Source organism: Epinephelus lanceolatus, chromosome 7, assembly GCF_041903045.1.
Source record: "Epinephelus lanceolatus isolate andai-2023 chromosome 7, ASM4190304v1, whole genome shotgun sequence".
Classification (NCBI taxonomy): Eukaryota; Metazoa; Chordata; class Actinopteri; order Perciformes; family Serranidae; genus Epinephelus; species Epinephelus lanceolatus.
The window spans coordinates 18956560-19028648 of NC_135740.1; the positions used below are offsets into that span (position 1 = coordinate 18956560).

The 72089-nt window shown below is 42.0% G+C and overlaps 2 protein-coding genes and 1 pseudogene across 5 annotated transcripts; all 3 read right to left on the reverse strand.

The window, feature by feature from the left end:
• Positions 1 to 244: 244 nt before the first annotated feature.
• Positions 245 to 3484, reverse strand: LOC117260675 (transforming growth factor beta activator LRRC33-like). Of its 2 annotated transcripts, none has more exons than XM_033632706.2 (2): positions 3351 to 3484; positions 245 to 3235 (listed from the first exon to the last, which is right to left on the reverse strand). In XM_033632706.2, the coding sequence occupies exons 1-2, from the start codon at positions 3438 to 3440 to the stop codon at positions 1364 to 1366; spliced, it is 1962 nt and encodes a 653-aa protein (XP_033488597.2). In that variant the 5' UTR covers positions 3441 to 3484; the 3' UTR covers positions 245 to 1363. The 2 variants fall into 2 exon arrangements, with proteins under 2 accessions (XP_033488597.2, XP_033488596.2); XM_033632705.2 differs by having other exon boundaries at positions 247 to 3241.
• Positions 3485 to 3700: 216 nt separating this feature from the next.
• Positions 3701 to 7472, reverse strand: LOC117261454 (tumor necrosis factor ligand superfamily member 13B-like; annotated as a pseudogene). The gene is made up of 6 exons (XR_013491792.1): positions 7226 to 7472; positions 7013 to 7100; positions 6831 to 6887; positions 6635 to 6747; positions 6400 to 6544; positions 3701 to 4461 (listed from the first exon to the last, which is right to left on the reverse strand). The product of XR_013491792.1 is annotated as a tumor necrosis factor ligand superfamily member 13B-like (transcript).
• Positions 7473 to 7781: 309 nt separating this feature from the next.
• LOC117260679 (uncharacterized) lies at positions 7782 to 19624 on the reverse strand. Of its 2 annotated transcripts, none has more exons than XM_078169265.1 (8): positions 19164 to 19624; positions 12736 to 12835; positions 10783 to 10821; positions 10308 to 10478; positions 9915 to 9949; positions 9720 to 9771; positions 9139 to 9263; positions 7782 to 8833 (listed from the first exon to the last, which is right to left on the reverse strand). In XM_078169265.1, the coding sequence occupies exons 1-8, from the start codon at positions 19485 to 19487 to the stop codon at positions 8573 to 8575; spliced, it is 1107 nt and encodes a 368-aa protein (XP_078025391.1). In that variant the 5' UTR covers positions 19488 to 19624; the 3' UTR covers positions 7782 to 8572. The 2 variants fall into 2 exon arrangements, with proteins under 2 accessions (XP_078025391.1, XP_033488604.1); XM_033632713.2 differs by having other exon boundaries at positions 9133 to 9263.
• Positions 19625 to 72089: the final 52465 nt, after the last annotated feature.

The window sequence follows — 72089 nt, forward strand, 5'->3', positions numbered from 1 at the left end:
GAACTTGTCAAGCTGCTACTTGATCTAGAACCTAAATCTTGTGGGTGGGGCAACAAAGACATTTCCTACAGTTATATTGCTCAAGAGCCAGATTGATAGGCATCCTGGCTCTAAATGCTGGCATTGCAGGCCTGGCTCTACCCACTGGACAAAGTGGTAATGGGCATGAGAACTGCTAAATGGCACTTTGCACCAGTTTAAAGGAGAAGGATGTGTCAATAAGGAGACAATAAGAGGGTTGCTTAACAGGATATCCTTCTGCAACTCCGTTGCAGGAGGTAGTCCAATCTTTAGATTCCTTTTTATTCATTTTAAACTGCAACATGTGATGAGGCTTTTGCACATTTCCCCCAGACAATCAGCTCAACTCACTGTGGATCAGCAGTGTGGGATAAAATTAGAAGTTTATTAATGTGTTGTTAGTTTAACCAAAGACATCTCACAGTGAATGATAGCAGCCCTGCAAGTCAGTGTTTTATGACTTGGTGGAATTGAAGTTGCTCAACTAAAAACATAAATTCACAGAAACAGATACTTTTCCTCTCCAAACCTCAGTGATTTATTTTTGCAGGTATAGAAATAGAGGATTCATATTCCAGAATGAAGACTGCCAACATATTCTGGCTATTAGACACAGCATGTTTATTATGTACAGCATAACTGGTGCCATATTCACCAATGTATTTGATAACCAGTGTCAGAGCCACATAAATTCTACACAACAAAACACAAACAGATGCAGAAAGTTATATGTATTCAAATGAATCTTGCACACAGTCAAATATATATATATATATATTTTATGGTAATTCAGAAACTCGTAGGTCTCCTATTGGCGTTTTTATTGGATTGTTCAGGAGTCCAGATTCTGGGAATGTTGTGCAACGCCTCGCAGACGTCATAAAAATTTGAGCCAAGTTTAATTTTTAGTTGCAAACAAATATTTCACAATGAAGTATGGGCAAGAATTCTCTGCCTGATTAGCGATTTGGCACGCACTGTAACCAAACAGCTTGGGAGTCGATAAAGCCAATTTCAATCACAACACTTTGGCTGCACAGGTCACACAGCAGGATGTGTGTTCTACTAGGCTAAAAATGTTGCAGGGTTAGTCATACAAGAAAGGCTTGAATGGAGATGAGGATAAATCATGACAGATGATGAAGGTTTGACTGTGTTTTATTATCTGAAAATCTAGTTTTTATAGTCCAAGCAGCCATTAAACCCCACTTCTGTTCATCGTAAAAAGGATCATGCACAATGAAAGACACAGGAAGTATGCTTCGGTTACAGTTTGCTATCCAGTTTCTGAGCTGGGTTTGGTTTGCTTACTTTATGTAAGCCATGTGCGTTTACAGAACAATCATGTCACACTAAATGATGTCTGTGTGAAACACACCTTCCTGGTGATTATGATGAACACTGTTAAAATAACAATTACAAATAAAACAATGATGATCATTGTTCCAAAGTGGACTTCCTGTGCTTTTGTGTGAAACAAACAATTCACCGAAGGATTTCTCAGATACTCTGTCATTACAATGTTTCCATCACTTGTAAAGCACACAGCATCGCTCACATCAGGCAGTTTTATCTTAAGCTCGTGAAGTATTTTCAGCCATTTACTGTCACAACAGTTAAAATAATTTCCACTAATATACATAACATTGAGGCTTACAGATAAAGCAAGAATCAAAGACTGGTTTAAAGTGGCGAAACGATTATTCCTTATGTCGATTTTTCTCAGAGGAGAGCAGCTCAAGCTGCTGGGTATCCCATCTAGATGGTTGTTAGATACGTTCAGCTCCGTTAACACTGGCATGCAGGGTAAAGACAGCTCAGAGGTGGTCATGTTTATTTCACTGATGATCAAGGACTGAAGAGTCTCTTGCACACCTTCCAATGAGCCTTCTTGCATTCCCATATGTGCATTGCTTGCGAGGTTTAGAGAAACCAAAGAGGTTTTCTGAAATGTGTTTGGGTGAAGCATTTCGATGTTGTTGTCTTTAAGGTTGAGGTGTTTAAGAGTCCTTAACTGCCCAAAGACAACACAGGATGCGTTGAGATTCATGTGGTGCGGTGGCTGAGAGCTCGGAAAATGCTCCATGGGGGCACATGGTTGCACTGAATTGTCTTGGAGATTTAATGTTTCTATTTGCGTGAGCGCATTAAGAAATAGTGGGGAAATGGATGCAAGTCCATTACTTTGCAGGTCGAGGTACTTTAAGGAGGGGAAGAAAAGCTGCCGATGGTGCCCTGATTGATCATTTCGTACATTCCAGGTGATGTTTTGCAAACAGTTATAACTGAAATTTAGAGTTTCTAAATTTAAGAGACGGCTCAAAGTCTCCAGTGGGAAAGACGTGAAGTGGTTATAGCTCAGGTCAATATAAGTCAGTGGCATCAGCCTCCAGTTTGAGTGCAGGTTATTTTTTCTAGGTGTTTTTTCACGCATAATCTCCCTGTAAAGAGCATTGGCCTGTGATACCATTGTAGCCTCTGACTGTAAGGCACCAACCATATTATTCTGTAGATAAAGATACTTTAAACGATTCATTTTTGGAACAATTGGGAAATAAATGAGTTTGTTGTGACTCAGGTCGAGGATTTCAAGCCTGTACATCTGGTCATTCTCATGCGTGACAAAGAACTCCACTGAATTTTGACTGAGGTTTAGATATTTAACTTGAGGCAATTTGAAATCACAGATATGTGCGAGGTTATTTCTGGCCAAGTCAAGCATCTCTAAATGACCCAATGGTTCAAACGTTCCCTGCTCTATCACCGATATCTGGTTGTCATCAATAGTAATGGCCCTCAAACCTGTACTCTCTTTGAACAAGCTGTGTGAAAGTCTCGTTAAAGCATTACCAGTCATCTTAAGCTGATCAAGAGAAGATTTGTTTCGGAGGTACACTTCCACTGCATCATCTCTCAAGCCGTTCATTGATATGTCCAAACTCTTCAGTCTACTGATGGTTTGGAGGGCCTTGCCGTTCCTGCCAAAGTTGTTGTTCAGTGTATTTCTGGACAAATTCAACTTCTCAAGTCGAGCCAGGTTTTCAAAAGCCCCTTCGGAGATGAGATCCAGCTGGTTGGAGCTCAGGTCCAGCTGTTCCAAGTATGGCAAAGCAAGTGTGTGCAACTGTCTGATGAAGTTATTGGACAGGTCTAGTCTTCTAAGCCTTACATCCAAATCCAGAGGGACAGAATCGAGACTCTGGTTGTTCCAGGACTGCTCCTTGAAATGATAGGAACATTAATCATAATCAAAGACTGAACCACAGAGAGGAAACTAAAAGATGTTTGCAGATTAGAACAAAATTAGAATTATAAATCTCGGGGCCTACCTGCGGCTCATGATATGGCAGTCCAGTTATGTAAAGGTCATGGCTGAGTGACCAGAGTAGTAGGAGATTAGAGAACATGTGTCTGACCATCCTCCCTCTGCGGCTTCTTCTGCTGCTGTTAAACTGTAGCACGACTGCTGTCAGAGCTCATATATACACACACACACACCCCCTCTTATAGGCATGCTTCATTAAAAAAAAGGGAGAGAGAAAACAGCTGTGGACACCAGATAGGCACTGCGGATACTATATTTAGACAATAAAGGCTTGACCACAGATACATCACTTTCTATTAAGAAAACATCCCAGAACTTTTTCATTTGGATAAAACAGGCTTTTAGACAAAGATGGTCGTATTTCTGTGTTTAATGTGACAAATTACACAAATGTATACATTCAAAAAACTTATTATGAACTTTAATTGAGAATTTATCTCCACTAAAGCCTATAATTCCAACTACAGCTTAAATTTTGTTACAATATATTAAAGTATTTACAGCGCTGACTTTGTGTCAACCAGGAAAACACCTCCCGAGCGATATAAATTTATACCTTTGTTTGTTCCTGTCAAAGTCTGAGGAAAACGGAAACCATTCTAAAATAGATGAGAGGAACAAACAAACAGACGGCGTGGAGGTGGAGCTGGAGGGAGGCCCCCAGCAAGGTATAAAGAGACATGCGGAAATAGACCGATGAAAGGAGGTGGTAGCTCACGTAAACAATGCTGGGGGACAGGCCCAGGTGGACTACCTGAAAGATATCGGTTTAAAGACAAAGGATTTTAAAAGTCTTCCAAAAAAGAAAACTGACACATGAGATGGGCAGTTCATTTTAAAAGTTCATTATGTATGTTCCAGAGATTAATGACAGGTCCCGACAGTTTTCCTGCTGCTGTCACTTTGCCCTTTATCAGCGTCCCCTCACACGGCTCAGTGTCAGTTTCCTACATCCTGCAGCAACGAGCTGCACAGTTATCATTGTCATACTGTCTTGTTTCAGTTCAGCTGTATGACACCAAAAAAGGTCCATTCTGCATCCATAGAGATGAGGGCTTGGGGCCTGCATGGTATCACCAATTCTAGCTCGTCGTCCCGACGCAGCTGCACCACACCTGTAACAGAGGATACATAAAAGAGGGCATCAGAGGAGATACAAGATGGGTGAGAAATTAAAGGAAAAACTGACATATGTCTCTGAGTGAGGCCAGCTTCAATGCTGCTTGGCTTAGACTTTACAAATCTCTAGAGCTGTACTGGAGGGATGGATGCCAGTCTCAAAAGATATTCCCTCATTTGGGGTGCCATTTAAAAAACTGTAGAATCCATGCCAGAAAAACGTATGGACAAAAGCATGCAAAAAAAAAATGGATCAGAGTTTCTCCCATCAAGTCTGTTTTTATAGATCACAGTTTTAACGTGAGAAGTGGCGTATGCCTCTTTTAGGCCTCATTTCATTCGCACACAATGTTTAGAAATGAGACCCCTGGTGTTTACAGAGCATGGTGGGGGGGCTGCTTAAGTTAAAGGATTGCTCAGCGTTCGATGAGAAGATTGATGCCACTCTCATGCCTGTACGCTTAAAATGAAGCTAAAACTAGCAGCTGGTTAGCTTAGCTTAGCACAAAGAGTGGAAACACAGGGAAACAGCTAGCCTGGCTCTGTCCTGATGTAGCAAGATCCTTCTACCACCAAGTAAAGCTCACAAAATTAACACAGAATATCTCATTCATTTAGTCTGTACAAAGACAGAAGTGTAATTGGCCAGAAGCAGTGTGGAAACCTCAGGGTGATGATGAGACCCATGATGGGCGTCTGAAACATCTGAGTGCTTATGATTCCCTAATGTGTCGTTCTGTAGTGCAGTAACAGCACTGAATGAACAAGCGAGGGCAGATTAAATTGGACTGGAGTCAAGACCTCCACTAGCCAAGGCCAGTGGTGCACTAATGTTCTCCTCAGATGGTCGTTCTTTCAACTTCGGTGTGTTCATGAGCTTTGAGTTGTAACATGGAAACAACATGAATGCTAAAAAGATGTGATGTATTTTGCCACTCAGAACATTTGATATAATATAATATAATTAACACGTTGATAACAAAGAGAGCTAACCGAGATGTCTGCTATTTACCCCTTAAAGAATGACAGATCGTTAGTTAGTGGCATTTCTGTAACATCATATTGAGCTCACATAGCCTGTCTACATACTAGTGGAATGCCGAATTAATGCATTAAAATTGAATATTTTATCTTTATTAATGTAAACCACACCCACAGGAATGCTGCTCTGCCTTGCAGCCAATTTTCCTAGTGGCGGCTCGCGGTATTGCAGCAAAAAAATCCTCTGCGGTTCACGTCTGCTCTCTTGCTAATATGATTTTTTTTCCATACAGTATGCACCAGATGAGCGACTCCATTGGAATGAATAGGTGCCATCTTGGCATCCATTATCTATGTATTATTATAAATCTATCATGTAAACTTATACATGATGTTAGGTAATACATACAAGAGAAGCTTTGTGGGGCAGGCAGCGCTAGCTGTCAAACATGCATGTACGGTAACAGAGTGTCATGGAGAAACTGACACCATATTTTGCAAAGACCTTGAAGGATCAATAGCCGTAAATATTTCGAGTCTTTTTCAAAGAAACCAATACTGTGAAAAGAAATGGTCCGCCTATCACTAGATGACATTCCAGGAAGTTCAAGTCACCACTCCAGGCCAAGAAATAGCACGTAATAGCACATAATCCTCTGCACAACTACCATGTGTCGCATTTACACGTGCACAAATAAAAAAGAAAAATAAAAACTCAAGGTACATAAGAGCGAGGAGGCAAATTTTATTTATGCTTTGGACAGAGTCGGACTAGCTAGTCTGTGTGCTAATCTAAGCTAAGCTAACTGTCTGCCTTGTATTTCCCAAAAGGACATGAGAGTGATAGCTTCTCATGTAACTCTAAGCAAGAAAGTGCATAAACATAATTTTCAAAATGTTGAACTATTTCCTGTAGCGGCCACAATGCAGGCTCACAGCACCAGCTCACTGACCTGCGGTGTAGCACGTATTGGCAGGAGTTTCATCGGGCATCTCCTGCAGGCAACGCAAGAGCTCTGTTGATGTTGTCCCCGTTCTAGTTGAACACCAACTTCGAATGACATGACCCATAGCTCGACTCGGGCTATTGAACAAAACCTGTGAATAAAGCAGAACATTAGCGGAACAGTTGGAACAAATCAGATGTAATATCAATTTAGTTATGCTTGAGTTACAGTGACACAATACTTGTCCAAACACCAAGTAATATCCATCCTCTTGGACAACAATTCTGTTTTCCTTTTGTGAAATTGTATTTCCTTGCTGCGCAGAAACAGTCCAAGGGATCACTGTTATATTTCCTGCGGGAGATGGCAAGATACACTTACTCAAAATAATGGCATATGGCGCGATGCTAAAGCCAAAGACTTGAATTTAGTTTTACCTCTTACGTCTGGCTGTTTGTTGGTGTTAGCTGTTAACTGCAGGAATGATGTTGGAGCTGGCAAGAGGAGGGAATAAACATAATACTTTAATTTTATTAACTTAGCATATACTGTTTATGCTCTCATTACCAGATTAGACTGTGACTAATGGACACATTTTCAGTTCTCAGCTCCAACCCACCTCTGTGGCTGCCCTGTTCCCGTTTTACTCTGCTAGAAGATATCTTCAGAGAACTCTGAGCTTTCTGCAAAGTACTTGGCTTTATGTCCTATGAGAAAACAAAGCATTAGGAGAAAATTTATTATTGCAGCGTTATCTGAACACTCACTAATGGCATAAATCTCAGTAGTACAATGTCCAAGATGACTCCATCCTGCATAATCAGTGACATACCTCCCTTGTTTTAGACATCTTGGCTGTTTTCCCATTGACTCCCTCAGAACGTGGCTGATTTAATTGTAGAATTATGTCCCCTTGGAGTTTGCGAAAATCATTTTCTAAAACACTGGCTTTGTGCACCAGGAAAAGACTAAGACAAAACATAAATGCTGTGAGTGATAATAAAGCATTGTAAAGCATTGTGAGACTAGCGAGACAGACTGCATGTCCTCAAGTTACTCAAACGGGTGAGGTCACACATCAGTTAACCCCGGAAACCTAAACGTTCAGTTCTTAAAATTAGTTCCTAAATGAGGAACTATCTCCTCTCTGCCTCTCAAGATGGAACTCATTTAGATTGTATGAAGATTACAGCCAAATTTGCAGCGCATTGTGAAACTCGCAGTCAAAGTAAAAAGCCACATTTTAATAAAGCCAAAGGCCTCACTCCGAGAACATCATTTGTTCTTGTCAATACTCGTGCCAGCGGAGTTCAATATGAAAGAGAAGTTTTAACCTTTTAAATCAATACCACCCGCCGCACACACACAAAAGACAGACGAATGCATTTAGACAGAAAATGAAACATTTTAATCCATCAATCAACTCCATTTACAAAAGTATATCCCTTTTTATATACAATATGTACAGAGACGTATAAACAACTATCATTTTTCCACATGGATTCATTCATACGGTAACTAAAACAATAGCACTGTAACAAAACATATCACTGATATTCTGCAGGGATGCTGTAGTGCAAATGTGTGCAAAATATATAGTGCTGTTGCTCCGTGAATACCTTATAACTCCAGTTTTTATGGATGTGTCTCAGCTTTGCATAGATACCTTTATAAGTGCTTTGAACATGTATATGATCTTTAATCATTCTTATAACCCTGGGGCATATGGAGCTTTAACCACTTATAATTGTTTATATAATTAAATTAATTAAAATGGCCCTGTATACAAACTGCGAATAAAACATTTTGAGTAGCTGGTGTTTTTGGAGATACAAGATTATCATTCAACAGCACTTAAAAATAGGTAAATATTAAGTACATGTCAGCGCAGTGTCCTTCCTTGTTATAAAGAGATGCCGTCCGTGTTGACACAAAATGGGGGCTATAAATAGGACCTTTTGTTTGACGAGGCTTATCGAGGCTCATCTCTTTGCACAGAATCAACGTGAAGGGGAAGTGTGACAGTCTATGTCGTCCCTTTTAATACAGAGCTGTGAGAGTGAACACAAGTCACCTGGGGGCTCCTCGACCTTTAATAACCCGAGGGATTTAAGTTGCCTCTGAACGGCGGGGGCAAGACGGGCGCATTTCATGTAGAGTGCTGGTGGCTGTGCAGTTATCAGTTCTGTCCAGCAGATGGAGCCTCTCCAAGTCTGACACTTCCCAGGAAGGTGGTGTGATTGGTCATGCTGATGAGTGTGTCCTCATACACTATGCGTATGGAGATCCTCTGGCCGGCGCGGAGCAGGCTCACCCCAGCCGTGTAGCAGGTGTTGAACTTGCGCTGGCCCGTCTCGATGCTGCAGGTGCAGCGGAGGAACGGGTTGGAGTCCACCATCACCTCATAGCTGGCAATGTCGGTGAAGTTGAGGTAGTACACCTGGTGGAGACATAAAATGCACACGAGACTGAGAGGGTAGTCAAAACAAGTCCACATGATATTAAAGAGCTTATTTAAAGTTGGAACAGCTGGAATATCAGAGTAGCAAACAAGGGTTTGAGTTATAGACGCTAAGCCACAGGGAGAGGGGGGGAAAAAACTATGTCTCATAATAATATCACTCAAACATTTACGGGTCAGCAAAGCGAGCAGGTTTTTAAGCTTAGCTACAGAGGAACTGCCAGTTCTTTTGACTCTGAACTGTAAATTATAAGAGTTACGTCAAGGACCGTACTCACTTCTACCTGACTATATATGAAGTAGACACCATCCAGCAGCACCTCCAGCTCTCCAGAGCGAGAGTGCATTTTAAACACGCGGTGATGGATGGACACCATCTTCCAGTTCCTAAGGATGCCTTCAGACAGATCTAAACATGTCACAACAAACAAACAAAGAGGCAAACAGTCAACATAAACAGCTTTTAGCAGTGTTTAACCACAACCAGAGCTTGGCGCTGGCAGAAAATATAAACCTGCTAATGATGCTTACACTCCTCTCAGGCTGACAAGGTTATGCAGGGAAACCTAAATCTGCTAGCATGCGAGGACTCTGCTCCGGAGTCAACACGAGTCTGACTTATAACATAAGCCTATAACTGAATACTAATCCTGTAATAGCTATAGGATTACTTTAGGGTTACTATAATCTTACCTAATCTCAAAGTAAACATTGGTGGCAACATTTAGTCCCCTAAACCGTAAACTCTTACATTTATTCTGGTGTAAGTCTGCAGAACAGTTGCAGACCCAGGTCTCTGACATGTTTACTGATGTGTGTCAAAGACAGGGGTGCAGCTCCAGCAGAGAAGAGACAGAAGACTCACCTTCTCTCACTTGGATTGTTGTCTCCTGTCCTTGCAAGTGAACCACTGCAGGCTGAAAAGGAACAAAGATCTCTGGTGACTAATCTGAATACACAATAAAACAAGAGAGCAGCTGCTTCATCTGGGATTCTGTGTGTGTGTGTGTGTGTGTGTGTGTGGGGTGAAATTTAATTTTCAATAGCTGACATAGTCTACCTGGAATTCTTTTGTTTTCGTCTTGTCGGGAACCCCTGAAACAATAAGAGAGCGGGAGAGAGAGATGATAAATTTCTGGCCTTCAACACGGCTGGGGAACAAAGGAGAGATGATAATTAAAAGAAAACAAACAGTGAAATAGTTTAAAGAACGATCACCGCTCTCCCACACTATGTTTGACATCCTGCATCAGAAACTCTCACTGTGAAGGCAATGAGTTCATTGATTTTGACAACTTGAGCCCCCTTCTAGTGTGGGAACGGGTCCGCATGCGGGAAAATACTGTAATCTTAGAACGAATCTCGAAACTTGTGGGTGTTTTCCACTCCTCTGGCTCAAGTCCTTGGCTATCTCAGTGTGTTATCGTGTCATTTCTATTGTAGGTATTAATACCTGCTGGACCTTGAGTGCCCGGAGGTCCCTGCGGCCCGGGGGGTCCAGGGGGTCCTGCGGGCCCTACAGCGTTGCTTCCTGGAATACCGGGGATTCCAGGGATGCCCGGTGGCCCCTGTGGGCCCGGGGGACCAGGGGGACCAGGGGGGCCCGGCACAGACCTTTTTTTCCCTGCGAAGAGAGAAAGCAGAATCAGCAGTTCGCAAAGCTTAATCTTTGTTTTTTAATATATCCTGTAATCACAAATTTGCCTCCAGTGTACAGCCTGTGCAGCATCTTTACACACTGTAAAGTCTGATATTTAAAAAAAGACGAGGCAGGATTAATGTGCCTGACGGACAGAGTTAAACACTGAAAGCCAACACAGTTACTGGATTTTGGATGACGTCTCACACATACTTCCAGAAAGTAGGCAGCAGGTAGCAGTCTAATCAATGACCGAGATAACCGGAATTTAGGCTAAATTATGTATTACCTTTTTTCTTCTCTTTCCTTCTCTCTCTCCCAGTCGGTTCTGTAAGAAACAAAAACAGCGTGATTAAGCCTGAAATGGTCTCCCGAACAATTATCATCTCGGATAACATCTCGAGTATCCCGTTCATTCCGTGTAGGTATCCTAAATGGGCTAAAATAACAGATTCAGATGTTCGGCACTGAACACTGGAGTGGAGGTATGTCAGTCTGTGGTATCTTCTAGTGTAGTAATTTGTAAGTGTGGTTTCACCTCCTCTGTATGAACAAGTGCCTTAAGCATTCACAGGCAGTGGAACTGGAGAAGATCATTAGAGAGATACTTTATCCTGCCAAAATCCTTTTCTTTGAATTAAGCCCAGATGGAGAATGCAGATGAAAGTGTGTGTACATGTGTGTGCGCGCGTCTTCGCTTTACAGCCATGTGTATGTGTGTGCGTGCACGGATGTTGGTGGGGCATCTATGTCAGCGCTTGAAAGACAAAATGCACTTAGTGTGTGTGTGTGTGTGTGTGTGTGTGTGTGTGTGTGTGTTTGTGTGTGTGTGTGTGTGTGAGTGCAGCTGAAGAATCCTTTTCAAAAAGCCGTCTCGCTGCTCTTGTGTTTACCATGTCATTACAACTACAAAGGCCATTTAACCTTAAAACCTCACAGTTTGAGTCCCCCTCAAACATATGGCCAGTGTTTCTCCTCTGGCTAAATGACTGGATGCATCCGCATAGATTTCTCTTAACGAGCAGCCCTATCTGGAATCTGGTGCCCGTTAGGAGTGCCCAGAACGCACACATACGCACACACGTGCAAACACAGGACACACACACGCAGGCACACACAGAAACACACATCTAAGGCTGAGATTACAAAAGCCTTTGTCTGTGCGCTGAGAGCAGAGGAGAGACCTGGGAATGATTAGTGTTTAGAGGCTCGGGACTTTACTGATTTATGTAGAAAGTCTCAAAGGTGAGTTTTTTCTTCTAATTTAAACACAATCACTAAACTTCCCCCCAAGTATTCAGTGTCACGCCACAGACATTGGAATGCCTTGTGATCATGCTGCACTTGCTGCACTCAGACATGGAACTTCAAAGGCTCGGCTTTTTTTATTTGCATAGTTGGCATTCTAAACAAAAACTACAAAAGCTAATTCAGACATATTGGCCATGTGGTTTTCTGCGGAGCTATTGATTACGATAAATCAATTTGGAGTAATTAATGAAAGCCATCACAGCCTCGGATGATACCCTCTTTCAGAAAACGGCCACCTGGCTTAAAAACGACTGCATGTACTACAAAGTAAATTTTTTTTTTTGTCTTGTTCTCCGACGGCTCAGACCTGACCGATAACACAGTTGGATTCCAACAATGTGCTTGTTTGACAGATAAAAAGATATTTCAGGGACTTGATATTATTTTGAGACGGGGGAAATCAACACGGGCTTCGCCTGTCTGTTTCAAATTGGTGAAACCCTCCCAAACTCCTTGTTGTCCTTGTTTGCAATCCAAGTAATAATCAATCCCATTCCATTTAATCTCGTGCTCTATAAACTCGGCAACATTATGCGGTGGGGCTGCTTTGTTAAGTAAGCACAAAGCAGTAAAAAATCAATTCCACAAAAAGTGACAAACCATTAACAAACGGTTTTGAAAATTTAAGAGCTTTAAACCCACCAAAAGCCTGTTATTTACACTGTACTGAATCCCCTCCAAACAAACAAGCTAGAGAAACCGTTGCTCAACAGAAGACAAAGCCTTTGCCAAGTGCACATCCAGAAAGTAGAGTGACGCAGGTGCACCAGAGAGCAATGGTTCGTGCTTGTTTTTTGTCAATAAGGGTACTGAATCTGGAGTTTGAGCCTGACTCATACAAAAGGGTTAAGAGGGGGACACTAAAAGTTGAGTATAACTTCTGAATAGAGGTGTAAGAACAAGCTTTGGTAAATGATAAATCCAAACGTACCTGTTTCTGGCTGCTTGCCGGGACTTCTTTTCGCTCGCTGAGTTATGCCCCTGTTATCCTCTGTGGCGTGGAATTCGCTATTTCTGTGCAGTAACTTCTCCTGGTGAAAAACAAAAAAGAAAATATTAATGAGTATGGAAAATTCACATGGCAGAACAAATCAAGAGGGCCACTTGCTTTACACTCCTCGGAATATGAACACCAGCCAAGACCACCTCGTATTAATTCCGTGAAGCGAACAAAAGGCATGAGTGATACAAGTTTTTTGAGAGCGAAACCCACGTTACAAGTGGCCTTTTCTATTCTTGGGGTATAATGTTTGCACAGAGACAACTTGGGGCATTTGAAAAGATGTGAGACACTGTCAGCCAGCGCATTCATTTGTGGCCAAGTCATTGTCTGTCCCATTGGGGCTGTAAACCATCCTGTAACCCAAGTCACTTTTGTCTGTGTTTCTGCCGTTTGAGACAGTCACCTGGACACGACTGCTCTAAAATTCACCTTTTTATACAAAAGGAGGACATGAATTGTGGTTAATCTGAGAGCAATACCCATTCATATGGCACCTGGTCTCGGCCCTATTCAGAGGTAGCATGAATAAGCTAAAAAAAAAAAAAAAAAAAATCAAAGAAAAGGATCTGATGTAGCTGGTCTGAGCTCATCCCCAAAAAACAGGAAAAGCTATGCTACAGTGGTGGGGTGTTCCCATGGGCGAGTGAGTGGCGGGGCAAACCACATGCCTGTGTTCTTATGTGACTGGTTCTGGTCGACCTACATTCACATGAACTCTGTAGGACGTGCTGACCTGACTGTGGCACGCTCGAGACGTGACCGGCTCTGACAACAAAAAATGTTCCATGCTGAGGATTCAAGAGTTTCAGATCGTTTCAAAGTCGCTTTCTGTTAGAACAGCCAGTTTGTGATCACATCTTTGGAGGGTTCCCAGAATCGCATAGACAAAGAAACTCGGCACTACGAGCACAACAAGACCACCCAAAGCCTCCTTTTCGTCGAGCAGAGCAATATATACAAGATCGCTTTCGGTCACACTTTGGAGTGTCAGCATAAATAATGGAAAGAGTGAGAGGCATGAAGGCACTGGATGGCTGAGGACAGGCGACCAGACAACTTATATTTGTGCCGGACATCTGCTTGGAGTTTGGATAACTGACATCTCCGACGCGGTGACACGTGCAGCCCCTTAGCATGGATCAAAAGATAATAAATAATGATGTATCATTTATTCTCACTGCTGGGAATGAAGCAGACAAGCTTACTGACAGACACTTTGACCTCTCTCCTTTTTTTTTCCACGTGGGCCGAACCCAGTTGGGTACAAGATGACATACTCCATGTTTCCAGCTGTGATGCTCAAGTAAACATAGTTGTTAAAGCCCAACGGCGAGAAATCTCCTTCTCTGGAAAGCAGCGTGAACTCCCAGTGCCTCTTTGTGTGGTTTTCGAGCAGAGCCACTGAAAGACCATAAGAAGACAGACAAGAAAAGTTATGTTTCGAGTTTCTTCTATACCTCGTCTCAGATGTGGGAACCCCCCCTCCTGTGGTGAGGGATGAGCTGTATCATGTCAAACACCCCCCGCTGGCTGTGTTGGGCAAGCTCAGAGCAGTTAAAGTCTACATCCCTGACCAGCTGCCAGCCATGTCTGACCTTATAAGCACGGGAATTCCAGCCTGATGGAGGAGTATGTGTTGGAATGGTTCGTCGACACACAGAGCTCCAGATGTTCCCGCGAGCAGCGACGTTTGCTGTTCATTTGGCGCGCAGGTGTCTCCACATCTCCTCTCCAGCTGTTGGCATATAGGGGGCTTTTACCTCTCAAAGGATTCTGGGTGTATGTTCAGGCATATGGCATTACACTTTCGTCTGTTCTGACAGCCAAACATGATTCAACAGCCAATTCCTGGCCCGAGATTAAGCCCCAGCAGAACGACAAAAAACAAACAAGCAATCTGCTAGGCTACTACCAAAACCAGTACATCTGGTGCTGCAGATGAAGGCAACAAAGTGATTTTAAAATTGAAAATAAAAAAAGCCAATCCTTTACAGGACTGTGAGAAATGGTTTTGCGCCGTTGTTTGCTTCATTTCACTTCATTACAACATTTACAGCCTTCATACCGTTCAAAGGCACGCAGAGTTACAGTAAATCAGGATGACAACGTGTTGGTATGTATGCCAAGTGCCAACTATTGAGTAAACCATTCTTTTTCAGCGCGAGGGAAAAAATGCTATTAATTAGAGGGCTTTCAAAGCTTCAAAGCATGGGGGGTGCTGTTGCGCGCAGAGGACGCGATTCCCCGTTGCTCCGTGAGGATATGACTAAAATTCAGTCACCCCAGGGATGTGTAATTTAGTGATCACAAGACTTCTTTTGGCCCTATTAACACTTGCTATTACAACAGCTTGTATCTCGTTTCTGCACTCAGACCACAGAAATTCTCCGACGTTTGTAACTTTTAAAGCGGTTTATTAAAATAAAAGGGCCACAGCTCATGTGTTTTTCTGAACAAAACTCATTTCCAGACGTTGTGGTTGCAGTAACGCCTCTAAATCTTACACCAGCAGTGAAAATTAGTCACTGAATTGTGGTTGAGAATAAGAAGTTAGAAAGTTGAAGAGGTGAAACTCGGGGCTGGTGGCTGTGGGCACCAGATGCACACTGGGTGCTTATGTATGTTGTATATCTGGAGGCACGTTCTTTTCTTTACATACCTATCATGAGAAGCATGACAATAAAAGCACTTTATTACTATTATTATCATCACTGCTGCACAGGCATTACTAACTTTAATAGCACGCTGATAATTGCGACTGTGACAGCGTGTTTTCTTCTTAAAATAATATCCAAAATTAAGTGTCCTTACCTCAGCCAGCATCACACACTGCTCTCTGAAAGGGCCATGTGTTTTAAAGCACAACTCGGGTAATTTAATAACAGTGTCCATAGATTGTCATCTAAAAAAGCTGTGGAGCTCAACCTAAGGGAAATGTTGCCTGTCAGCAGCCAATCACGTTTCAGATTGTTGCAACACTGCTGGCAACGCGGCTTCTCGCTGAATGCTGCGAATGCTTTGAGAATTTATTATTTTGGTAGATGTTTGTGACTCTGGACTTCATCTTTACTGGGCGTCTGCGCCATCTGTCTGTCAAGGCAATTCGGTCTTATATGGAAAAGTTTGCAGCCTCACATCTCTGGTGTTTCCACCTCCTCCGCCTCGTGCTTTTATGACACTTCTGTCCATACTGATTGATTCCTGATATGGAGGCTCGCTCCATGTGTACATATGATACCGCTGTTTTAACTAATCATGCACTGGTCACAATTAAAGTAGATATGGGTGACAGCCCACCCTGGCGCCCCAGAGCTTGTATGCTGCTGAGGACTTTGTGTCCCATCAAACTGACTTTTTTAATAGCCGTTAACTAGACTCCAGATGTTTCAGCATCTGTTCTCTGGGAGACTTTGAAGGCATACATCAGAGGAGAAAATTATTTCATATAATGGTTATAAGAAAAATGTTAGGCTGAAGAATAAAAACGCTATCTGAGCGGACACAATTAAATATTCCATGGGTCGAGTTTTAGGACGTGTCACTCACCGGGGTCAGGTGAACGAGGGTCGAGCCGACTGTGAGTGACACTTGCTCTCATTCAGTAACGCTTTGCATCACACTCCTCAGAGCTGCGCACACCTGGAAGGGGCTTTTTACTGTTGGGAACTGCAGCAGATCTGCTGGACAGCTGGGATTTACTGCCTTGCTCAAGGGCATACCAACTGGGACTATTGAGGGGAAGACTGTTTGTTCGCTCCCCGGGCCCGGATCATAAATGACCACATCATCTGCTCTCATTAAGAAGCAACAAGTTGTGTCTGAAAAAGTGTGAGACGTTAAGTGGTACGTTATTGTCGAGTGTGTGTGAGAGCAATTCTCCAAAAAAGATCTGACCAAAATGTTTCTATTATTACATTTCCTGCCATTACTGTATATTTAACAGTGAGTATTTTCCATTTCTGTACCTACATCTAAGGAAACTGATCAAATAAAATTCCACAGACACCATGGCAGATATACATAGGCTCACATTGTGCTGGTTTGATAGCATGTGTTCTGCCTGGTTTTCTTTGCTCCGCAACACCCTGCAACCTGAGTTACGTGCAGTCCCTCCTCTGCTCACAGACAGATTCTGATCAGACACTTGTAGTATTACGGCTCATGTAGCCTAGATTCTTATCTGGGAGTTACAGCCACACACACTTCCTTCAGATCAGTTGTGGATCTAAAATTTTTTGTACGAAATGCCTTCAGAAGTTCACTTTCTACAAGTGACGGGCGGTTGCTCTATGGAAGGAGACAAAAACATGATGAAAATTCATTCAAATGTGACCAAACTTTTCTTTTCTTTTCGTTTGCTTTTCACCTTTGCTTCTTTCCACGAGCACTCTGAGAAGACATATACATCTTAAAACTCATGTCAGTGTCGTTTTCCATTTTAGTCCACTTAAAAGAATTTAATCCTCCCTAAAGCCACGATCACAACTGAGAAAAAACGTCTCTTTCCGTTCTGTTTGACTCAAAAGAATTTCGCCAAATGATTGATGTTCGACACTGACCGGCCCAGTTGAGAACTATCTGACACACACTTAATGTGGTGCGCGAAGCTGTTATTACACCAAGCCACTTGCCTTTTTTTCTTTTCAAACTACAACTCGACCACAACGCCGACTAAGTCCATGTGAACTGAGGTTACTCACTGATACTATGCGATGATGACAAAGCCTGGCACTTGATGTCTGCCCCAACAGATATGTGGTGTGCATGTTTGTTCCTATAACTGGTTGTTTTCGCTTCGTGTCTTCTGAAGACTTTCCAAATCTGTTACACTTGTCTGTATACCTGCACATCACATCGAATTGCACTGATGCTGCTGAGGTGCCTTTGATGAGGACTTGTGTGAAAAATCCAATAAACAATTTTTAGCTCTTCAGAGGAGATTCTTCAAAGGAAAATGCCTGGAAAGCTAACAAGTGCAGCCGCCGCGTCCAAATGCCACATGCTCCTGTTTCTCCAACTATGTAAACTGTGGGATGTGTAATCAGAGTTGTTTAATGCAGACATCTGGCAAGGACAGCATCACAGCGCTGTTAAATATTTACAGCTGGGCCACAGTCTTTCACCTCATGAAGCGTCACCATCTGGGTTGAATACCAGACCCATCTCACTGGGCTTTAACTGGGAAAACCAAACTAAAATAAGCTTAGCAGAGGACACGCTGATGACTAAATGAATAGGCTCAGCTTCCCACTTGTGAGAGGAAAATGTTACAGGGCAAACACCAATACCAGCAAATGATCTCTGTGATCTTTTTTTCCTGCAGAGAAATGACTGTCTCCATCCTCTGGGTGAGGATCGAGTTGACAGTTTGTGCAAAAGTCCAGCCGGTGCCCCACACGGCGGATTATTTTCCCCTGCAAAAAAGGTTACACGCCCGGTGACATGTGAGCTAATTGAGCAAGCAATGCAAAGCTAAGACCTATGCCTGGTCCCTTTGTACTGATGAAATTAGTGAGTGTGTGGTGGTGATGGAGTGAAGTGGGGGGGTGGGTCGGCTGTTGCCAAAGCCACAGACAACACAATGAACATTCAATCAGACCGCTGCCAGAAAAGAAAACACATGTGAGACGAGTCTGGCTCGGCTCCAAGTACCAACTGCCCCATCTAAGTCCTGATGAATTTACATCAGCCCTTGGGCTTTGCACCTGCTGGTGATCCAGTTAATTTTCCGTCCACCTGCTCCAGCACACTGACTGACCCGTCTCTGTGAATCCAGCTGGGCAGGATGCCTAAGTTTTGAGCATCAACCTCTGTCTGTTTAGGGAGAGCTCTGGAAACAAGACAAATTGGGTTACATGTGGTTTGATTAAGGACAAATAAAACAATATCTGCAGCAAATGAGTTCACTGTGGGCTTTATATTTCTAAAGCAGTGTCTTATTAGATGTGGACAAAGTGCACCAACCCTCCTTGACTTCCTTGATGTGCCTCCCTCTGGATGTGTTTACCTGAACAGGAGACTTTGGCCAGGTGACAGATTTAGAAGCTTATACCTTTGTGCATCTCTGTCCAAGAGGCTGAATCACGCACACACGGGAGCGCTGATTCAAAACATATTTGTCTGGAAACTGAGCTGACAAAACTTCGTGACAAGGCTACTGTAAAATAAGTTGCCCAGAAACATGCCATGACAGGGCGCAGACACAAAACCTGACACCGTGATACGGGAACAGGAGGACTGAGCGGAGGTGAATGAACACGAACAGCCTCCGCGTGAGGAATGAGAACAATGTCGCCTTGAATGGCTCCTCGTTTACTTTTAAATTAACTTTCTTTTATTTAAATGTGTTTTTTTACCTCATGAGGCTCTGTGGTGCGGCTGCTCCCGGAGTCCAGTCGCGGGTGTCCGGGTGAGAGCACCGCCGCCGGGTCAGCCAGGTCACTCCCCGCAAGTGTCAACATTGAGTCCCGCTTCTGGTGGATAATTTCCCTTTTGACCTCGGACCGCAGGTCCAAATAGCAGACGAGGGTGACAGCGTGTAGAGACAGCGACAGCAGGAATAATCCCAGGAAGACAACACTGCTGCTCCGACTCCTGCACTTCTTGTTGCACGTGCACGGAGCCGCTCTGGGCATCACTTTGTCCGGGAAATCCTCCGCGGATGAACCATCGCATGCCATTATCGGACGGAACGCGAGTCAGATGCTTTTTATCTCGGCATAATCGGCTCGTGTGTCTCGCGCGGGCCGCGGCTATTCATTAACGTGGAGACTCATAGGTGCAGCTGCAGGCAGCAGGTCGGTGCAAACTTCTTCGAGTATCTGTAGTAACAATGGAGACCCGCCCACCTCGCTTGTGATTGGCCCGTGACAATTACGAACCCAGACAATCCGGGCCAGAGGTTGGGGGGCTGGATGCACCAGGTGCAGTAGTTGAGCGACACCTAATGGACAAAGCGAGCAGCTGCAGCGCATGGCAGATGAGAATGAGGTGATGGTGTGAGAATATCCCCCTCTTTATTTATGTTGTGTGAGGCAGGGAAACACATTTCCTGCCCCTCTTCAGTGATTAATATACTGTTGATGTGAGCATGCATGGGAGTTGGTGGTCACTGATGTAATGAATATTGTTTGCACATGTGTTTTATGTGTTTTAGGCTTTGGACATGCGATTTTTCATGGGTGTATTTTGTTTAGCACTTTCTTTTGTTGTGTGGGTGGCACATGGAGCAGTGGTCCTGCGTGAAAAACTGATTCAGAGCCCTGGTAAATACTGCTCTGACAAAGAACAAGCGGTTGATGATTTCATCATATCATCAAAGAGTGGAAAAGCATTGCAAATTATGTTCTTAAACAGACTACATATTATACAATTATATTTAATTGCATCTGGACCCTGTCAGGCTGAGCAGTACGATAGTGGGCCTGGAAGGGAGTCAATGTCACAGTGAGGTCAGCACCGCTCTGTGTACAACACCATCAAATACTCTAAACACGTGTCACTCAGCTGGACTTGGGGAATAGTTTGACATTTGTGTTACCAAAAAGCCAGCTTAGGACAATGCTTTAAGAAGATTGAATGTGGCACTGCGGTTTCGACATTTCCAACATCCAAAGCCGACCTTAATTTTGTTCCTTTTCAGATGTAGACACTTTGATCTCTGAAGCAGGGAGCCAGAGGTAGCCTGTGGATCAGCCCGTCCTTGAGCCTCGGGATGATGAAACCAGTGCACCGAGTTGGGCTGAAACTTGGGGCTCTTGATGGATCACCAGCTTAGATTAGTTTTCAGGCAAGTGCCACAAAACATCTGTCTTTATTTCATTGGGACAAAACCTGACATTTGAGTGCACTTGACCTACACAGAGGTATACTCTTTCATGATATGCGCTCACCCTGCCAGACACTGACTAATCGCTGGTTTTCACTTGGTACTGAGGAAGGAAATAATGGAGAAGAATGACTTTTTTGAAGATCAGAATATGGGTATTTCATCACTGTGAAATGTTTGCAGCATGAACTTGATTACTATAAGAAGGTGAGAATCTATTACTGTGTTTCTCGGGGTTGACTCTGCTCTTACTGCCACACTGCATCACAGCCTATTTCTCCTCAGTGCAATATGTTTCATTCCTCCAGCTCATCCGCAGAAAAAAAGTGATTCTCGTGAGCTGCCACTGAAGGGCAGCATTGCCAAGCCATAAATCAATAACACTGCATACCAATGTCCTGATGAACTTGAACTTAAAACAGCTTCATATTGGGGTGCATAATGAAATTTAAAGAACTTCTTGTATTTGTATTCCGCATATATATGTTTATATATCTTCTCTGTGGACTGCTGATCACATATTAAGCATCCTCAGTCTCTCTCTGCCAGAAAGTCATTTCTCCATTGTTAGAATATAAGATAGTGAAATCGTGGAGAGAAAGACATTCAAAGTAACCCTCATAGGGCCTGTGACTGAGGGCTCAGCCTAAGCACGTTTGCCACGCTTTTCATCCAAGCAGCAGGCACAATGACTTTGAGAAGCAGATAATTCAGGACTGGAATAGTTAAGCACATGCATTTCCTATGATTTCGACCCATTTTTTTAAAAAAATTAATATTTAAGTTCAGTATATACATAGCTAGCTTTTGGCTATTTACTCTATCATATTTTATTCAAAATAACATGTCATTTCTGTGGAAAGAGAATGTCAGACAGCCCTGAGCTAAAGGTCAAATTCAACACAATGCCACTGTCTGAGTCACCTCCGTATCTGCCGCCTCGCTTCACACAACGCAACTTTAAACCCTGTGACAATTAAAAGCAGTTTTGTTGTCGTGATTGTTTTTCTGGCATCGAAAAAGAGCAGGAATAATTCTTATAACATCCCCCGGGCTTCAATGCAGCGTTCATAAATGGTGTGCCACTCTATCCTCTCTGAGCTTATAACAAGATTTAGAGGCTTTCCCTGCCAGATGATGGAGTTTTGCAGGAGGAATAGGCACTCTTCTTTTTTACCACGCACAGTTGAGTGGTGGGCAACAACAAGCTGTTGGAATATGACAGCTGCTTGGTCTCAACTAAAGAGGTGCTGTCTGTAAAGTCCTCCGTTCTCCTATACCCATTGATAAAAGAGCACAAATCAAAATCGACTTTCAACTGCCATCATAGGGAATCACATAGGAGCCACAGTGATTCATAGCTAATAGAATAATACAGTCACACATTACAGTAAATTGTTTTAGACCTCCCCACCCCTTACATTACCTTCTCAGGAGCCATTGTCTGTGCACATTGAATCGCGGAGGTGTAACCTTGGCTAATTGATATGCTGTGGCATTTGATTTCCTACCTATAAATCTCCTGTAAATTGGACAATGTCTCCCATTTCCCCGGACAATGATTAATTCACTCTCATTGTGGGTGTCTGTCTCAAGAGTCCTTATCAAGATGGGAGAGCTCTCCCTGCCTTTCTTTGTGCACTGTGCTGTTTTTGTGCCCTCACGTCGCTCTCTCTCTCTCTCTGCTTCCCATCTATTTGTGTTGTGTGCAACTCAGTATAGAAACACTTTGGATAAACTTAATTGATTTTCTCATTCCACACAGAATTGGTGCAGTTTAGTGGCCTTTTTAGCATGCAAAAGGTTGTTTTGTGTGTTTTCTCAAGGCAGCCATATTCAGGGGGATCGGTAAACAATACCATTTTAAGGCTGCATCTATTCATTAACTGTTTTTGTTTTACTGTTATTTTGGGGGCATTTTGCCTTTATTAAACAGGGACAGTGTTGATACAAGGAGGAAACACAGGGTGAGAAGGAAGAGTATGACACGCAACAGAGACTGTTGAGCTAGAAATTAACTTGGAAAATTGCTGTTGTATGGTTTGCATCCTAAAGGAATACTTCACCCACAAATGATCATTTGTATATCAATTACTCAGCCTGTGTTTTTTGTCGCATGCCAGCGGTGAATGAAGAATCCAAAAATGGAGAAAATTCTTGTTGAACTGAAGTCATACGTAACAATAACAGAACCTCATCAAAACATCCATTTATAAACTCTTACACAACTCACGCAGCACAATCCAAGCCTCATTTATGCAGTCGTGTGCCCGACTTCCCAAACACATGAATTTTTGCGAAAACACTTCTGTTTAAAACACTTTGACATGAACAGTCTCAGGCGCGCTATTCGTCCATGTCTGTGATTGTTTATGCAGTTGTGTGAGCGTTTGTTAACCGGTGTTTTTAATTAGTTTTGCAGTTGTTTAACACGATCCCGTATGGATTCTTCATTCATCATGGAAGCATGCGAGGAAAACAAAGTCTTCTTCCAGAATTTAACGCAACACTGGGTAAGTAATTGATATACAAATGATTATTTTGTGAGGGGTGAAGGGTGGAGCATTCCTTTAACCATGAAATCATTCGATAATAGATTAAGTAAAAGTAATAGCACTGCAGTGTATAAAATACTTTGCATTTTATTTAGAATAGAAACCAAAGACTGTAAAAATAATGGACGTAGCTACCGTGATGTCACCCATTAGTTTGTCGACTCCCATTTTGAAGCCTCAACTTTGGCATTTTGGGTGTAGCCATCTTGGGTTTTTTTTGGAGCCAGAAGTGACTATATTTGGGCAGGAGGCTGGCGCTGTGGAGGAGCAAGGTGTGGATCTGACTGAAGGACACCATCCACAGACAGCCAAAGTCAATGCAGCCCATTCTTAATTATGCATACCTTTAAGCCTTAATAAAGTGTTTACTATACCAGGTTGTAAACATGTTTATTTCTGCTGTAAATCTTAACATGGGTGACTATGACTGACTGGCTTCTCCAGCCAGCCTCAAGTGACCATTTGAGATCTGCAGTTTTCAGTGTTTCCCTGTTGGCTTCATTTTTCAGCCCCAGAGGTTTGCTGCTTGCTAGAAACCGACAACCTTTCAGCTCCCTCTTGCCTGCTTGCGTTTCCAAGCAGTAGTATTGTTGGCACTCATTTACTACTAACTTTAACTTCTCATTATATGGTATATAGCCAATATATAGATAATTATTTCTGATGGAGTGATCTGTAAGCAGGTTATAGGTTGATATGACAAGCTGTTGCAGTTACTTATCATTCATTTGGTGTCCCATTTTTGTCCACATGAATTGTTTACATTCATCAGAAATGTAAATCCAGTATTTATTTTCCTTTCAGCTCTGTTTTTGTCCTTACTAACTCCTGAGGGAAATAATTGTCTCTTCAGCTGTTAAATGCTCTTCTTTATTCACCAACTAGTTACTTACTTCATCTGGCAGCTGTTTGGGCAGTAATTTAGATTGAAAGACGTTAAACTGCTCTGTAGGGTTGAGGGGAACTGCAGAGTTTTCCTTTTATATTACATAGTCTGGCGTTTAGAGTGAAATTGCACAAGTTTTACATTCGAACTTTCTTTTAGTACTTGAAGTTTGTGCACACTTTCATCAGAGTTCCTGTCCCTAAAAGCATTTTTTTCCTGTGCCAAGTTTTTCACTGTTTAAGGCAATTTATTAAACAGTGATGTTTTGCTGTACATGCTGTAATTTTTTTTGCCTTGCCTCAAGCTCAGCAGTACTCCTCTGTGAGTAACCTTGTCTGTTACACTGCAGCACCATCAGCAGAGACACGGCGCTGTAATTGTATTTATTAATGAAAAGCAGAGGACCTGAGAGACATACAGAACACTCACATGACACAGAGCGAAGAGCTGAGGAAACCAGAGAGGAATACAATCGTGCCATTGATCAACTACATAATGGTTATTGAGATAACCCAGAGTAAGGCATTGCTGATTGAGCATTAAAGCTGGGGTAGGGTGATTTATTTTGGCTTCATTGGGCAAAATCAGATAATAAACTTTGAACATGTTGTCATTTAAGTGGTCTGAGAGAAAACTAGACTTTGATACCTCCCCTTGGCTCTGTTTTCAGGCTATAGAGAATCCCGTGAAGGAGCACTTGAGTTAATCACAGGTCATTTCAGAGAGATGTTTCTATTGGCTGTTCTACAAACGCAGATGCGGGTGCACATCCCTTTGGTATAAGCCTGATTCAATGGAGTCCCGCTTAGAAAGTGAACATTCTAGCAGTGGTATCAACTGCCTACACAAAGCAAACCAAAAATTAAGATAATCTTAAATGAAATAAACCAAAACATTCTCACTCTGACTTTGTCACATTAACGCTTGGTCATGGACTTTCCACGTCGACATATAACATGCAAGGTACCTGTGGTGCATTTGTTGTTGGTGTTCTGGAACACGATGTCAACTTCAGCCTGTTACATGCATCATCATCACATGGACAGTTTGCATACAGTCTCTTTCACAATAAACCTACCATGTCGGTACAACATTGACTTTTTGTTCCTTCAACAACAAACGCATGTGGTTACGTTTACCCCCTAAACTTACATTGTTGTCTGCCCTGGTGCCTTTATACAATAACGGCGACTAGCTGCATATCATACCAATGTGAAAGGATGGCTCTTTTCACTGGTGTCTGACACTGGAAGTCACCGCCCAAACACTGGTATTCGACAACTTCATAATGAGACCAGATTGACTGAAACACTTCTAAATATCAGCACAGTGTTTCAGAGATGGAGAGAAAATGTTGCTTATAGTTTAGCCTTCTGCTAACTGGAGCTAAAGGCTCACAGCTGTGGCTTCAAGTTCAGGTTTATGTAGCTAATGTTAGCAAGAGTCTTGAATCACAGTGTGTGTTTTCCCCTCAGTGTGTGTCCTGCCACTACTCTCAACTGAATCAGCAAACTTTCTGTTGCTGCTGTTACACAGGTTAGACCAAGCACTGCAGCTTGCCACCAGCCCACTGTAGCACCCAGTGCTCGGAGGTTTGTGCTGGCCAAATTGGAGCTGATACAGCCATCAGTCATTGGACTCCTGTTGGTGCATACAAGAAAATATGTTTTTCCAGCCAACAGTCAGTTTTGGTGGCCTGAAGGTTTTGTTGGAAATCTCTAGTTCAGAGGAGACAATCTGCATTCAAAGTTAAAAAGATGCTATTTAACGATAGCATCTGAATTTAAATATCCTTTGTGTTGATTCAACATTAATTCTGTGATTTTACATTTATATTTCCATCATTTAAAGGTTCAGTCTTTAGAAGAAAAGGCAGTTAATAGTGAAAATTTGCAGCAAATTCTGCAGTTAACAATCAACAGTACTAGTTTTAGCTATTAAAATTGATTATTTGTACTCAGGTAATATAGGTAATACAATATTGTGAATATTTATAAGGGGGCCCAATTACAGTTATTTATATGATAACAGAAGTGTATGGACTAGCATTCATCTGGTGGCCAGAAACATAAAGGAATGCTAATTATTCTACATGGATGTGTAGAAACAACACTGTTTGAATCATACAACAATTTTATAAAGTGATGTATGCAATGTTGTGTTTCCAACTTGTTAGGCCAGAAAAATCAACAGTTGCCTATTTAAACATGCAGCAGATATGGAGCAACCTCTCTCAGTGACAGCTTACCAGCTCCGAACTGTGGTTGGAAACACGTTGGGTTATTAACATTCTTTTTAGCTTGGCTCGTTATTAGCTGGCAACTAGCTTCTAGCAGTCCGGACCACTCTGCAGAGGGAAGGATGGTGAGGCGTTTGGGTGCCGTTCACCAACAATGGCTTAATTGCAGTCTTCATCACAAAACGATTAACATGGCCTTCTCATGAAGTTGAACAACAGCCCTGGGCTCATCTAGACACTTAATTCTGCTGACTGTCATCACTCTTTGCTGCCTGCTGTCTTCACCATGACACCCCAAAGAGCTGCTTTCCTAAACACACCAAAGCACACCCACAAGGCCACCGCCCTTAAAGGAGAGAAAGGGTGAGCCAGTAACATTAAGTTTGATCACCTGGTAATTAGAACACCAATATTCACTCTCTTTTTGCTCTGTTTTTGGTTTCCACCAACACCTGAGTCAAATATATGGCTCTTTAGCTGCTATATTTGCCACTGTGTCACCCAGCTAATTGCTAAATTTGTCTGTCTGCTGTTTGGTGCTGGGCAGGTAGTGAACAGTGTGTTTAAGAGCATTTTCACTGCTGGCTTTGGTCAAAAACGACACTATGAGGGGCCGTGACAGTGAACCAAAACCATAAAAGTTGTGGGCATGAGGCTCAAACACTTTATAGAGCTGAGTGGAAATTACTTGTCTGTGGGTTTATCATTATAAGCAACCCTTTCACTTTCATTGTTAAAATAAAAGTATTGATTATAGTGGCTTTAAATAGGTAATCAGCATATGAGCCAAGTGAAGTAAAGCCTTCTGAATAGCTAACACACACATTAGGTTGTGGTTAACAACAGTGTAAATAGAAAGGAATGGTTGTTTTAAAAAAGGCAGGTTTTTACACAGAGAGAGTTTCACTGACTTTTTCTATTGTGTTTAAATTTAGAAAATGACAGTGAAAAGTATGTCACCAGAAAGCATTCATAAGATATGAATCAGAGTACTTTGAGCCATTATCCCCACTCATATTTTTCATGCTTTGCTGCCAGCCCCATCATCGGAGGAATGTTTACATTTTGGGTTTTTAGGCATCAAATTGCTCAGTAAGCCAGAGCAGGCACAGCGATAGAGAGATAATTTAGACTATCTTCTTGCAGACACTTGGATGTGCTACGGTATGAGGCTGAGTCCAATAAAGGGGGTGAAATATGAGTGAGATGCATGTTTATATGAGCCTTTATAAGTGCCAGGATGATAGTTTACGGCCTCCCTGGATGTTTTCCACACTGCTTGTTTCTAAGGCTCATGTGAGGCCGCCACCTCCGAGAACACAACCTGCGCCAGCCTCAATAAACACTCAGTACCCATATCAAAACCTCTAAGCCAGACCAACAGCATGATCAAGAGGCACACCTGAGGTGAACTCAGAGGTAATCTACCCTTCAGCCTCTCTCTCTCTGTGCTGCTCTCTTTGTTTATTTCTCTCTGTCTTATGTTTTTTACTTGCTTATATTTTCTCCTGGTTTGGAATGGGGAGAATATTTTGCAGTGTCACCTCCCTGATTCGACTCAACGATATCACATCATGATAATCTAACACTCTCATATGCCAGAGTTTTCCATTTCCTACCGAGGACCCAGTGACCTCAGTCCATTTCATATACTGCCAACCGTGCACTCCGTCACACGTCTTTTTTTTTCTGTCTCCCGCAATCTAACTCTTATTCTCAACTTCCCAGTCATGGCTGGGAAGAAAAATATCCGTTTGCTGGGGTCAGTGTTCATATTTTTGTTCCTCATGGGGTGAGTTCACCTGTACTCTACAAGATGAATGACTCGAGCGCTCTCACTGGGAAATGGCTGTTAAACAATACGATCCCCTCCTTCCTCCAAACAGCTGAATGGACAGGCTAAAAAATGTGAATGGTAGGTGTGAAAAGGCCAACCACTGAAAGTAATTGCTGTTGTGTTCACCAGAGAGAAAGAAAACAACTTACAAAGAAGTTGTTTGCAGCGCACCATGAGAGCAACATATCAAGTTGCCTAGGCAGAAGTGACACAGGTTCATTCACCTGGAATGAACTAATTCATTTTAAAGCATGTAGTCTCTGGTATTTTGACTCTCCACGACAAAGGCTCTCACCACAAAGACCCGTATTGATGCTGCTGCACCTTCACACCTTAGTGACCTTAAACAGCTGCAAGAGACAACTGTTAGACTACACACAGCACTCTCAGGTCTACAAACCTGGCTCACCTGTGATGGTTTAAACCAAGAGGGACAAGGCAGGGAAAAGGATCCAACACGGGTAAGTCCAGCTTTTCCTGGCCGAGGCTCATGTAGAGTGCCTGTGTTTCACCTCCAAGTTTTTTTGTTACTTGCTGTGGAAGATATCCCCTGAGTGCCTATACCCATATATTACATTTACATGTTCACAGTGAGTGGTAAAATTTTATTTTCTATGTAGAAATCCCTCTGTCTGGCTTATATTATTCATATTTCCATACTGTGTTAATATTCAGTTATGAACCACATCCACATAAAATAAGCTTCTCATTCATTTTTTACTACATAGGCCTTATTTTTTATAGTTTTCAAGGTTATTGCTATCAGTTATCATAACTACTTCATCGAAAAATATGAGGAAGGAATGTCTCCGCTAGATATTGCTTTACAACTGAGTGTGAAGGGCAATCACATAAGGGATGTGGCAGATTGGTGTTTTAAACAAATGTAGTATTTAACCATCCATGACCAGCTACTTTCTGCTTTAAATTTGACCTACTGGGAGCATTTGTGCACATGCACTTTTACAATTAAGCCTTCGTTATGTCTATATATGACACAGACTGGCCAATCATAGCATAGCATCGGGCCGGCTCAGACCAGGGTCCGACAACAACACAGCTGTGCTCCATTGACTCTAATGCAGTCGTTTCAGATTTCCTTCATGTTCAGGCTGGTTTTGTGGATTTGGAGCTGAATGTTGTGCCTGGGGCACGTCATGTATTAATGATACTCGTTACCTGGAGAGGTTTGAAAAAGATATACGTTTCTTCCTATGTTTCTTGCCAAAATCAAACCCTGAAAAGTGTAGGGTTAGCTAGCTAGCTACTGAAGTTATAGCCTACTGAATGTATACACATGCTGCTTTTGCTTTTTAATGATTATAACAGTGGAAAAAAAACGACCCTGCTGTACAGGAACCAGTGAAGGGAAGCAGGGAATCTTTGCTGATATTCAACCAGCTGTGTGTCATCACAGTGTGCACAGATGAATGTTGTTTGACTTCCCCCAAAGATCCCTTCCTGTCCGGCTGCAGAGGTCCAGGTGTCGGAAACACAGCTCATCTGCACACACTGCGATGCCACACAGCTGGTTCATTATCAGCAAAGTTTCCCTTTATATTCATTGTGTTCTGTGGCGATCAGCAGTGATGTGGTGGTTCACTTTTACACTGTGATCTGTAGCCTATAGTTCGGCTTTAGCTTCTAACTATCTTTGTCTTTTTAACCTGTTGTTGCTGCTGAGTCAGTTTGACATCCTGGATATATCCTTCAAACACAGACTGTAGACCCCTCTGTCTGCTTCTCTCTGGAATCACTGTTTCATTTTTTCCAAAAATATGATGATATTTCTTCAGGGAGTGCAGTTAGTTACAGTGTGGGCTCAATGCTAACAGACCATCACAAAGGGGCAGGGCTTAGCAAAAGGTAAATTCAATTAACTTTTATAGGTGAAATTTTCGTGAATGCTAGACACCTCCACAAGAGATGATAATAGATAATCTTGATGAATTGAGGACCTACACTGGTGACACCACAACCTCAGATCTGAAAGCAGCACAGGTCAAAACAAGATTAATGCAGCATCACCACTGAATGGCATGGCACAGCTAGACTCCACCTCTGATAACAAAAGTTATGGATACTTGGTACTTCTTTTGGTATCACCTTGGTTGAGGTTCTTAGAGAACTGAGGCAATACTAGAAGGCGGAGTTACAACCCTGCAGACAACTGATTGTTCAGAAAGGACTGTCACTAGCATAAACCTGCTATTTTTAAATAGCCACGTGACCATCAATCCAAATAGACTGCTTTTAAAAATGCCAGCCTGCTAAACTACATAGTTCACTACACACGCTACACGGTACAACTGACAAAGTGCAGTCATTCTTCTGTTTGGTTGCCAGTGAAAGGATCCAGTGAGTGTTGTGTTGAAGATGATGCCACGGCAGTTTTGCCTGACCTCTCGATAGCGATCAAGAATACCGCCTACACTGAGGGGGTACTGTCGGTAGTGGAAAACAAACTAATGAAAAGGATCTGGTGCCAAAAGTGAGTGAAGCTGAGCCAAACCATGCATTGGAAATGAGGCATAAGATTCAACAGCCACATTAGCGGGTGGCTCTGTGCGGCTGGACCTCAGCTACTGATGTCAGCATGCTAACACTGTCACAATGATAATGCTAATATGCTGATGTTTTGCAGCTAAGGTTTGTTCATCTTAGTTTAGCACGATAGCATGTCAACTAACTTTGCTAATTAGCCCAAAAGACAAACTACAGCTACAGGCTGATGGGAATGTCCTTGGTTGTGCAGATGTCTGGAAAAATTTAAATGTTGACCACTGGATGAAATGTTAGAGGACCACCACAGTCATTAAAATTTATCCTGAGGGTGATGTGAATGTCTCACTGTGTATCAAATTCTGTGGCAATCCGTCCAGTAGTTGTTGAGACATTTCACTCAAAACCGCAAATGTCATCCTGCTGGTTTGGTCTGGGAACAATACACGCCTTAGTGCCAATCCATTGCTAGAAGACGTTGAGGTATGTCAATGGATATATAAAAACTTTGACCTGATGATGGTGCAAGAGGAAAAGTCAGGGGATTCCCGAAGTCAGTAGGATTCATCCTCTGGGGACGGTGAATGTATAGTTATTTCCAAATATTTCGGTCCGGACCAAAGCGGTGGACTGATCACACCAAACCACTAACATGGCTAAAAATAAAATATTCTTTCCATGGAAAAATTCTCAGTTTCCTCAAAAGCCACTGGCCTCACAACCTGTTCCAAGAACTTGAAGAACAAACTCCCCCCGTGTTGTTTGTATGCATGGCTTAGAAACTCATAATTACTGTGTCTGGGAAGAAACGTGGTGTCCAAGAAGGGAGTCTGGGGTTCAGCAAACAGCCAGTGGATGGATGACTTACAGTCAGTAATAAATCCTGCGAGAATACAAGGTGAGTGCTATCAGTATGACAACATGGCATTGTGGGCCAGCATGAGGTTAAAGGTCAAGAAATAAAGCTGTTGGTAATCAAGAAATGGGAAATTAACCTTTATTAACAGGTTTTTAGTCAATGTGAAGTCATCCCAATGACTCCAAGCAATAAAATACATCATCTGAGACAGGAACGTTTCCAACACAGAGGCAAGTTCAAGGCCTGGATATAATTTAGCCTACTGTCTTGACTTATGTTGTCATAAAAATGCAACAAGGTCCTAAAATACCCTATGACTTAAGTATTATTGGATGAATGATTAAATACATTTCATCATTGTGGAACGAGAGGAGAGAATGACCAACAAACACCTCTTCCTCTCTGAGCCCCATGTTAATCAGGCTATACATAAGCACTGCTACAACTTCTTTCACATTTGTAGTTGAAGTTCAAAATAGTAAGCATAGAGCTGCCTAGCACTGTTTGAGACCGTCTCATCCATCTCATCCACTGCATGAGAGAAAGTCCCAGATGTTTCCCATAGAAATGCTTAGGGAAGGGGCTGTGCAGTGCTCTTTGTCGCAGGTGGGGAAGTAAACCACACACACACACACTTTCCAAATCAAACCAGTTATTCTGCAACCTTGTAGTAACTCTTCTCTTGTAAAACCAAATACTAGCCACTTAAAACCGAAGAATAAAATGTTTTTAAAATGTCAGATAGAGCATAAATCTCACCTTTGCATTGCTTGTCTAAGTATGTTTTCAAGTGCAGCACCTTATTCGCCTCATTCTGGTGCACCAAGCTAGGATGTGCTAATTTGTTGTGTGTTTTTCCACCTCATCAGCCTAAAATTAAGCTAACCCTAACCCCTACCCCTAACCCTAGCTGAAACACATGGGGCACGGGCGCAAGGTGTCACGTAGACAGGACAGAGCTGGGTTTTAACCTGCTACATAGACTCTGTCTTTGCATGCCAGCTTCACTGTGTGCACACCAAGTTTTACCAAGTGATAATGCAGTTGGTTATGCAAGGTTTGCAAGCATACAGGCTATATTAACTGGTACTGAATTACTAACTGGATTGTACAGGATGCATCAATTTTAAGATTTATTTTAACCCACAAGGTTGCTCTTCTGTGTCACAATAAGGTATTTGATTTTTTTTTTTCAATATTATTTTTGGCTTTATTTGATAGGACAGATTAAGCATGAAAGGGGAAGCGAGAAGGACTGACCTACAGCAGAGGGCCGCAATAAGAAATTGATCCTGTGGTGCTGCAGCAAGGACATTGCCTTTGTACATGGGAGCTCTACCCACTGAGCTACTGGGCACCCCACAATGTGGTATTTAACTTTTTTGCCTGTTTTTACCTGTTGGAGGGTTACATAGCTGCGTGTAGACAAAAAAAAAGACCTGCCATGAGTTGCATGATGCCCGAGCGCATGGTGCCCAAGTGTACTAAACTCTTCTGTGGTCAGTGTAGCAGGTCCAGTTGATTATAGAGGACGCACTCTGCTGTCGGCATGCTGCTGCAGCCGTGTTGCGCCATTTCTGTGCCCCATGTTTTGCAGCCGTAAGAGCCACCATGACTTGTATTCCAGAGCTACACTACGTGTACTTCGTATTTGAGACAGATTAGATTAGATTTTTGGACGTTAAGCACGGGCCTCAGTTGTTTGTGGTCTTATCACTTACACTCAACACGGTTTTCGTCGACTACCACCCCACACTCTGTAGGTAAGACAGACTACATTATTCTTTACTGGCATCGACTGGTGGAAACAGGTAGTCTATTAAATCTGACCCAGCAAAGGCAGTGGTTATTTATAGACGACTGTAGGCATCGCAGGATGTATTACCAGCTAAATTAACAATCCAATAAGTAAACCTTTGTTTCGGATTTATTACAGGTGCCATGAAGCCTGAGGTTTTCAATGTAGTTTTCAAACTATCAAGATTTAATGCGGCCAAGCCCTGAAAGCCTGTTACACTACAATGACCATAATTCACAGCACCTATATGACACTGCGCATCTGTGCATCAGAGCATCAGAGCATCAGGGCTCCTCTGATTTGCAGTGTGTCTGAGTCAACGTGGGCTGAAAGGGAAGTAAATTTGAAATGTGGCCTGGATGCTCAGGTGGAGGCAGAGCAGTCAGGCTGTGTTGTAATGTTATTAGCTCATAAAAGTAAGCTTTGGTAAAAATGGCGTTATGCAGTTTCTCTGCTCCTTTGCGTTTGATCAGATTATGTCTAACTGGCTTTTGTTTTCTTGTATTTGCTCCAATTCTTAAAGAGTTGGGTCGGATATCAGGAGGTCAATATGTTCACATTAGATGGAGAAGGTTTAGGAAATGTTAATAAGAAAAAAAATCAATGAATTTCCAACCAGTTCCTTTCAAAGCCTGTTAGACACTGAGATTTACCATAAAAATTAAATCTTAGCAAGTTCTTTGCTCTGGATCTCTCAGTTTGACCTTGAAAAGTGCCTCAAACCTCCAACTGTCAGTTTGCGTTAAGACTTTTCTGCTGATGATCTCAGCTCCTTCACGCCCTCTATCTCCTTCCCTCCATCTCATTATCTCTCCAAATATCATAACTTATTCAGAGGCCCTTAAAAGGCAGACTATACCCTGACACAGCAATATCCTCCAGGAGTCCGCCAGTTCATTAAAAAACCTCATCAAACATGCACAACACAAACACACAAAGACACACACGCATACACACTGACACACACAAGAGCTAATTCAGCTTTCTGGGAAGCTTTGCCCCGTGGTGCTAACAAGTTTCCTTTAGCCCTCGTATATTGTCTCTTATCAGGGTGCAAGATCTCAACGTTGTCCCCTCTGAAAGGCCTTTGTCTGAGCACACTGCATTAAATTTAGCTTGGCTCTCACCTGTGAGGCAAGACGTTTACTGTACATGTGGAAAGAGTGTGCTCTCCTCAACCTGTGAACAACCTGTGTGCAGCTTTGGTCTGTCACAAGCCGAGCCGCTGACCCTGAAAACTTTTACATTATGTCATCAACTGTCACGTACCCTGATAATTTTCCCTTCTGGCATCCAGCGTTCAAATTACCCGCACCTGGTTGCCATGTTGGTTGCATGTTTTTGATGAAAATCACTTGCCAAGAAGGAATGCTTTTCAATAGTCTCTCAGTAGAATAGCTTAGGGCTTTATTAGGGACCATACGCCTGTCTGACAACACACTCCCGATGTTGTGTTAAATCCCATATGCAGCTGTGTGTTACTCAGAGCGTCTTAAGGTATGTGTGTGTGTTGTGTTGGGTAAACGGCTCTCTTCAGCTTTATTACCTGGCCATGAATCATGAGCCTTCATTACAGCCTGCTCATTGTGCTCTGAAGGTTAAGCAAACCAATTAGAGTTCCCCACACGCCGTTGGGGTTCTCGGCAACAACTGCATCCCCACGTCTTGCATTCTAAACAGGCAGACGAGGGGCCAGGATTAAAGAAAGAAAGGAAGTGAGAGCTAGACATGAGGATGTCTTTGGGAGGCTGGGAAGGCTTCATGGCCGGCAGTGTACAAGAGAGGCGAGAGAAACTATAGCAGAGGAAGAAGAGAGGGGAGGAAACAGACTATGAGAGTGGTAAAAGGAGGGAAAGAGAAAGAAAGAAGCCCTATTAAAAGAAATGACACCGTCACGGTTCACTGAGCGCCTGCACTGGGCGGCAGTACCCCTGTGCTTAATGCTCTCTGGCTGTCAGCGCCACAGTCAGCAGCACTGCCTGGCTGCTCCCAGGAGGGAAGCTGTGTTGGTCTATGCTCTCGATTAACTCTGCCGCTTATTAGAATAGATACTGGGAAAGGACTCAGCCAACCAAAGAGCAGATCCGATAGAGTGCAGACGTGGCACACTGTAATCATAATGTGAAGTGTAATTTTGAGAGGTTCTTCGGCAAGTCAGATCTGAGGTTTAGATACGGCAGCGGCGCCATCAGATTCTTTGATTACACCCCGCCTTATGCATATTGGTTTTGACTGATACACAGAGGCTTTTTAAATTTTAATTGTCATCGCAATCATTTTCCTTGGATGAGTGAGACAGAGGAGGATGTGGAAAACTGTGTGCACTTACATCGGGAAGAATTCAGGACCATGTGTCGCGGCTCTGAAAGCACAAGTCTCTCTCATATTCCAGTGAGCACCCCGGGGATTCAGGTACTGCTGAAAGAACTGTCAAAGGAAGTTTTGAGAAACAGCTGAAATTATAGCTTTCATCCACACACAAAGTGGATAAAGGTGCCTGAAATTGGTTCTTTTCAAAACGGTACAAAGAAAGGTCACTGCGTTGGCGAAATGTGACGAGGAGTACTGTTTATTAGTATGTGGCTGTTTTTTTCTTCTTGTCTTAGAGGAGGCATAAAATTACCTAAGCGCTGACCTTCTCCTAAGTTTATAGATATTTAAAATAGCCAGAACTAAACTCTGCTTTTGTGCACAAGAGGAGACGGAGGGACGGTACAAGTGAGAGAATGTGTGATCTCATCCAGGAGATATAAAGATGTGAGGCGAAGGCTGGGAAAGGCTGACTCTGGCGCACTAAGTTGCCATATTAGCATTTCAGAGGGAATAGTAGAGGAATCAGCTAGGAAACAAAAAGGCTGGATCAGCACTGACTGACAGAACCAAGGACTAATGTTCAGTGGGAGAGAAAAAAAACCCTCCTCCCTCTTCTCTTTCTCCGTCTGCTTTTCCTTCCAGCTCCGCTCAGCCAGAACACCAGCTAAAGATGAATGACTGTCAGGCTTTCATTGTGTATGGTCCTGTTTAGCTGGAATCACTGTTGGTCCAAAGACTTCATATTTCCACACATTCACTGCCATTATTGTTGTTATAAAACCAAAAATATATACAATTTCAATTTCAGCAGTTTGTGTTTACATAGTGATCCTTTGCATGACCAACATGGAAACAAAAACTGCATGAAATACAATTTAAGATACTTGTACTTCACTTAAGATTTTTTTTTTAATTTGAGGTAACTTTATAGTTCTGCTCCACTGAAAATATTTTGCTTTTTAAACCACTACATTTATCTGATAGTTACAGCGTCTTTGCAGATTAAGATTTTGCACACAAAACATATGGTCATCCTTTTGATGCATTATGTGCAGGATGGTCTTGACTCAACCTGGAGGGGCTAATTCCTTGGCTATTATTAAAGAAATCAATATTTGTCACAAAATATTGATTTAACAATGATTTTATTGCTTCCACTAAGCATCGATGATCAGAACTGAGTCTACTGCAGTGGTCTATTATTCATAGCAGCGGTCTGCTATACACTGAATTACAATGTTCGTTTACGGGGTAGAACACCCTGTGTCACAAATATAAAATGAAATGGTGCTGAGCAAATGCTGCCTCAATTGGTTCATTTCTGGCCACCAAAAAAATCTGCATTAGTTTAACTTTACATTAAAATATTTTCACTGCCTCACCTTGCCATCAGGCAGCCATCTCTGACAGGGAACTGAAGCTTTTATCTCAAAGCCACCAAGACCCTTTGACCAAGACAGAAATATTACTTCGTAGAACACTGGAGTTGAGGGTGTACGGCTGCCTTGATCAGTTAGTGTTTAAGACAAAGCAGAGAAAATATTCCCAATACAGCTTACAATATATTTTGTATTCATTCATTCATTCATTCATTCATTCATTCATTCATTCATTTTCTGTATCCCAGCTGACATTGGGTGAGAGGCAGGGTACACCCTGGACAGGTCGCCAGACTATCACAGGGCTGACACATAGAGACAGACAACCATTCATGCTCACATTCACACCTCTGGACAATTTAGAGTTATCAATTAACCTGCATGTCTTTGGACTGTGGGAGGAAGCCGGAGTACATGGCGAAACCCATGCTGACACTGGAAGAACATGTAGACTCCGCACAGAGGGGCTCCCCCACCGCGGGTTTGAACCAGGAACCCTCTTGCTGTGTGGCGACAGTGCTAACCACTGCCTCACCATGCTGTAATATTAATTTTTTAGATAGCTAAAATACGTTTTGCGGCAGCCCCCATTCACATCATTATATCGCTTAACTTCCGTGAGAGTAGATCTGGTTTATCAAAGACACTGGTAAAGCAACACAGTATATAAGATAAGCACGACAGAAACGTCAGATAGGCCCGGCCACCGTGTTTAACTGCATATTTCCAAACATATCAGTTACGGTGGAAAATGACAACACAAATAAACAAGTTTGATGCTTTCACATATCTCTGCAAACAACAGTCACTGTCAGATACAACTGGCAATTGATTTGCCAGTTGTATGGTGATTGTTGTTGTTAGCGTGGCGTCACGGGGATTTGGTCTACTGAGAAATAACAGACCGTAGAATGCTGCAATTGATCATTTACAATTGAATATTCAGCAAAACCGTGCAATAACCATCATTAATTGTTTATATTAGCTCCACCTTGACCAGCTACATCATTAAAATGCTTCATGTTGATGCATCAGTGATAATCCAATATTATGACACTGAAAATAGGTCATTTTGCTTCATGACTACTTTTGCTTTCGGTGCTTTTTTAGTACAGTTTTGCTGTAATTTTACTGTGTTTGACTTGCTCTTACAATACTCTGCTCTAACAGAGTGTTTTTACATTGTGGTATGATCACTCCTTTCACTTAAATAAAAGATCTAAATCCCTTTTCCACCACTGCCAATGATAAAATGAAACAGGACAGGCTTCCTTTGTTCATGAAAGGCTTGTGTTTGAAAGCGTTTTCATTTGATGCCATTACTTACTTCACGTTGCCATATCAACTGTTTTGTGCTTTTTCCTTACAGAAATGAAAATCATTCTTTGCACACCAAGAGGACATGCCACAGAAAGAAAGTCACTGTCTATGTTTGTTTGCACAGCTATTTACTGTAGGTGTCTCTGCACAGTTTATGCGCATGTTTGCAGATGTATCACTGGCTGGAACACACTGTTCTGTTCCCTGGCGTGTGTAATGTGGCTTCAGGAGCTGCCCTGGCGCCAAGACAGTCCAGTCGTCCCCTCCTTCTGTCAGATTTCCTTGAAGCAGAGCAGGGCATAGGGGTCCCGGCTGCTGCCCTGTCAGCTTGACCTGCTTTAAAACGCCACCATCATCAGAGGAAAAGAGCCTTGAAATGCCTGTTAGCGCTGAGCTCCGGCTTCCCATTCACAACCCTCTGAAAGCCCCACTCACCGCAACCTGATAACAGCTCCAGGTGTCTGGATGCCGTCCAAATAGCTGCCTATAGTCTTCACTCGGTTAGAATGGCTCAGTCCTAGCGCGCATGTTTTCACTGTCTCCCTCATCTCCTTCAACCCCCCTCTCCTCTTTCATTCTCACTCCTTCTCCTTCTTTCACACATCCACTCGTCTTCCCTACGCCTGCTCCCCCCTGCCAGGGAAATCTTTGTTAAAGCCTTCTTTAAACGACGATTCTGCATTGATAAACATGGATACCGAGTTCCTTGGCAAAGTCCCTTCGGCCTGTGTAGTCCACACTTCAGTGCCTTTCAGCACCAGTTAAACTGTACGCTGAGATGGGAGTCATATTTACTGCAGTCAGCAGGTTTATTATGGCTTATACTGCTTTGCTAGCTGCTGTTTCCATATGATTTTTTTTTTTGTAATGTGACATCTCTTGGGATAGTTTGTATAAGGCAAGGTAAAACCATTAAAGTTCTTTTTTTTGCTATTTTATGGCCTTTGTGCATTATTCATACGCTACAGGTCATTCTGGGTAAATTACTTTGGGGCATCCCTGTTCTCATATTGAACCTGCAGGATGCATTTATTTCCCTTGTTTTTGCTCCACGTCAAGCACAGCACAAAGTTTTGTTGCAATGTGAGATTCTGGATTAGATAACCTGTCCTTGAGGCAATGGGTCTTGGGGCAGAAGTAATCCTTACAACTATTTTCCCCTTCTTCTATTCCCATACCGCGGTTGTGTAAGTGGTCAAACACTAACTCCCTCCATATCCCGCTGGAAAACAGCAGTCACCAAAGTTCACTGGCTGAATTAAAACTTGATCTCGTCTTTCCATCACCCCCGAGTACAATGCAAATGCTCAAAAGTTCTCCCTCCATTGAAATTATGTGACTGGAATGTGAGAGTGCTAGTTTGACCCAGTTTCTCTATTATCACAAAATGTTGAACATGCAAAAATGGGAAGATGAGCATTAAAATGAGAAGACCCAGTGTATCCTCCAGGCATATGGCTGGAATGAAATCCACCCAACCCAGGCAATCTGTTTGCCAGGGAAGGAGGCATTCAAGTCTTTTTGATATATTCATGTTCCACTCGTCCACTGAGCACCTGCCTTCATCTCGTCCTTGCCTTCACTTGCTTCTTGGCTTCCTGTGTGGATGGCTCCTGTCCCACGGGCCCTCTGGCACTCCAGGTAATGGAATCATGAGGCAAGTATCAGTTAGACATAGAGGATGTGAGCGTCTCTTCTCAGTGTGACTAAAGAGTCTGATGAGTCGTGTCCTCTGCTTCCTGTCAAATCATAACCCCCACACTGTCATCATCCCTGACCAGGAGGACACCTTCAGCTGGTGGATGAGCTGATAAGGTAATGTCATTACCTATCTGATGATGTTCCCACAGAAATAACACATTTTTCAAATTTAAAACAGCTGCCAGCTTTTTAATTTTGGACTACCAGTTCTGCCTGCCTGCGGTACAATTAGGAAGTGATTTAATAGTGCAATTAAAATACTGTCAAGGGTTTTCAGTTGTGTTTGCATTTGAACGCTGTTATTGGCAGCCTAAAAGGCAGTCAGTGCTTATTTCGGATGAGATTCTGCTGTTGTACAGCTGGGAGAAACTGGCATCTAACTATACTGGTGGTGAATTGACCATTCACTAAACCACTCCCCATAACAGTGATTGTCCAGTTATAATCTAGCAACCATATATTTAGGCAGGGCAGGTCTGTCAGTCTTTGAATCTCTCCACATCTTAAAGCAGTGTGCAGGGGACTTGCAGTAACAGCAATACTCTGCATCTAAAGAACCCGGGGGGGACTTTTTTTTTTTAGCTTTTGCAAAACCAAAAACACAAGAGCAAATGTGTAAGCACTAGATTACCATATCAAACATAAAGCTGTACATGTTAGCATGTATGGCAAACAAGCTTACTGCAGTGTTACTTCCATGGGAAAGGTAGCTAACTTCTTTTTGTGGGGGTTGCAGATTATGTTTCAAAGTCTTTTCCCTCTGACAAAAAAACTGTACCTAGGTGCTACAATGCATAAACTGTATAGAAGAAGTGGGTGTAGCCTCTGTGTCTGAAAAGTGAAGCCAATGCGAAAGTGCCTTAAACCTGCATTGTTTCTAAGGGCCAGTAGGGGGCGACTCCACTGATTTCAAAAAGAAGTCCGATTTATAGAAGTCAATTAGAAAATGATCCTACTCCTCACTTGATTTATGACCTCAGTAAACATTTTCCTGATGAGTTTATGGTCTCGATTGCTCGTTTCAAGTCTTCCTTAATTGAGCATGATGTTCATTCTAGAAATTATGGTCCCATTTAGAGTAAAAGAGGTGATGCAGCAGAATATGCTTTAAGGCGTAGCTACCTTGCGACTAACAAGTTACTTCCATGGCGGTGTCCTTGGGTTCTCAGTCAGACCCACCCAGCCCCCAGGAAAGCCGCTCATTCTTACAGTAATTTTTTTCCCAGTGGCTACTTGCGGTATTGCCACACAAAAAAAAAGAAGCCATGCTGTAACAGACACGTCTGTAAAACTGTTCACAGGACACCTCAAGCTGCAAACAAGGTCAGTTATGAATCTATCTATTACAAATTTTTGAACCAGGTTTAATATTTATTAAACTTTCCTGGAGCCAAGAAAAGCAATTTAAAAATCTGTGAGGTCATCATAATTTAAAGTCTATGAGCCCAGCAGGAACTCATGGGCAGGACCAATGGGATAAACACTACTAGGCATATTCAGTGGGCTGCATACAATGCAGGTAAACCAGGAAGCTAGAAAACCTTTTTTTTTTTCAGGTAAGCAGCTTCATTGGAATGAATGGGCACCACCTTGGGGTCCAGTATCTAGTTATTATTAAAATCTATGGATCCACCCCTCCTTTCTCCCCAGCGTCACCCTCTGATACAAATATGGTCACCTCTGGCTCCAAAAAACACACAAGATGGCAACTTTGATGGCCAAAATGCCAAGTTCAAGGCTTCAAAACTGTAGTCCACAAACAAATGGGTAACGTCACAGTGGCTATGCCCAGTTCTTTTATAGCTACTATACTATATCAGAGTGTGATGTTAGTTTGGTGACCATTCTTTCAAAACTCGAAACGGACACTTAATTGCACTGTATGTTGATGGTCACGCACACCTGTGCACACACTATAGACATTTTTATCAGTGTTTTAGCACAGTATCATGAATGTAGCCATTAAGAGATGTTTATCTCTTAGGGATTTCATTTTAAAATGAGTCAGCAAGAAACAATGGAAAGCCAGCTGTAAACACTGTTTTTCAACCAGCTCATGGAGCTAACATTATTAGTTTAGATAGCTTACTAGAGCTAATAAAGTTTGCCAGCAACTTTATCAAAGTCTACAGTCATCTGCTGGAAAAGAGAAGCCTGCTTATGTCTACCTCTGCCTGAAATCAAAGATCTTTTGTTTCAAAATTAGTGAGAATCTTGAGTGTTGGGCTAATTCTGCCACCATTATCTTACTATTTAATGATGAAAACTCTGTCTGTGTGTGTGTCTGTGTCTCTGTTCCATGTTTTTCTCCTCACTGACTTGGTCAATCCATGTGAAATTTGGCACAGTGGTAGAGGGTCATGGGAGGATGCGAATGAAGCAATATTACATCAATTGGCCAAAGGGGGGCGCTAACTTGGTAGATATGTAGAACAGGGCGCCTCAAGGTGGCTGGAGAAATTTAACTCTAATTGGCAACTGTGTGGTGCTATAACAACAGAAACATGCTTAAAAATGGCTAAAATGTGACCGATCGCTGTGGCTCCCCCTGTGGCTGAATGTTTGTTTGTTTTCCTAATGTTTGGTATGACTAAGTCATGGTATGGTATGCTGTACATAATCACAGAAACTCTCAGTGTGTCATTCTGTCAGTCAGTCATTCTGTCTGTTCGACGTTTTTCTACTCACTGACGTGGTCAATCTATGTGAAACTGCACATAGGCATTGAGGATTGGCATAGGTAGAAGGTGACAAAGCTACCAATGGGTATGGACTAGTCACTGTAAACTTCATATGTGTCATGTGATAATGGAAAGGTGTTGCAACAGTAACTGAGTCAGACAGGGCTAACCAACAGTGAATTAATTCAACACATGAAGCATTATGTGCCAAACAAGTATTCAAAGTGACAAACAGATGACAAGTTCTACCTGAGAAGTGAGATTTACTTTGGTGGAATTTCCAGTTATTAAGCTGAAAATCCAACATTTATGCTGAAGTAATGGATGGAGCTTAAGTTGTCAGAAGGAGATGGAAAGTCAATGCAGGCTAATAAAGATGTGCAAAAAGTCTAAAAATAACAAATCTCTGCCTGCACATTTCAGTGCATGTACACACATACACACACACTCACATTTTGCTTCCTGTGACGCCAGCTGTAGGTTTCAGCGTGCATTTCTGCTTCTGTTTATTCCCTCATCCCTCTCACTTATCTAACGCCTTTCACTGCAGATGGCGAATCACACAAACTGCAACCGTTTGAGTCATGTTTCATAAAGGCAAGCCAATTATTGAAAACATATTCTTTCACCCATTTGCTATGAATGACTTAAATTAAAGCGGTTTGGAGGCTAATTCACTTTGCATCATAGAAAATTTCTGTCTCAGGGTCCAATTTACAACAGGGAGTGTCGATGGAAGCTTAAGGCTTCCTTGCCGCAGTAGGAGGGTGGTATCATGATTAATTTAGGCTTGTTTTGTCAGCGCAGGAAGCTACAAAAAAGCTCATTACAATCAGCTGGGTTTTGTCACAGTCCGGGCTCCCTGTAATCTCCCATAGAGATGCAGAGCCATACAGCCTCCCTGAATATGCATTGATGATGATTGCATGATTTATGCATGAGCGTCATGGCACCTTAAGACCATCCCGCCCAATAGAAGTCCTTGAAATTCCGAAAGTAGAGTTTTTGTCATCGTTCTCACAATGTTTGTTTTAGGCACTCGACTGCATCGCTCACTGGGCCATTCTTGAATGCATCGGAACGCGTCTCAATGAGTGTTTAACGTGGAACCATAAGATAACAGTGGCTTGTTTGTTCGAATATTTACCAAATGCTTGTACAAAGCCATTAGGAAACATGTTGTAAGCTGTCATGTTGCCTTCAGACGACATTCAGTATTCAGTTTGTTGTACGTCTCTGTTTGACTTTGGGCTTTCGCTGACATTACCTGCAATTAGGCTGTCATAATTGCCTGACTTGCCAGCAATAGACCTGAATTAGGGCAGTGATTGATGGTTATATGAGAGTAGCAGGAGTGATGTGTGCACTGACCTTCCAGTGAGCTCATCTCATGAGGTTGTTGACCCTTGGATAAATGCAGACAAGGCCTCCCAGACAGCCTCAGTGTGTGTGTGGCTGTTGCAATGTGCCCTAGAGTTTTCCTGTTTGCGCTGATAGATGATGATGCACTGCTCTGCTTACTCCTCCTACCAAGTTTTCTCCACAGTCACTGCATTTTACAACTACTACCTGACCCTGGAGTGTGCAGCGCTGGATTAAGCCTTCAGATTTTTTATTTAAAATGCTCAGTTTGAATAAAAGTACAACCTTCAAATTCTATTTGAAGCACAGTGCAACAAAGTTTACTTAACCATCAAAGTAAAAGTACATAGTCGTATCATATTATCAGATCAGTATTAATGATGCATTAATGTGTAAGCAGAATTTTGTTCCAGGTGGTCAAGATATTTTTACTTTTTAAATTTTTCAGATTTTTACTATATTAATTTTTGCAGTACAAACCATAACAATGCAGCATTTTTTTAATGACCAACTGTGTAAAATACAAACAGAACAAAAAGTACATTTAAAAAAAATAGAATGTAAACAACTGTAAAACTACAATTAGATTTACAATTAAACAATACAGTTTTTTAAAAATATAATAATAATCATAAGTCTTCATCATAAAATAAAAGGAAACATACATAACTTTGTACTGGCCATAGACATTCATTCAAATACACTCAGGTAATCACAGATGGTCTAATATCTGAATGCAGCATATTTTCAAAGTAATAGTACATATATGGTTTGTGTCTAAAACCTTCCTTTGCACATATTTATCCTGCCAGAGAAATGCAGTGGATTAAAAATGTAATATTTCTGTATGAAATTTAAAATAAAATAAATTTATATTAAATTAAATTAAATTGAATTGAATTTAACTGAATTGAATGAAATGAAATGAAATGAAAATAAATTAAATCAAATTAAACTAACTGAATTAAATTAAATTAAATTAAATTAATTAAAATAAAATAAAATAAAATAAAATAAAATAAATTTAAACTGAGCACATTCTTCATTTTGTGTATGCACTTAATAACTTTAAACCACTGTGTGTGTGTGTGTGTGTGTGTGTGTGTGTGTGTGAGCTCATAGGGTCTGAATGCTGACCATAAAAATGATGCAGTATTTACACATTGTCCTTTCAAGGCTGTTTTAAAAGTGCTTTTACATGACCGAGGCCAAGTCCCTCCAGAGCAACTAGCCTAATGATTAAATAAATAACCTATGTGGCTATGCACAGGCTGCTTTTCACTTTCATATTTTATTGGTTTATTATAAAGTCATATCAGGTCAGGTCTGAATGTCTTTGTTGCCTCAAGTCAAGTCGATATCATAGTGAGTAAAGTCTCACAGCAGTGGGAGTTAGTCTGTGACTTAAAGATACAGTTGTTAACTTTCATAAAAAAAAAAAAAGTCATATTTGCTGAAACTGTCATCGGATCCACATATCATAGTCATGAGAGACAACATCTGTGAAATCATATTCCTCTGCCTCCTCGTAGGGCTTCTGATGGCATTTGCTAGAATCTGCCGTGGCTGAGGGAAAACAAGCAATCAGAGCCGAGGAGGCTGTCAGTCATGTCAATCACTGCTCGTGAACCGCAGTCAGATTGTTAAACAAGGCAGTGCTGATCAAATATGAATCAAGATTCAGTGACTGCACTGCCTATTTCTCATCTCAAAAGCAAATATTTTAGTGTACTGTTTAACTGTAAAATGAGAAGGTTTGAGAATGAGACTGTTTCCAACATGGCGGCCAGGTCACAAACGTTCTCACTTTACAGTTAATCTGTACACTGAAATATATTTCAGAGAACATCTGAGGGGAGAAATAGGTTATGAAGTAACAGAATCTTGATTCATATGTGATCAGCGCTGCCTAATTTGACAGTTTGACCTGAGTCCACAAGCAGCAAGTTGACAACTGCCCCAAAGACTTCTCAGCTGATTGGTTGTCTTTGTTCAGTCGTGGTGAAGTCTGCCAAGGGACACTTTTAACAAATATGACAAAACTATCAACCATAGCTTTGACGCTATACTGGTTAATATCTTTATATCAACTACGGACTGTGACTTTCTGAAAGGGTCACTTGATGAACAAACAGATCTTTATCACTTTGCAGTTTCCCACAGCTCAGAGGTTTTCGTATTGTTCCGCTCAGTGTTTCTTGTTTTGGTTTACTCTTATCACTCATCAACCTTGCTTACATCTCATATCAGCTGGGCAGTGAGGCGTCCAGTCGGTTTTGTTGTTTTGAGAAATGATAAACCAACTGTGCACTACCTGCCCAGTACCAAACAGCAGACAGACAAAGTTAGCCACTAGCTGGTAAACATAGTTGAGTATTTACCGTTTGCAGCTGAGGATGCAGATTTTTATCTCAGGAGTTGGTGGAGACCGAAAACAGATAATAAAAAAAAGTGAATATCAGACTTACATTTATCAGTTGACCAGCCACAGGGCTCCAAATGAATGCTGATGTTGCTCCATGTCTGCTGGATGCTAACACGTTCGTCATATCAACTTTGAAGGTGATAATATGTCAGTTTTTGTGTTTACAGCTTGTTGTGCTGCCTCCAAGTGGCCCAAAAAATCAAATTAATTAATGTATATTTAAGTCTTGTGAGCGTCTCTCTGGTGAACGTGTGCACCTCTTTGTTTCTGTCCACACTCTGTGGAGGAATAAACGAGGAGACTCAAGTGGACAGACTCATAAGTCACCGACAGATTACTGACCGTTGACTATAGCGATTGACAGCTCACTCCCAGCTCGGGATGAATGATGGAGGGAGGCTCTCCTAACATCTCTGAGAAAACTCTGCCTCTCAGGTAGCGTTCCCTCCAGTCCAAGAGGAGGCTGTGACACTCCGTTAGCCGATTAGCAGCAACACTAAAAAAGTACAAACCAATCTTGAGCCTTTGATGTCCCTTTGCATAGCAGCTCTCTCTCTCTCTCTCTCTCTCTCTCACACCGCAGACTGCAACCATATTTTCCCTCCCGCCCATTCCTCCCCTCCCACTCTCACTTTGCTCTCCAACTTTCTTCTTTCCCCCACTCTCTCATCTCCCTCTGCTGAGCCAGATCTCTTCCATATTCCTTTTGCTTAGGTCCGCAGGCTGAGACAGACTTATTTAACAAGTGCCTGGCAGGCTGGGCGGTGGATGTGGCAGCTGTGGGAAAGAGGTTGATGTGGCCCTCTCTGCCACAGGAGAGTGAATCCCAGGGAGGGAGTCTCCAGATGGGCTCGGTTTGAAGCAGTTCACCCCTGGTTTCCCTAGATGAGCCCCATACGGGATAACGCTGCATATCTGAATACTAAATGCAGATTGAGTGAAATTAATTACCTGGCTGCATTTAGGTCTTTATTTACATACCGCACCTGGTACTCTTTTTCAGAGTTTGTAGTATTTAAACTACATTTCTCATCTATGGTGCGCCAAAGTGGATGTCGTGTTTTTTTTAGTAATGCCCACAAGAAAGTGACCTCTGTCACCGCGCATTCACTATGTGTGACAGATGCTTTGATCTATTCCTGCTTCAATGCTTCTCTCTCCTCCGACTTGTACAGGCTGCTGGTATTCTCCCTGCGTGCCTCTGTGCTGACACTGCTTTCCTCTGCATCCCATTGATTCAGGAGCCCTGAGTGATAGATGGGTTTAATAAAGCAAGGTGCAGTCCCCCCAAATAAATGAGCAAACGCAGGATTTATTACCAACATCTGCATTTTAAGGGGAGTAAACAGGGCCTTAGCTGGGAAACACAGTTTCATGATACTCCCACAACCCAAAGTCTGCGCCAGAAACACTTGGGCATGCACACAGCTGTGCACATAGACACACTAACATGCCTACTATACACACACACACACACTTCCAATCACTGCCTTTTCCCGTTCCTTGTCCTTCATTCTCTCTGTCACTTAATTCTGACATCTTTTGCTATTCATCTTTCTCCTTCAATAAAAGGAGACCTTGGTTTGCCGAAGATCTGTTTGGCATCTCTCTTCTTCTCAGTTACTCACGTTCCTCAGTCTTTTTTTGTCTTTTGTCTTTTCACTTTTATTCTGACAGACATTCCCTCCTTTTGAAGCTGCATAGCGGTTTCTCTTTGAACCAAAGTGCTCATCACTAGTTTGTCAGCATATATAATGGTCTTTTTGTCATAAGCAGCAGCACATTTTATTTGCCCTCTCCTTTTTTTTTTTTTTTGCCATGACAGTGCTACAGGCTGCTTAGTGGTGGTGATTTATCCATGCGCGGTGCCAGTGGAGCTAAATCTCTACTCCCCTTGGCACTGAAACAGTAGTGTGCATGGTTTAATTTCAGCTCTGAAAGACTGTCATGCTGCAGTGATAACGCGGGCCTGTTTGCCAGTGATTGGACTAATTAATAGGCTCACAGATGATTCGCGGCTGTCTTACCCAGTCACTGTGGAGGAGGGCGAAAAAAGGAGAGGGGGAATAAAGAGAGAGGGCAAAAGTAGAGTAGCTTGACCCGTGAACTTCAGAGCCTCTTAAGAAACGGCAGGTTCATTCATTAACTTTCATGTGCATGAAAAAGAGATTAAGCTATAAGACGCCACAAAATCTCACCCGCAGATGACTGCAGTTTTCTCCCAAAGTATGTTTGTTTATTAATGACGGCATTTTGACCACTCAGTCGATAATTACAAACACATTTAGCAGCTATTTCACGAGGCTCACGCACTTTTTCATTTTCCCCTGCTTACTCCCCGCTGCTGCTTGCAAATCTGATACCCTGAAAGGTTTGTGCAGGACTTTGTCCCTCCCTTTCTATCTCACTGCAGATGACCCACTAAAGCTTTATACAATGAGTGCTACTCTGATAGCTATCCCTCTGTGTAATTACAGACCGAGCTGTGACTAAATGAAAGAAGTGGTGTGTTTACCACACATGCATTAGTCAACAATATGTTTCATGAGGGGGGAGAGCTATTTGTGCACTGACTTGACTGCTGACAATGATGAATGACTGCAGTGTAAAGCAGCTGAGCAATTTGTCCCCAAACCTTAAGTCTGGAATTTAAGTGTCAGCCTAAATTGTATGTATATATACACACACGTGCACTTTGTAACTCAATAGACTTGTTTGTCACACACATGCTCCCTGTCTGTTCTCATGTGTGAAGCTCTATACATCAAGTGCATAATAAAAAAGGAATGTATTCACTTCAAAGAATTACTGTTTAAACAAAGCCAGCAGCGGGGGTGACACTGTTTTAACAGAGGGCGCCATACAGCAGCGAGAGCTCCTCAAATGTGTGGTGCAAAGTGCTTCACACTCATTTGATTAACGCAGTTTATCCAGTGTAAAGGCACAGCATGGGCGTAATGTGCAACAATGCAAGTACAGATGTCTTCAATTTAACCTCGCTTGTGAGACACATGTGAATCTCTGCAGTGGCTGGCGATGGTAGCAAGTTTGTGTGGATGTTTGTAGATTGTTCTGGTGTTTTTGTAGCAGGCTCACCTGACACACTGCGCTAATTTAAGGAGGGCCTGGCCCATATCTCCACATGTAGAGCCACTGGACTATTAATGAAGCTGATTGCATAAATCATCACTCGCCCTGCTGCCTCATGTTTTACTGCTATCTGTATTACAGGGGGCCATCAATGTTTTAAATATAATCCTCTTCATCCTGTCAGATACGAAACCTTTTCTCTGTTAACAACCTCCATAAATGTCTGCCTCAAATTAAATCATTTCATTTTTGTGGGAGTGGGTCATTGCATTTTTTGAGAGGGCCAGAAATTTACATATGGAGAAAACAAGTGTCTGTACACTTACGTTTAATTTAGAAACACTATTTAACGGCCCTTTCAGACATACACCACGCTATGTAAATGTGATAAGTAAACCCCCGCACACCACTTTTACATAACAGTCTGGACAACAATACAGCAGACTTTGCAGGAATTCAAGGCCCCTTTTGGAGAAGAAAAAAACGAAGATTGAAATGTCGGTGCAATTTGACAGGTATTTGGATTATAATTTTGATACATCTGTACGCATGCATCTCTGTTAAACAAATCTTTGTCTTACAGACATATCTGATAATTGCGTTGTGACCTTGCCTTAACTTGAGCGTTAACAATGTTAATAAATAAAGGCTGATGGCCGTTATGTCCCTTCAGCCTTCCCCTGTCCAAGTGAATGACTTACAAAGTGGTTGGACGTTGCTTCTCCTGACATCTATATTTGATTGAATCATTGGGTATCAGGCTAAGCATTTTCTGTAAATAACCTACCTGTTAATAGCCACGTTAGCTATCCATCAGTAGTAACCATCACCAGCATCATTTAGCAATTTACCATACTGACAGTGAGTATTTACCTACCTCAAGTGCCTAAAATCCGTGTGAAAGCCTCAGTTAACTGGCACAACAGCTTTTTGGCATTTTCCCATTTGTGTCCTTGGGACTGCGCTTTTGTTTTCCCTTAAAAGTTGCCGATGACGCAATGCTGGTCTGGTCTATAGCTTGGAGCCAATGCCCTTCTATCTTCCACCCTTTTTAGGACATGGCAGAGGAGCAAATTGGAGATCAGTGTTCTTTAATTTACAGTTGATGCAACCAACTACGCAGCAACTCTATGGATTTTACCGATAATTGAAACCAGTTTGATAAGAGTAGAAATTTGGAGACATGTTTATGCTGTTTCTGTCTACGCAGGATGCTGGACTTTTTTTTTCCCTCCAAAACAAGGCATGACGATAAGAGCTTACTCTAGATCAGTGGTTCCCAGCTGGTCCAGCCACTGGGTTCTGATTTCTCCTTACTCATTAGGTCAAGATCCACACACTCAGCGGCATGCTTTTGTTTGGCCATGTCGTTGAGCTAGTTTGCTGTTTCTGTTAAGTAATTGTCCCTTAGCAACTTACTTACAACAGGAAACAGCACTTCAAAATAAAAGTCCTTTCTCTGCCAAAAATCACCATCTTGTTGACAAATTTCAAGGAGACGTAACAAAAGGTCAAAGTTGGACAAGGTATGTTCTATGCTAGCTAACATGCAAGCTAAATTTCTAGTTCAGCACTTACCTGTTGATAAGAGGCAGATGATCTGCCAGACTTCACTTCACTAGTCTCAATTAATTGCAGGGAAAGTGATAATAAGAGCCAGATGCTGTAGATCACTAAGAAAGTGTGAGGAACCACACCACATCACCTTGAGGTATATATACAGTACAGGCCAAAAGTTTGGACACACCTTCTCATTCAATGCGTTTTCTTTATTTTCATGACTATTTACATTGTAGATTCTCACTGAAGGCATCAAAACTATGAATGAACACATGTGGAGTTATGTACTTAACAAAAAAAGGTGAAATAACTGAAAACATGTTTTATATTCTAGTTTCTTCAAAATAGCCACCCTTTGCTCTGATTACTGCTTTGCACACTCTTGGCATTCTCTCCACGAGCTTCAAGAGGTAGTCACCTGAAATGGTTTTCCAACAGTCTTGAAGGAGTTCCCAGAGGTGTTTAGCACTTGTTGGCCCCTTTGCCTTCACTCTGCGGTCCAGCTCACCCCAAACCATCTCGATTGGGTTCAGGTCCGGTGACTGTGGAGGCCAGGTCATCTGCCGCAGCACTCCATCACTCTCCTTCTTGGTCAAATAGCCCTTACACAGCCTGGAGGTGTGTTTGGGGTCATTGTCCTGTTGAAAAATAAATGATCGTCCAACTAAACGCCAACCGGATGGGATGGCATGTCTCTGCAGGATGCTGTGGTAGCCATGCTGGTTCAGTGTGCCTTCAATTTTGAATAAATCCCCAACAGTGTCACCAGCAAAACACCCCCACACCATCACACCTCCTCCTCCATGCTTCACAGTGGGAACCAGGCATGTGGAATCCATCCGTTCACCTTTTCTGCGTCTCACAAAGACACGGCGGTTGGAACCAAAGATCTCAAATTTGGACTTATCAGACCAAAGCACAGATTTCCACTGGTCTAATGTCCATTCCTTGTGTTTCTTGGCCCAAACAAATCTCTTCTGCTTGTTGCCTCTCCTTAGCAGTGGTTTCCTAGCAGCTATTTGACCATGAAGGCCTGATTCGCGCAGTCTCCTCTTAACAGTTGTTCTAGAGATGGGTCTGCTGCTAGAACTCTGTGTGGCATTCATCTGGTCTCTGATCTGAGCTGCTGTTAACTTGCGATTTCTGAGGCTGGTGACTCGGATGAACTTATCCTCAGAAGCAGAGGTGACTTTTGGTCTTCCTTTCCTGGGTCGGTCCTCATGTGTGCCAGTTTCGTTGTAGCGCTTGATGGTTTTTGCAACTCCACTTGGGGACACATTTAAAGTTTTTGCAATTTTCCGGACTGACTGACCTTCATTTCTTAAAGTAATGATGGCCACTCGTTTTTCTTTAGTTAGCTGATTGATTCTTGCCATAATATGAATTTTAACAGTTGTCCAATAGGGCTGTCGACTGTGTATTAACCTGACTTCTGCACAACACAACTGATGGTCCCAACCCCATTGATAAAGCAAGAAATTCCACTAATTAACCCTGATAAGGCACACCTGTGAAGTGGAAACCATTTCAGGTGACTACCTCTTGAAGCTCATGGAGAGAATGCCAAGAGTGTGCAAAGCAGTAATCAGAGCAAAGGGTGGCTATTTTGAAGAAACTAGAATATAAAACATGTTTTCAGTTATTTCACCTTTTTTTGTTAAGTACATAACTCCACATGTGTTCATTCATAGTTTTGGTGCCTTCAGTGAGAATCTACAATGTAAATAGTCATGAAAATAAAGAAAACGCATTGAATGAGAAGGTGTGTCCAAACTTTTGGCTTGTACTGTATGTAAATAGCTAAAGTTAAAATGTGTTCCTCTTAAGCAGGTGTTTCTCCTTTCCTACCTAAGCTCAAAAGGTATTTGTTGTCTGTAGCAACAGTGGCTTTACAATTTAATATGAACCACAGCACACTGGCATGATTATCAATGTAAAAAAATAATGTATTATATTTATAAATGTAAAGCTTCATGAGTTTATAGATGCCTATGTAGTGTGATGCTAACTACATACTCGGGATATAGCATGTACATCTGTGTTGTCCCAGTCATGAAACTGACACATATGTTTTTATCTGTGTTTTAAATGATTTATATTATTTGAATAAAGTTATGAAATATATGAACATGTTGACATCACTTTCCCCAGATCACTAAAACTACAAGCATACCACCTCAGATGACAGCGTATCAATGCTCTTGTGCTGCTGAAAGATGTTTGTGCCATTTGGTCGCTTTACTACCAACAAAAGTAATTTAATAGAGTTGCAAAACAGATTACATTCTAGTGGAAAATGTTGATGATGAGATCGGAGCTGGTAAGCAACATGACACAAGTGGCAGCTAAAAGCAGTTCCATGAAGTTGTCCAAGTTGTTGGGCACAACTAATCAGAATACTTTGCCATGTGGCCTCTATTGCTATCACAATCTTTTTGGGTTTTGCTGCACAGTACAAGTAGCCACTGTAGCATTTAGCTACATACAACACTGGTATGGCATTATACCATTTCTCTCAGCTCACTAAAAAAGCACAAGTCTTTGTCACAGTTCTGCATTCCTGGTCACCTGCTCTTTTCTGAATGCACAGTCACTTAGCCCTAGTCATTTTCCACTCATCCCGCCTCTCTGTCACTCCTACCTGCCAGCCAATCACCTGGCTATACTTTTCCCGCTCCTGCCTGTCCACCACACCCACCTCATCAAGTCAACTCAGTTCACCTGTTCCTCATTACTAGCTAGTACATATACCCCAGCCTCTCAGTCACTCATTGCCAGATTGCTCTTGCCTCTCATGCAGGACTCTCCAGCACTTTATTCCAGACTGATTTCCCGTTACCGACCCTACCTGACTCTGACCTGCCCACTTCCTCTGATTCACACATCAGCCTTCTGCCTCCGAATTTGAGACCTGCCAACGGCACTACAGTGTGAGTACTCCAGTCTGCTTACCTGTAGCTTCCTGTGATCCAGACACTTTCACTGTGTCGCCACACTCTCCATTGTGTATGCGTCCTGTGAGAGGTTACCTGCTGCCTTCCCGGCCCTCATCTTGGCCTTGACCTATTTTCTGCATGTCCCCTGCCTGGTTCATCTGCTTGGACTGTCAATTTCCCTGGTTCCGAATCTTCTGCCTCGACAACTACATCCCGTGCTTGCTCCTTCACGGTACTGTCACCTGTTATTAAACTAAACCTTGTTTGTTGTTGGGCAAACGTCACCGCTCATTCACACGCCTCTCGGCCTGGTTCGGCCTATTAAACCAGCTGTTCTGCCAAGGACTTTTTGGAGAGACTTAGCTGGAGTGTTGAACTGTGTTGTGAGCTGTTTTCTTGCCCTGCCCTGCACCTGCTGAGTTGTGACATTAAATGCCATTGCCAGCTGCTCCTGTCTTTATGTCCTAATACAACCCGTTACAGTCATTTAGGAATAGTTTAGAAATGTCTTGAATAGCAACAAATCAAGAGAAAATCCTTCCCAACCGCAGAGCACTCCCCGCTGTGTCTGCCATGTTGGAGTAAACAAACACAGGCCTCAGATATATCACACAAGGATTGCAGGTCTTACCGCAACAATCCTGTCACCTGTCATGTCTGAATAAAGTCTTAAGGATGTGTTATGTAAATGTCACCTATGTCTGAATGACAAGCTGTCACTTCAACAAAGAAATGATGCAGCAATATCACCTATGTCATGTCTGTGAAAGGCCAATGATAGAGCCTAGCTTTCAGTCAATCTGGACCACAGTCTGAAGTCAACACTTGCCAAGTGCCAAATGTGGGTAGATTCTCCTTTTGGCGAGTAAATCTCGGAAGGCTATCAGCCACGTTGGTAGGTAAATGTTTGTACCAAAATAGTGAAGCAGTAAAAAGCTATGCTGAGAGTGTCTCCCACATTTTGGTGAAATTTAGGGCAGAGACACTGTCATAGACACACACACGGACACACAAACATCTAAACAGCGCATCTACCACGAAACTCACCGTCTCAAGCACTTCTAGTTCTGCATCACTGTTTGCAGTACAAGACACCAGCCGATCCGCTGAAGTATCACTTGCTTCTTGACTGCAAAGAAGTGGATGATGGCTTAAGTCGATTAAAATCCTAAAGCATCCAGTAGGTTCATAAAACCTTTACGTTTACTTTACCCTTAAGTACAATTAATAGCAAATACTTCTGTAGAATTGAGCTGAAGACTTCTTGAGTTGTTTTCAGGCTTGAATTAATTAACCACTGATCAATACATTAAAAGAATTTTGCTTAGGACTTTACTCTGGCCTCTTGTTTAAGTTTGTATTCAACATAATACCTTGTCTTCTTAATGAAATGAAGCCTACTGAGATGAATGTGTGTGTTATACAAGGCAATTTATTATTATCACTGTTGGCCGGGAAAACAGTGGTTGGTCGTTGGATTTCTTTATCTACTACTCCCCTTGGCTGGTGAGTCAAAAAGAGAGATACTGATCGGGGTAAAAGGTAATCTCATAGATGGTATTGCAACCCACTTCCCAGAACCTGTACATGGAAACTTAACAACTTAAAGGCACAAATACATGTTGATTTTGTCTATCGTGGTATTATGATCCTCATTTTCATATTAAAGCACACTTACTTTTCTGGGTGTGGACTGTCAAAGTATTAAATGTCTTTCTTTCACCTTGAGCTCTCAAAAGGTCAATTTCCTGGGATCATGAAACATATGGGTGACAAGACCACTGCAGAACTTGCCGTGCGTCTGTCACAACCGGCCGAGCCTGACCCAGGTCCGAAGTGCCATCGGGGGAAGAAGAGTGCAGTCAGCCCCAACCTAACACCAAGCCCTCCCAGTGGCGTGAGCAGTGTGCAATGCTGCCTTAACTACATAACATTGTTTCTCTGCATGGACCTCTGGGGGTCAAAATCATTGTGTATTCCTGAGCTGCTGGTTCAGGGTTGCTTGGGGGAGTCCGAGAGCACAGCGGCGTGTTAGCAAGCAGTCGGTGTGCGCCTGTAAATGATTCATATTGTACAGGCAGGCACGCTTGTGCTAGTGCTGATTTTAAAGCAGCAGCTGAATGATGTCCTCTAACTCAAGGTCTGGGGTCCCTGAGCAGACATTACGCCTCAGGTTAGTCCTATTAATGAGGAAGAGGTGCCCCTCCCCTCTGTGATGTTGTTCACATATGTTTCAGGAGATTTTTGATGAAATGTGGCATTGGGGGGCCATTAGTCCAGGCATGCTCAAGTCACTGCAAAGCGGATGGTAATCTGCTGTGGGACAGTCTGTGCTGGAACCATTCCCCCAGTGGGAATGTGTCAATCTAGCAGCAGTGAATTGAACACCTCTCATACTTTACAGTCCTCCCTTTCTCCCTTCTCTGGGGGCTCATTCTCTCATCTCCCCCTAATCTCAATCCCTCCTTCTCCCTTTCTTTCTCCTACCTCCCAAGCTTGTATTTTACCTCAGTCAATCCCCAAGAAGATGAAGTGGCAGGATAAGGTCGTGGCATCTGTAAAGGCTCTCAATGGGGCTTAATGAATACCATTAATTCAATCGAGGGACTTGTTTGGATGGCCATGGCCTTTGTCCAGTCATGATTAAGCGATGCTATCAGTTATCAATTGTAATGAGCTTTTGTGGTCGTGGGAGACGGGTGCCAGCTGGTGAAATAATAACATCTTGGTCTGATGATAGTGAGTATAAGGCCAGACACCTATCTTATCCCGACCTAATGATATAATGTGTGGGAGGTAGTATGGGCATACAGTGCTGATCTGATGGAAACATTAGCACACTGATGCCTTTTGTAGGAGGATAGTGATTATGATTTTTCATTTGACAGTCTGTCTTGTTGAAATCACATGAGTTAATTTCCTTAAAGCAACTGTGGTCAGTATTTTATGTCACTCATGGATCGAATTACTATGTGTGACGAGAATAGGTTCGCTTATAAAGAGAACTGACCCTTCGCTAAGCCCCACCCCCCGCCCCCTTGGTTACTGTTGTCAAGTCTGTCAAGCTTTTGTACTTTGCATTTTCAACAATACCAGTGAGAGATTTCTGGAATAGTAGTTCTAAAATACTAAAGAGAAGTCGACAGGAAGGACTGCAATATACATTCGAGAGCCACACTCAAAATATAATTTGTTGGCAGAATACTGTGAATGAAGAGGACGTTAAAATCGAGGGAAAAGCTCACCGGTCCCAGTGTAAGCATCAGGCACTCCACATCTTGACAGTTCACATGAAGGATCAACATTGGAGCAACAATGTTCTTGCACAGCAGTGTGAGTTAGTAAATCTTTTTATTTCAAGCTAATGTTTAGTTATGACTACATAGCTTTTATCATCCAATAGCCATTACCATGCCGGGAGGTCAGTAACAGGGAAGGCATTTTGTTATGAAGGCCATATTAAATCTCATAAAGCATTTCTTCTTTCAGTTTATGCAGGCACACACTAGTCAGTATCAAGCCTGTTCTCATCAGTGATGGCATACTGTGGCATAAAACATGACTGCCTCTGAAATGTAACAACTAAGGACTAGTAGCCTATGTTTAGTATCAGAATGCAACCATATCCTTTATTATGCCGCAGCAACCAACCATGTTTCTGTGAATTCCGCTCAATTCAAGCCAAACATAAATTTACACTAACTCACCAATCTGTAGATCAAGGCTAATTTTATTTAACAGCCAACCCTCAAACATTCCTGGTGAAAACATCAATTACGGTGTTTTAAAACTTGTCCTGGATACAGGCTGGATAGTGATACAATCACTAACTGCTAGCACAGCCACATTCAGTATCGCCAATCTTCTCTTGCACCAGTCCGTTTAAAAACACTTTTCTGTCCCTTTTGTTAATGTCGCTTTGTTAAGGCTGAAGTTCTTTTTGCTTTAAAAATCCAATTTTGCAAAATCGTGGAGATGGAGATGTCCACAGCCGCTGCCATAGTAACATTGATGTTGACATATGTTAGCTACAATGAGTTCTGACGTAGTGACATGCATACCAGTATTTCCAGTGTGGAATTTGGATAGTATGTTTCATACATAATAAAGGGCATTTCTTTCAAGGACACATATTTACATAAAAAGGCACAGAAGAGTTCTGCTTTTTGGCAGCAATGTTGTAGAATACAGGATCAAAGTGCACATGCCTTACTTGATTTTTTGGCTGGCATTTACAGTGAATGGGGATTAAAAGCACTGCCTTTGTCTCGATTATTTTTGACTAGATGATGCACACCTGCTATTTCTCATTGTAACGTCTAATTAACTATTTAATTAATACACAATGCAAGATCGAAATCACAAGAATAAACAGTATTATTAAAAAAAAAATTATTTCATGAAATATCATTGGTTTAGAGAATGTGATTTTCAAGAGAGACAGGGTAGGCGCTGCCTATCTCACCTACCCTGAAAACATGTCACTGCTACGAGTCGATAGGTTTTAGCCCAATGCTAGCAAAACTAAATTATCCAGATTTTCCATTCATTTAAAGTGAAAACAGCCTCAGCAGCCTACAGACATGGGAGTGGTAGGCCACTAATCTGCTTGTCTAACCCCCAAATTCCACCAGATGCGTGTGGGTTGCGTTTGCGCTCCGGAGCGGCAGCGGAGCCAATATGTTTCAATTCTAGTCAATGTGTGTGTTTCCACCGGCTGCGGCTGTGGTGCGTTCCGGCTCCATCACAGCTGCGACGCTCCGGAGCCCTCCGCAACAGATACGCAGGACTTCTATTTTTGCGGGACACCGGAGCACAACACAGCAATTCAGCACAGAGCAGATCGTGCGGGGCAGGAAGTCGTGCACATAAACAAAATAAAACATCCAGTTAATTTTCAAAATAAAATACACAGTGTTCACGGCGGATCATATTTCCCTGCACTACAGCTTGAAAACGACATAATGGGCAGAGGCAGGCCTGAAGTTAACAGGTCAGAGGTTTTCAGACGTCATTTCACCCCGTTGACACCATGGATGAGGAGATGTTAATCATGGAGGTGCACTGAGATGTCTTCCTACTACTCCTCTGGTTTTGTGGTTCTGTTTATAGAAACTACATCTTGTTATATCGCGCGATTATGTGTGAATTCGCGAGATCTCGTGCGTCCTCGTGACTCCCGCTGTCTGGTGTAGCTGCACCGCTCTGCACAGCAAACGCAGCAAGTGGGTGCTGACAGACGGTGGAGCACGCAGCGGAACGACGAGACGAGTTGAAACAGTCAAGTACTTTCAATGCACTGTTCTGCAACGTTCTAAAAACCTGCCGGTTCACACCAATGCAACTAGATGAGATGGTTTATTATCTCTATGCAACAACTCTCCGTGCTTCTGTCCTGATTTCCAGCTTTTCAGGTTTATTTTGTGGCTGAACATAATTTGAAGCTTCTTAAAATATGAATGAGGGTATTGATAGAGGGATACTGGCTACAGCTGCATTTGTAGTGATGAAACGGCAAGAAACATGAGCAAAACGAACATCAGATCATTTTGACTTGACCAGCAGACTTACAAGCTGACTGGTTGTTGAAACAGGTGACGTGATTTATATTCTACAACCAGCTGCTGGTGATTTGACCAGCTGAGTTGCAGGTGACACCATCAGCCGGCCTGAACTGAGCTTAGACAGGCCAGTTCACAACTTTTCTCTGCAACGCTCTAAAAGGGTTTCATGTCGTCCCAAATCATTTGTATGAATTGGGCTTAAGGAGGGGCTTGTCCAAAGAATGTCAAAATATTCCTTTCAATGACTGCATGTTGAGCATGTCCTAACAATGTCTTTAAATATAATATTTTCTAAAACATTTAAATAGTCCGCTAAAACTGTAGTACCAAAGTATTAGTATCAGTAGTAAATATATTATAAAATATACAGTGGTAACAGTTTTAACTGAGATATCTAAACATTTTTCCACCTCTTTATCACACAATCTTGGCTGGGTTTTTACTGATCATCCCTGTAGCTGCGTGTTGCTTGTCATGTCAGCAATGATGTTCATGTCCACACATCCTCATTGAGAATGCAGCATCTGTATGGTCTTTGCCCTACAGGTTTAAATAATTCACACAAAGCACAGTCTCCATTCAGATTTTATGAGCCCCCAGTGGCAGTTCAAGGCAGTTTCAGCCTGTTTATATCACAATCTCCCTTATGTGCCCTCACCATAGCCTTTCTTAATTTTGCATTTGGTTGCAGCCTTTGAATCCTATAACCTCTATGTTCTCTTCTGGTTTTTAATAACAAGCTCCACAACTATTATAGGGATTCTGTAGCCTTTACAAAGAACCACTGTCTTTGTAAACACTCTACACTGCTATGATTCATGGCGCAGGTTATTTAAGTGCACATATGACTTTTAAGATAAACCCAAGGGCAAATTCCTGGATGGCTTAGATGCCTACCAACAAACAAAAACAAACAACCCATCATGCAGAGGCACCAAGAGCAACGGGAAGAGCCTATTGTACAGGACGGCTGAGCAGAGCCGCACCAGGCCCGGAGTGATGCACTATTCTCATCTCTCTCATAACGTTATTAAAAGTTTGAGCCTGGAGGCCATGAAGGTTTAGCAGAGGATTATTATTTCAAGCTCCCTGCAAAATAAATCAATCCTTTATCAAAGTCCGCAGTCCCCATGAACTGCGTAATCAAATTGAACAGTGTTCTAGGCTAGTATCTCGTTACTGTTCTATTAAATTGAGCTATTGCTGTGGGAGATGGCTCAAATATAGCCTTCCATATAAGACATGGGTGTTATGCGCAGACAATTGAAAAATCCCATAAATTTGGCACTGTGAAACATTTTTCCTAAAGGATTCTTTCTTTGAAGTTTTTTCCCCCCCCTCTCTCCCTCTCTTCATTACCTTCTGAGTGCAGAAAATGTTTTGTGTTAGGGAAAAAGATTGCAGTCCACAGTATGTAAGGCTAGCTGCAGCAGACATTTTACCCCGTGCACCAGCCAAACCCTCATTTCTTCCAAGTCTTTTTAACTACTCACGAGGTAACCAAGAATGCCTCTCTGACATTTACAGAGAACACATCAGCCAGACCTATTCCCATTGTTATATCGCATATTCCTGTAATGCAATTTCTGAACAACAGTATCTCTCCCGCTGCTCCGGCTCTCTTTCTCTCGGGCTGGTACGCCTGTCCGCGCCCCGTGATTGGACGAGGCCTTCTTGCAGGCTCGGCGCTTCTATTCAGCCGGTCGCCGTTGAATAGCGCCTGTCAAGCGGCAGAGCAGATGAAGTGTTTTTGCTGTTACGGTCAATGAAGGAAATGGCAGTGAATTTGAAAATATGCTGATGACTCCACTTGAAACAGCAATTCATCTGAATTTAGACGAGGAGGTGTTTCTATCACAGACCAGCACACACACACGTACACACTTCCCCGGGTTCCTTCACAGGGTTTCTCATGATGTTGGCAGGGATTTCAACATGGAGATGATGTGAAATGATATTGTCCAGGGCAATGGACACAGCGTGCAAGACCACACTACAGCAAGACTGGATGTTCTTTTTTTGTTTGTTTCCAGTCAGTCCTTGGCACAACATGGGAATACGCAGACATCTGGATGTGAACATTTTATAGAGCAACATAATGTTCTTGGGTCAGCAACATGAACTGTACAGGCTGAACCAATTCTGAGGCTGAGAGAAAGTCAAGTCATGCATATTTCCTGGCAAACACTGTTACCCTGACCCTATGGCTCTTTCTGGATATGAAACTACAAAGCCTCTATTTAGGGTTAAGAGCCACTTAACACCTTTCACTTGCTTAAAATGTGAGAATAAAACAGTACCTCATTAATTTCCTGTTCAAAACCAAAGGAATTTTAGCATTAAACAACATTCATGCAGAGGCTAAAATATCTCATTAAAAGACAAATGGCGTCTTTGCAAAGCCAGTATATGTGTATAATGGTAGCTAAACAGATGTTTTAAACACACATATGTAGAAATTCCTTCCTTTTTGCGAGTGTGTGTGTGTGCTTGCAGTGAGACTCATTAGAGACTGTTTTGTATGCAAAACACAAAGCACAGATGGCATTTGCACTTTGCATCTCATCCATAACCTAGTGTGTGTCATTAAAAGGGAGCCTAGAGAAGCAATTTAAATTGAGGCTTTGATTGAACTTCTGATGATTCTTCAAAGGTGTGTTGAGGTACATCCACACTATATACCTGGACGACGAGGAAGAGCTACTCCGTCTTTAGAGCTCTAATTAGGTTCTAGAGCAGCGGCGGTGACAGGAACATCACTTCCTGTTCAAAGACACGGACTTTGTCGCTCATCTCCCGTACACACGTGTCTTTTTTTCCCCCTCGACAGTAATGAGCCGGGCTCATCCTTTCTGTTTGCCTCATGCAGGTTTTGTTTTTTACATCCTCACCTTCAGACGGTACATCGTATTTATTTGCTCAAGGGCTTGTCAAATTTAAAAAGCACTGCTATTATCTTGTAACTGCTGTCAATTATGAATAGAAACATCAAACAAGCAGAGTATTACCACATCCTTTCCTCTACCTCTCACACTCACTCGCAGACACACAGGCACACTCTGGTTCTCTCTTCTGATGCTTCAGTGAATGAATGAAATTACTTCTCCAACTCCACTCATCCTTGTTATTCAAGTAATGTCCCGGGCCTGCACCTATTTCGGCTTTGTTGCTGGAGTTGTAGTGGAGGCGTGGTATTATAAAACAATGATAGGACTTCATGCATGGTCTGGAACTGACAAAACCTTTTGCTTTTGATACACTGAGCCTCTAATGGACTAGTGCAAGTGTGTGTGTAAAAATGTGCTTTATAGCCAAGACATACACTGTGTCTCAAATCGTGTACTTCTGTACTTACACTTAGTATTTTGAGTGCATAAGTGCGTTCACACTGAGGAGTGTGGAAAAATGCAGTGCACTATGAGTACCCGGATGGTGCACTCAAAACGGTCAGAAAGTTGAGTGTGGAACTATGGACACCTCTTGCACTCAATGGTCGCCATCTTGGCTATGTAACGGAAGGGGAGGGACCACTTTTCAAACTGGAAATGGCGGCTGAGGACTGTGCGACTGTGAACGTCGCTGCGTTGTACAAATTCACGTGTTTTTTGCACTAAGCACCACTATGCTGTTGTCGGATATAAGCCAGCAGTATGTTTGTTGGGTTAATTTAGCAGTCTGTAATGATTTGGTACCACGAACGAATACATGAATGCTAATGCTAGTGTGTGAACTAGCTAATTTGCGGTTGTCATTTCAGGTGAGTGCACAACGGCCGTGTTTGGTTTGAGACAGCACTACCCTGTCGAAATTTGCGCACTACGCCAATGAGTCATAGTGCACACAGTAAACTACAGAGAAGTATACTCATGGAAGTTTGTGATTTGAGACACACTCTTAGATGAGAAGAATGATAGCAATTTCTGTATGCTAAATATGAGGCTAGCTTAGCTTAGCTGCTTAGACTAGTAGGTGGGGAAAAGGCTGTCTGCTCTGCCCAAAGCTCAAAATACTTAATACCCAAACAAATGAGATACAACATTGAGCCTTAGAGGTGTTAGTGTTGTTATTTATTCTGAGATAGCCAAGTTTCCACCTAGTTTCAGTCTTTATGCTAGGCTAGGCTAATACCCTTTTGGCTACAGCTCCTTACGTAACTCACAGGCATTACAGTGGTATCAGTCTCCTCATTTAAAGGTCATTTTATGAAGAGCGTGCCATGAATAAATGGAAATAAAATGCAAATGATCACATTAAAAACACTCACTTCTAATGAAATGCCCACTTAAAGTGACCAATCATATTTCAATCGATATTGTTTTGGTGTGAGGTGCCACATCAGCAGTAAAGATGTCTGCCTTCTCTCGAATATAATGGAACTAGATGGCACCTGAACTACACCCGCTAACCGGATCACTGTGTAGCAGGAGGTGTGCATCATGGATATGGTGTTTGTGTTTGTTGCAGCAAGAAATGTAAACATGAATGGCGTTCTCCTTGGCTGAGCTGTAAAATTAGCTTATCGGTCCTTGATGAGCGAGCACTAGATGCAGGCTTCCTTCTGCAAGGTTATGCGGTTGTTGGGTGGAGTTACTGCTCACAATAAGGTCTGTGGATTATCTTGAGTCAACAGGTAATGATTTCTGAAAAAAGAGATTGCTGTTGAGTTTTTTAAATGTAGTTTTTTGGTGCTTTGAGCACCACAACCAGAGTGCCATCTAGTTCCATCATAGTCAAGAGGAGGCAGACATCTTTATGGCAGATATCTCCAGCACTCAGCAACTCACATTAAACCAATCTAGATTAATAAATAGCACTACAGGTAAGAGGAAAAATATGTATTTTTGATTTTGGGGTGAACTTTACCTTTGAACTACATGTGTTCACAGGGAAGCCAGTCTTTATGAATTCATGCAGTATAGGCTTTGAATAGGCTTTGTAGTGGTTATTATTGGTCCTATATGACCACTATGGTTGCTGAGCAAAAATATGTCTGACTGAACACATCCAAAAAATCCAGTGTCCACAGAATTTTTTTCTCCAAAAAATGAATCATTTAAATGAAGCATCTATTAAAAAAAAAAAAAAATACAAAGCATAGACGGTCTAAATGTATGTCTAAATTCTAAAGATAAACTAAGGATTCTACTAAAGTTAAAGCAAGGACAGTCTCTGCATCAGGTCTTGAGGATGTGAGGTCAAAGACCTTTCTTCGTGCTCCGGTGACACCCTCCACGCGGCCTCCCTCTGTTTTATCATCAGCCATCCACAGCCACAAGATGGGGTCAACTCAGAAAACCAGCTAGCGTTTGCAAACTATAATTTTGGCTCCTACAGGCTTTGGGAACCTGTAAGCATATGTCATAGACTGTATATAAAGATGGATGAAGTGACAGCTTCTCAAAGTGAAGCCAAAGCAATTGCCCCCTGGTGGCTGGCTGCAGTAAAGGTAAGAAACCCCGCCCCTTTCTTGTTAGCGGATGGGACATGGGCCGAACTAAAAACTTGTAGTACACATCAAATAAATTTTTCCCAAAGATGGTTTCTGTCAGTTAAGTTCGTTTTAATAACACTGATGTATGCTGTGCTTGTTTTTCTTATAAGTTTGGTTTTAATTAGTTATTTAATGCTATAAAACGAGGATTTTACAACATGAACTTTATACCATTGGAATCGCAACTACGCAGACTATGGCTTTGAATTTTGTCACCGGAGCAACATGGCAGTGGCCGTATCCGGGATATTTTAGCTTCACTTCTGTACAGTGGGGATAAGTGGAGAAGTGTTGTCAAGCTTGATATACAGCCTATGGCATCTATTTATAAGAAACTGCTCTTAGTTTTAGCACAAGCTGCTGCCAATGTCAACAATAAGGTTATGTTGCCATGTAGTAGCTGTTGCCACAGTCGATTGGCTGAATCTGTCTTATTGAAGGCAAAAATATGAGTAAATCAGTCTTGGAGAGAATAAATATGTTTTTAAATAATGTGAATTATTTGCCCTTAAAATCTTGCCCCATGTAAAAGGAAGCATATTTTCCAAAATGTTAATCTGTTCCTCCAAGGCTAAGCTCATCTGTGCTTCAAGATGCTTTTGGGAAACATGGCTCAGATCAGTCTCAGATATTATTTCATACAACTCACAGATGAGTCAACAAATTATGTAGTGACCTTTCTATGGGCTGATCTGTTTATTTAGAATGTGAGAGCACATCATACCCCACAGTTTAGTACAAATCCATTTCATAGTCTCCCCCCTCCCCGGGACAAACACTGTGATTTAGAAAATGCTGCAGTTGAGTAACAACATACAATTGAACTTTCATCAAAAGCCAATCAGTGGTTTCTAGAGGGATGGACCACAGCTGACTCATATTCCCTTTTGTTATTGTGGAGAGCAATTATAACAGCATAGAAAATCTGTTATGATGTTTGGATTACACATTAGACTGCAAAAGCCAAAGCTGAAGACCAGTGACAAGCACAACCCAAACAAACAGTTAGCATCGCAATTTCCTTTTGTGAGAAATAAAACAACTCGCAGCGTGGTGGCAGCTGATGACTGATGATCACTACACTTCATAAATGTAGACTGAGCTGTGCAATATATTTGGGTCAACATGAATTCTATTTCAAAGGGGATATTTTTGCAGTCAGCTGTATGCCAAATCTGTTACTGGTTAAAAGCCTGCTGCCCTGAGCCATAATGAAGAAGTGCAATGTCCAGATGTGAAGTCACACTGAGCTACTTGTCACTTCTAATGGGGCGTATTAATGAAGCTCTGCACGACTCCAACCCCCGCTACTTTTTGTTCATTTGTTTCTGATCCAACCCTGCAAACCCCTCCAGCACCGTCCCCTGCCCTCCACATGGTGAGTGGAAGTACAAAACTACATGCATGAACAATCAAAGCTGCCATAAATCAGCTGAATACACCCAATAGCTCAGTTACACTTTGCTGGTATCTAGGACTTTGTCTTGCTTCAAGAGCAGCCGAAATCATCAAAGCATTGATTCAGCAAGATGCTGGAGATGCTCCACAGGGATGTTGGTCCACGCTGACTTGCGGCTGTTATGTAGTACCTGCAAATTTTCCATCCATGTTGTGAACATTTTTCATCTCATCGCAAAGGTGCTCTATTTGGTTAAGATCTGGGAACCGTTGGAGTCGATTTAAAGATGAATCCACCTTAAGTATGCTGCAAGTGTCATAATTTAAAGGAATGGAAAATACCTTTATTCTCTTTCTGCCAGAGAGTTTGATGACAAGATTGACACCACTCTCAAATCTGTCCATTAAAGGAGCTACGTATATATGACATTTAGAGCTACATATAGCAGTAAGCAGCTATGCTAAGTGGAGATATAGTGGAGTAATGGCATCCTGAGCAGAGAATGAAGTCACGCTACGCTCTGTGTGTGTGTTGTAATCCAAGCTTCTGTGTCTCATGTTCTGGTAGACAGACTGTCCGCTGATGCATGTTAGTGCTAACATATTCTCCTTGAATGGGTCATATGATATCCTACAAATTAGTGAGCCACGATATATCCTTAATGCATAGTTAGGTAATTAGCGTAAAATTACAGATGTTAGGTTTAGGCAAGTCCAGTAACTGTGGGTGAGATTAGGAAAAGAAACATTGTTAGGTGTCTTTAGGTTTGGGCAAGTAAAAGAACTGTGGATTAGGAAAAGATTCATGGTGAGGACATACCTTAAAATGACTCAAAATTCACATGATTCCGAACATGGGATTTCAGGGGAAGGTTCCAGGGCAAAGTCTGTCTTTTTTTGACCCATCCACCATCCCACCTGCATCCTTACAAGACTGCTTGGGACTGCTTCCACATTTACTCTCATCAGCGCATTGGTCATGTTATGGCAGCTTTTCAAACTTTGTGGGATATGTATGAATTTGGTGCATTAATTTTCGTGGGAAAACATCTGAACAGTCTGTGTGAACAGCCTGGCTAGTGCATGTGAACCCTGAGAATGTGTCTCACTGGCTAGCTCATTGCTGTCGCTCTGCATTGCGCTCATACAAATGTTACCACTGACATTGGGACTGCTCACTCCCTAAATTCCCCCATAGGTTAAGATTGTTTGTTCTGTCAGCACTGTTGCCAATGTTAAGAGTCGTTTATAGAGTTAGCACCATTAGCTGCAGGCCACTCTTGCAGGATCAGAAGAGGCCTGATGGGTGTGGCATGTAACACAACAGCATTGGCCTTAAGTGTGACATGCAACATATGCGTCAACAATGCTTTAAAAAACAATAACAATGGCATAATGTGGCAGTAACAATCATTTACCTTCCCTGTTAAATGGCAGCTAATCTTGTCCTCTGCTCGGAGGGTTAACAGGTCCCGAATATGTTAGTTTTTCCAATTTGCGGACATTTAGGGCCGCTGGTCTTCTTGTTTGAGTTAGCCGCTAACTGCTAATAATTGCCTTTAAATTATTATTGTCATACTTCCATTATTACTATACACATATGGTTATTATTGTCACATACATATACTGTCATTTATTTATAACATATACACTAACAAAATACTGTTATTATAATTATAATATTGTGTAGCTACTGTCATTACTGTATGCCCTGTATCTCTCTGTCTCTCCCTCTCTTTATATATCATTTTGCCATATGGATTACTGTATATTTCCTATGTTGATCTGTTCTGTACTCAAAACATCTATTGCACATATGTCTGTCCTGGAAGAGGGATCCTGTTTTTCCTGAGGTTTCTTCTGGGGTTTTTCCCTGTGAAAGGGTTTTTTGGGGGGATTTTTCCTTATCCACTGTGAGGGTCCAAGAATAGAAGGATGTCATACAGTTGCAATCAAAATTATTCAACCCCCATTGCATATTAGGCTTATTGGCAAAATGTACAATTTTTCAGCTGTTTGCAATAAACAAAGTAGACAAGAACAGTTGAAATAGTTTAATAAAACTAATATTACCATGGTTTTTATCCAAATTCAACACAAAATGCTACTTTTAATCACTACTGTAGTCTCAAAATTATTCAACCCCCTGTCTCAAGCACACCTGATGCAACTAATCACAATTATTCAACCCCCTGTTTCAAGCACACCTGGTGCAACTAATCAAGGGCTTCATTAGTTCAGGTGTGCTTGAGATAGAACACATAAATACCTGGACTGGCTAGGGGTTTGTTGAGAGTGACGTTTGATTGCATGTTAGAAATATGGCTAAGTCAAAAGAATTGTCCAAAAAGTTCAGAGAAGAAATCGTTGCCTTGCACAAACAAGGAAAAGGATACAAAACAATAGCAAAAGCTCTGAATGTTCCTAGAGATACAGTTGGAAGCATAGTTCGCAAGTTCAAAGTTAAAGGAACAGTGGCTACACTACCTGGACGTGGCAGAAAGAGAAAACTATCAGCGGCTGCCACCAGATTCCTGAGAAGGCAAGTGGTCAAAAACCCTCGAGTGACTGCAAAACACCTGCGGCAAGACTTGGTGGCAGCAGGCACTGAGGTTTCAGTTTGTACAATAAGGCGCATACTAAACACCGAAGGGCTCCATGCCCGGACTCGTACACCACTACTGACCCAAAAGCACAAGAAAAGTCGGCTCCATTATGCTCAAAACCATATAAATAAGCCACAGAAGTTTTGGAATTCTGTTCTGTGGAGTGATGAAACAAAACTGGAACTTTTCGGGCCTATGGAACAGCGGTATGTCTGGAGGAAAAAGAATGAAGCATATGCTGAAAAGAACACCCTGCCTACAGTGAAGCATGGCGGTGGCTCAGTGATGCTCTGGGGCTGCTTTGCTGCCTCTGGCACTGGAAACCTGCAGCGTGTGGAGGGCACGATGGATTCAGTCAAGTATCAGGAAATCTTAGGTAAAAACGTCATGCCGTCTGTGAGGAAGCTGAAGCTTGGGCGTCATTGGACCTTCCAACAGGATAATGATTCCAAGCATACCTCAAAGTCCACCAAGGCTTGGTTTCAGAAGAAGAAATGGAAGATTCTAGAGTGGCCGTCACAGTCGCCTGACTTGAACCCCATAGAAAATCTCTGGTGGGATTTGAAGAAGGCGGTTGTAAAACGCACACCCAATAATATTACTGAACTGGAGGCCATTGCCCATGAGGAATGGGCTGAGATTCCTCAGGAACACTGTCTGAAGCTGGTGTCTGGCTATGCATCACGTTTGCAGCAGGTCATAACAGCAAAAGGGTGCTCTACTAAGTACTGAAGATGCTTGTCATGAAGGGGTTGAATAATTTTGAGACTGCAGTAGTCATTAAAAGTAGCATTTTGTGTTGAATTTGGATCAAAACCCTTGTAATACTAGTTTCATGGAACTACTTCAACAGTTCTTGTGTAATTTGTTTATTGCAAACAGCAGAGAAATTGTATATTTTGCCAATAGGCCTAGTATGCAATGGGGATTGAATAAATTTGATTGCAACTATATGTTGTAAAGCCCTCTGAAGCTTGTGATTTGTGATATTGGGCTTTATAAATAAAATTAAACTGAAAATTGCAATCTGCCATGGTGGGTTGTACTCCTAAAAATGCTACAAACTACATTACCGCCATTCTGCAATTGTACAGAATGGCGAGGCGGCATAAGAGTGCGATATTCCCACCTTGAACCAGCAGTGTAAAAGAGGCTATGGACATGCTCTGAATGTTGCCTTCAGCTCCTTTAAATATAAGGTTGCATCCAGCAGCTGGTTAGCTTAGCTTAGCACAAACACTGGAAGCAGGGAAACGGCAAAATCTGCCAACCAGCAACTCTCAAGCTCAAAGTTTAACATGTTACTCCTTGTTTGTTTAATCCAAAAACCAAAGATGCGGCTGAAAGCTCCAGATTAACTCTGAGTAGATGACTTTAAACACACATTTCTGACACTTTAATACAGAAGAAAACATGGCAGATGCTTCCCGTCAGTTTACTGAGAACCACATTATGGTGTGATGTAGTTTGTCTACTATAATTACTGCTTAGAAATACCACTTTTTGTTTGTTTGTTTGTTTGTTTGTTGAGGTGGATAAGAGACAGATGTAGATGACCACTACAATGGTTTTTCATCAGACGGCAGTTTTTAACCATCAGGTTTGACTGGTCGTGCTTCAGAATCAAAGAGCAAAGACTTCCTACACTCTGCATTTTACAGCAGTGCTAATACTGAAGACATACCAATTTCTCCACAGAGCCTCAACAATCAATAATGTAATGCAGCCGCAAGATATTTTGTGTTTTGAGCAGGAGGTTCAGCATCTTCTATAAAACCTCCCTGAGCACAACTTTCACTTTACTTTTTTTTTTTTTTTTTGGATGGATGGATGGAAATGAGAGAAATGTAGGAAATGATGACCTGGGGTATGACTGCGGCAGGTGGAGGGGAAGTGAAAACAACTCTTAAAATATGTTATGGAGCCAGAGTCTCTGAAAATGGACTTTTTCTTTAATCCACGGCTGTGGTGACCTTAGCTTGGTTTGAGTGTCCTTCAGACCAGTGGTGGAATGTAAAGTACATTTACTCCACTAGCTGGAATGTTTAAGTAGCCAGCACTTGAGTCTTTTCTTTTTCTGTCTCTTTCTACTTAGACACCATAATTACAGAAATATATATTGTAATTTTTACTCTTTTATATTTGTCTGACATTTTGTGGATAGGTTCTTTACTTTTTTGCACACAGCACATACAAGGAACTTATAAAATCTGATATTTTGTTTTTCATTAAACTACCAAACAGTATTTAGAAAAAGAAATTATCAGTTGATTGAGCAATTAGTTGATGGACAGAAAATTTACTGGCAACTATTTTGATGGTTCCAGCGACTCAAAAGTCATGATTTGCTGTGATTAATTATTTCAATCATTTTAATCTGTGTTTACATTAATTTTTTTTAATTTAATTTTAATTTATCTCTTAAAATTTTCAGGTTTGTACTACTGTTAAGACTAAGCAGACACAGTGAATGTGTCAGATTGGACTCTGGATAATTGGAGAATTTTTACAAATCAATCAACCAATCAATCAGAGGAGAGAATAATCAGCAGATTAATCAATAATTGATATAATCATGAGCTGCAGTCTGATACAAAACAATTCAGTGCAACCACCTTAGCTAACAGCAGCAGTAAAATCTTGCTTTTACATTAATGCATGAGTAATGATAATGAATGATATATAATATTGTCAGGGGACATTTTTCTGTATTGAGTTCTTCTTTAAAACACTTTAAGTTCATTTTATAATTACATAATCATTCAAATTTTTACTCATGTAAAGGATCTGAATACTTGCTCTAAGACTGTGTCCAATAAAGACAGCCATGAAGACGTCCACCTGCAAACCAATAGTGTTAAATCACAGGTAGTGTTCAGGTATACAGGGGGTTTATCAGCATGTAACAGCAGAACACAGGACTTTTTAGACAAGGTTCCCCAAGCTGCTACT

Bases quoted from the DNA above. Each gene is read 5' to 3' on its own strand.
- LOC117260675 (XM_033632705.2), bottom strand. From the start codon at position 3,440: ATGGTCAGACACATGTTCTCTAATCTCCTACTACTCTGGTCACTCAGC. The intron at 3,242-3,350 runs GTAGGCCCCGAG...TATCATTTCAAG, and splicing joins TGCCATATCATGAGCCGCAG to GAGCAGTCCTGGAACAACCA.
- LOC117260679 (XM_033632713.2), bottom strand. From the start codon at position 19,487: ATGGCATGCGATGGTTCATCCGCGGAGGATTTCCCGGACAAAGTGATG. The intron at 12,836-19,163 runs GTAAAAAAACAC...GTTTTTCACCAG, and splicing joins GCACCACAGAGCCTCATGAG to GAGAAGTTACTGCACAGAAA. The intron at 10,479-10,782 runs GTAATACATAAT...CTCTCTTCGCAG, and splicing joins AAGGAAAGAGAAGAAAAAAG to GGAAAAAAAGGTCTGTGCCG.